Genomic DNA, 72,089 nt, shown 5'->3' on the forward strand with positions numbered 1-72,089 from the left:
ATGGACTTACATGCATTGTCCAAAGCAAGGATGAAACTTGAAGCTTCTCCATTTCTTTCTTTACATGGCCATTCAGTGTTAAAGAAATGATGGCTTATGTTTTAATTTTTATTAACCTTTTTTTATTTATTATTTTATAATAAAAAGAAATTTAAGCATCCAACCATCCCATTATATTTAGGATGGATAATTTACTCAATAAGCCCATCCAATTATAACTCTTTAATAAATTAACACCTTTAAACTTATAGCGGTTAACTTTTTCAATTTTTACGATTTAGTCATTTTCGCTTAATTAACTATCGAAACGTTAAAATTTTTAAACGAAACTTTAATAACACCTTAATGATACTCTGTAAATAATTATAAAAATATTTATGGCTTGGTTTATTGAAGCGAGGTCCCGATACCTTATTTTCTAAAACCACTTGACTTTAAGGTCTTACCACTTGAACTTAATAAATTGCTTATAAAATAAAATTCATTATATCAAAAATATTTTCAAAGTCACAAATAACTCGTAAATATTAAATATAACATTTACGAACTTAATCTTCAGATTTGATGGCCCCGAAAATACTATTTCTGACGCCACTGAAAAATGGGTTGTTACAATATTCATGTTGATGATAAGTATAATATAAGTGATGCTATGTTATGTACCCATATCTTACCATGTGATTATATTGCTAAGTTATGTGTTTAATCACTAGCTTGTGGCTATTATTAATGTTATGTTTATGTCTTATGTGTATGCAGATGAAATGGTATGTGTTCAATAAGAACTAAGACATGTTTATATGAAACTCAATGGAATGGTGATACATGGACAAACATGATATGTTGTGATGGATGATAAATCCAATGGAATTATACTCAAGTAAAATGGTTCTCCATGTCAAATACATATGTATCATGTTTAAATAAACTAATATGTGTTTTTGATGTGCTAGGGCTTATGCCAAGCTTGTGGATATGATTGATGTTTATGATTATGCTTGTACTATGCATACGAAATGGGTAAGAAAAGGAAAGGAAATGGTAAGTACATAATTGGGATGTATTATGATGTATTATTTGTGAGCAAAATGCTTATGCTATGGATAAATACATTGAATCGAGAGTTAATAATGTTGTTTAGGCTTTTGATAAGCATTGGGGACAGAATGGAAAGTAAGTAAATAGAAAGATGCATAATTTTATAAAAGGGATTGATCATATATGTTATGTCTCATGAAATCTTATCACGTTATGAATGATCAATAAATATGAAACATTAATAAACTTACTCATTTATGAGTTGATGGTTATATCCATTTATGGATCTTATAGTATTGGCATAGATTTATGTTTATTCTATAAAGTTTAACATTAAAATGGAATATCATGCTTAAATTTTATACGAGTTTACTAAGCATACATTGCTTACGTAGTTATTTTCCTTTACCTTACATATTATCGGAAGCTCGATCAGGTTGGAAGCTAGTCAGAGATCCATCACACTATCCATCAATTTTATCGGTAGATTTTGATGTTTTGGTAGTGGTTATAATGACAAGTATAGGTGGAATATGTCTATTGTTTAGTTGATGATAATGGCATGTAATGTTACTATGAACTTGTGAAACTTATGTTACTTTGATGCTTAATGGCTGGTGTGTATGTGATCAAATTGATGCATGGTTTTTATGATCAAAGTGGTAAGAGTTGGCCTGTTTGCAAAATGATCATTTAGGGCATGTTTTGATATGAAATTTAGTCAAGTATGTTTGTTTGAATTATGACCATTAGGGCATAATTTGGTATGGATATATGTTGGTTGTTGGAACTATTTGGAAATGACTAGAATGGTGACATTTAAATGGTTTTGATGCATGTGAGAAGTGATCCCAATGGTAAGGTCATTTTGATATGTTTGATATAGAAACAAGTTAAGTTATAAGTGATTAAATATACACATGTATAAGTGTGTTATGAATAACGATATCTTAGCATTTTGGTGCTTTCATGGTTGCTGTTAGAATGGTTAAATTGATGTGTTTTTTGGTGACCATTTTGGTATGTTTGTATATGATTTTGACACGTGGTCATGGTGGTAAGCTTGGTAAAGAAATTAGATGAGAAATGTATGGTTTGTTAATGGCTAAAATTATGCAAATGTTTAAACATGTTTGGTATTTGTGATTGAGGTGCCTTTGGGCATATTGGTTGTACAGATAGATACCATATTGATTTAGCTCCATTATGCAAGTTTTAGGTACATTTTTGAATGCTTGAAATAGGTACAAATGGTTGGTATGTGTGAGCATGTTTAGGGTGAAGGAAATGGCTTGGAAATGGCCTATTTCTTGTCCACACGGCCTAAGACACGGGCGTATGTCTCAGCCGTCTGTGACACATGGTCGTGTGACACGGTCATGTGACCCTTATAGTATGAACTTTCCTATCTTTTGCCATGAAGTTCTAAATGCTTTTGAGTTAGTCTCGAATCATTTCTAAAGTGTTTCTAAGGCCTCGAGGGCTTGAAAAGGAGACGTTATGCATGTGTTTGAATGGAATATGATGTGTTTTATAAATTATTGTTATCAAATGTTTTAAGTTAAAAGTTTTTGATAATGCTTCGTAACTCTATTCCAGCAACAGATACGGGTTAGGAGTGTTACAAGAGAATTGAACTTGGGTCACTTAGGTAATTGTGCTTGTTCTTAACCACGAAGCTAATGCTCACTCTTGTTCATGAATTAAAGATAAATTGTCCCTAAAATTTACGTGACCAAAATAGATCAAGATATTATTAATGAATCGAGTCCTCTGGCTCCCAAGTAGCCTCCTTAGTGCCATTATTTTGCCATAATACCTTTACTAGTGGAATTTTCTTTTTCCTTTGAACCTTAACCTCATGCTCCAAGATCTGAACTAGCTTCTCCTTAAAAGATAAATCTGGCCTCACCTAAATCTCCTTAATCGGTACCACATGAGTTGGTCTAATCGGTACCTCTACAACATAGAGACGTGGCACACGTCATGGATACAATCCAGCTCCAAAGGTAACTCTAACTGATAAGTCACCAGTCCAATCGTCTTAAGGATCTTATATGGCCCAACAAACCTTGAGCTCAGGTTTCCTTTTCAACCAAATCTCAAAACCTTTTTCTATGGCGATCCTTTAGCAATACTTGATCCCCGACACTAAACTCTATATACTTCCTCTTCAAATCTGCATAGGATTTCTGTTGATCCAGTGGCGCTAACAATCCATCTTGAATCAGCTTAACCATGCCCTTAGTATCCTGAACCAAATCCGAGCCCAACATTTTCTTCTCACCTAACTCGATACAACACAAAGGTGTCTCTGTCAGATACCTTTGGCCATACAGTGCCTCATAGGGTGCCATCTGAATTCTCGTCTGAAAGCTATTATTATAGGCAAACTTTGCCAGAGGCAAATGCTCCTCCCAACTACCTCGAAAATTAATAACATAACCCTCAACATATTCTCAAGGATCTGTATAACCCATTCATATTTTTTGCACGGTTTGGATTCGATGGTGACATTTAGAGGAGTTTCTCATAATTATTTTTAAATTAAAGTACTTAAAGTCTATTTTGGTATGTTATCATTTTAGGATTGTATTAACTTGTTATATTGAATTGTGGTATGGGTAAGTTTTATTTTATTTGGGATTTATTTGGCGTGCATGATATACTATTTTTAAACTTATTAACATTTTATCGATCAATATAATTCATCTCATTAAATTGATTTTTAAGAAAAAATCCAACTTTTATTCTTTTCTACTGCAAATATGAAAATTGGTTTATAAAGAAATTCAAGTAAATATGTAACTAAGTTTTCAAAAACATAAAGTTTTGCAGATAAAGTTTTATACACAAATTGGTTTTAAACCCAACACATTTTTAATAAACTACGAGATTATCTCAAACACGTTTTCTTTGAAGCAAACAAAAGTTTTCAAAATCGAATTTCAACATTTGATTGTTTTACGAAGAGGAAATATTATATCCAAAAAGATAAGCAAATGGTTTAAAAATACGTTTTGGATCTGATTGTTTTTACTAGGTCATTTTGGTGGCCAATGTAGCCTTCAAAATCTAGCCATATCTTCTAGGTTGGGTTTGGGAGGTTACATTTAGTGGTATTAGAGTCGGAGTTCAAAACTTGAATAGTGGATTTTTTGTTTTGAGTCTACATGCATATTTTGAAGGGGTATTTTGGGAACCAAGCCACAAGAAAATTTTTACCATATTTTCAAAAAGTTAAATTTGAGAACTTCGATGTCCTTTCTAAGTTAGTACTATTGCTGTTAAACTGTAGATAAATATTAAGATTATGCTATTTAAAATTATAGATTAAAGTTGTATATTTAGATTGTAAACACTTATGAAACAATTAGACATTTTATTTCTAAAATATATATTAACATAAAATAGTAGACCTAAAAGAAAATGATTTGAAAACTTGAGGTATGAGAACTTATGGTATGAAATCTCAAAGAGTGTAACATCGAGTAGCTTAAGATTATTCGTTTACTTCTTAAGGACTTGTGTCTGACCCTAAGAAAAATGGCATCGTGAAAGCATCTAGTGTGACAGCCCAAAATTGACCCTAGTCGGGAAGTGGTTTCGGGACCGCTAAACCGAGTCATAAAAATAATTAGCTGTCATATTTGATGCTTATTATATGTATATATGCATGTGTGAAAATTTCATATTTGAATTTTGTTTAATTGTAGGTGAATTTTAGTAAATAGGACTTATGTGAGAAAATTTTGAAATGTGATAGGTCAAAGCATAAGGATCTATTAGTGCATGTAAGAAAAAGGGGGGACTTGCATGTCAATTTCCCCCCTAATTAGTAGTGGCCGGCCATGAGCATGAGAATGGACAAAATGTTATGGGGTGAAACATGTTGGAAACATGTTGTGTTAGTGTGTTATGGGAGAAAGAATATAATAAAGGGTTAGTAATAAAGAAATGAAAAGGGAGGGGTGATAAGAACAAAGTTGTCTCATCCATGTTCTCCCCCCCATTGCCGTGACTTGAGAAGGAAAGAAAAGAAGAAATTGGTTCTTCTTGACCAAAAAAAAAATGATAGAAGGAAGAAATATGTTTTGAGGATTTCGGCAAGATAGCAAGCTAAAAATTTGAGGTAAGTGCATTCGGTCATAGAGAAAATTGAATCAAAAGTGGGTTGATCCTTGTCCTCCATTGCCGTAGCCTAAAGGGAGGGAGAAGAAGGTTTGGTTGCCTTGATTTTTGGCTTAGAAGATGGCTAGAATGAGGTATGTATTGAATGATTCTTGAAAATCTATGCATGTTTGAGATGATTAGTTCAAACTCTACTTATCCCATAGATTAAACTTAGAATTTTGAGGTTTGGAAGAGGTAAGTACCTTGAAATTTTTGGAAAATTATGTATAAAGAAGGTGGTTAGTTCAAGTTCTAATCATTCAATGGCTTGTTTATTTTGTTAAGTTCGGTTTCAAGGTTTGATCAAATTATGGTTATATTTGACATGGTTGGTTTATTTTGTTATGCTTGTTATATGATAGGTATGATTTGTGTTTGGGTGATGTGTATGTGATATTGATTATATGATTCGAAAATGAGATATGTTAATGATGAAATATAATCGGCCATGGAAGTAGCTCATTTTGGAAGTATGAATTGTGGTATATTTTTTTTGTGGTTGATCATAAAAATTTGGCCTAAGTGAGGTAATTGGTAAAAGATGTGTTTATGATGTAATACATATGTTCTCATAAGCTAAGTTATGTATATGTGATATCTTGCATATTGGTTGTTAAGCTCAAGAGCTTAGAGGATCAAAGTCGGATAGGGGAAAAGAGAAGGTAAACGAATAGCCGTGGATATCTAATCGTCGACCACTTCCAAGGTAAGTTTTAAGTGTTTAAACGTTGAGTAAATTCAATTATAATAGGACATGATGAGTTGATTTAATAAGATAAGATGTGGCCATGATATGTTCTAAGCTCAAATGGTAAGTTCTTAAGTGTTTGAGCTTGGGAATTTAAGGGTAATTTGAAATAGTCTGCTTCGGACAACAGCAGTAACGTGACTTTAGAAAATCACCATAAAATGATGGACTTGAATTAGAGGCTGCATGAGACATGAAATTAAAGCTTAATGAGTCTAGTTTCTTATAAAAGAAACCGTGTAAGCAAAGGTATTTCCGATAATGAGATACTTAAAGTTGTGTGAGACAGCGCAGAATGACACTGTAATCCTCTGTTCTGTATTTAGAAAATCATTATAAATTGTACAAAAATGGTTATAAGATAAAATTTATATGCTTAGACTCCTTAATGAGTCTAGTTTCAAATGATATCAAATACAACACATTTTGAATTCTGTAAAATGAGAAATTTGATTCGTAGTGAAGAGTGGTCAGATTAGTCAAACAGTGAAACAGGGGAAACTTTAAGAAAAATCTGGTATTGATTGGCCAAACCTAAAATTCTGGAAATTTTATGGATGGAAGATATACGAGTCTACATTCAGGAAAAATTAACGGAAAGTGATTTGGAGTTTTGTAGCTCCAGTTATAAATAATTTAGTGACTATTGCTCAGGAAAAACAGCTTGTGCTGAATTTGAGATTTTGTTGTGAACCTTGATAAACTTGTTTTAGTTGCTCATAAGCTATTGATTAAACCCATACTTGAATTCTAAATCATGGTATTGTAAGTTTATGAGTATTCGAATATGAAATGATAGTAAGGCCTAATGGCCGATGTGATGAATGTGAAAGTGTATATACGTGATAGGGCCTAATGACCGATGTGATGAATGTGAAAGTGTATATATGTGATAAGGCCTAATGGCCGATGTGATGAATGTGAAAGTGTACATATATATGTGATAAGGCCTAATGGCCGATGTGATGAATGTGGAAGTGTATATATATATGTGATAAGGCCTAATGGCCGATGTGATGAATGTGAAAGTGTATATACGTGATAGGGCCTAATGGCCGATGTGATGAATGTGAAAGTGTATATATGTGATAAGGCCTAATGGCCGATGTGATGAATGTGAAAGTGTATATATGTGACAGGGCCGAGTGGCCAACGTGATGGATGTGAAAGTGTATAAATGTGATAAGTCCCGAAGGGCATTTGTGTCAGTACTATATCCGGGTTAAAACCCAGCAGGCTTTATGCGAGAATATTATCACTGATTAATGTCCTTAAGCTTCGTGCTTGTACTATATCCGAGCTCTAAAGACCCGATGACTACGTGTGGGGATTTTGTCCGGGTAAGACCCGATAACTTCGTGTGGAGATTATGTCCGGGTAAGACTTCGTAATAAGAATTGCTTATAAATATATTCAATGCGAAAGGTTAAACAGGTATGTACTTCAAGTTTATATGTGAGCTTGATTTGCACTAAATCATAAGGTAGTTATGTGATGCATACGAAAGCAATCTATGAGACTATTCCTGTGATTATGTGACATCGGATCAGTGTGAGAGGTGATGTGAAATCATACGATATATCTATGTCACATGAGCTCACTTTTATGTGAAAGTTTATTTGCCTATTGTATATGATGAGATGTGCAGATTCGGTAAAGGGATGGTATGCCCGAAGGAAGAGTGAAATAAAAATACGAACAACTATGTTATAATTTGATTGTTATCTGTTGACACTACTTAAAACTTACTAAGCATTGTAATGCTTACTCCGTTTACTCTGTTTCCTCTGTTTTATAGATCTCATTGCGAAGCTACAGGCTCGGGGATCGTCAGCAACTAGTCACACTATCACTATCCACTGTTTGGTACTGCTATGTTTTGGATTGTCTTATGGCATGTATAAGATAGACTAGTGGCGGAAGAATATTTTGGTTAATGTATATAGCCATGCGAAAATGGCTTATATATGTTTGAGCATAATGTTATAATCATTTGGTATGGAATTGGTTAATCACTATCATAATTTGTGCTATTTATGCTAAAAGGGCTAGTTGAATCATGGAAACTATGAAGTAGGTAAAGTCTACCTTAAAGGCAGATGCTGGCAGCAGCAGTGATGTAGATTTGGAAAATCACTAAAAATAGTAGGATTGGAATTAAATAATGAATAAATTATGTAAACGAACCTTAATGAATCTATTTTCATAGGAAAGTAACGAAACGATCATATGGATAGTATGTTAAGAGATATTTAGGTTCTCGTGAGACAGGGCCAGAACGGTTTCTGGACTCCCTGTTCCTACTTCGGAAATTCATTACAAATTAACCAGATATAATTAGGAGTCATGCCATATATGTATAGATTCCTCTCTGAGTCTAGTTTCTATAGAAACAAACGGCATCAGTATTGAAGCTCTGTGCAGGTAGATATCTAAGTTGTAATGCGCAAAGGTCAGTGTAGTCGATCCCTGTAACATGGGAGACTTTGACTAATAAACTGTATTAATTGGCCTGACCAAAAATTCTAGGAAAAAATATGTAGATGGGCATATGAGTCTAGTTTCAGGGAAAAATCACGAAACTTATTTTCGAGTTGTGAAACTCAAGATATGATTTTTAAGGTGACAGTGATGCAGTTAGCCAACTGCCTGGAAAAATTTTAAAATGGACTGCAATAGTAAGCGAATTTAGTCTGTGAACCCCTCGTGTCCGACTCCGGCAACGGTCTCGGGTACGGGGTGTTACAATTTTATTGGTATCAGAGCTACGGTTTAGTCGATTCTAGGACTAACGTAGCACGCGTGAGTCTATTTATACATGCCATAAAGTGATAAAATGATAGTGTGATGATTTTTGGCTATTAAAATGTGTTTGCTGTATTGCAATGAATCTTGATCCCGATCGAGCTGTAGCAAGCTTCTGACTATGAGAATTTGCGATATAACTTCACTTAGATATGCCTAAATTATTAAGTTGATCAGGTACGTATCATGTACTCGTATTTGAATTTCGATTTGGATTGAATTATAAGGGTATAAGTGATGCAATTTTGAAAGAGTGTTATGACTATAAATGTGATTTTTGTATGTGGCTATGGAATTGGAAGTTGAATGGTCGATAAGCATGTTGTGGTTGTATTCAAGTAATGTAAATGACATACTAATGTGTATTGCTATATGTGTATATGTATGTAGAGACGAAATTGTTGAATGTAAAAAGGCAGTGAAGCGTATAGAGTGGTTGGTTTTCAGCACTAAGTGTGCGGGCAATAAGTGTTCACGGTTGTGAGATTGGCACTAAGTGTGCGGGCAATAAGTGTTCACGGTTGTGAGATTGGCACTAAGTGTGCGGGCTTGAAATGCATGGCACTAAGTGTGCGAGTTTAAAGTACATGGCACTAAGTGTGCGTGGTTGATTATTAAGCACTATGTGTGCGAACCCACTATATATATATTTCTATCAATTATTTACATTAAGGGTGCGACCTTACCGAGTCGATTTTGGACAGTGGAAAGGGGTAAGTTCTTGAGTAATAGAGCTTAAATTATGATTTGATTAGATCATGTTTTAAGCAAATCAAAATCATGCTCTTTGTGTGTGGCTATTGGGCCGAAATTGCAAGAATGATAAGTGTCTTGTGTTTGAGTTTTGCTAACGAAAATGAAATACGAATGTGCCATGATTTATTGTTAAATGTGCATGGTTATTTGAATGATGTCCGGGCTAAGTCCCGAAGGCTTTGTGCTAAGTGACCATATCTGGACTAAGATCCGAAGGCATTTGTGCGAGTTACTAATTCCGGGCTAAGCCCGAAGGCATTGGTGCGAGTTACTAAATCCGGGCTAAGTTCCGAAGAGCATTCGTGCTAGTGATATAACCGGGCTAAGTCCCGAAGAGCATTCGTGCTAGTGATGTTTCCGGGCTAAGTTCCGAAGAGCATTCGTGCTAGTGAGGTATCCGAACTAAGTTCCGAAGAGCATTCGTGCTGGTGTTATATCCGGGCTAGGTCCCGAAGAGCAATCATGCTGGTGACGTGTATTCGGGCCTTCGTGCCTAGTAGGCTTCGTGCCGGTAATTTGAGCAAATATTAAGTATTCATTACTATACGAATTCAAATTTAAATGAGATGATATGTTTAAAAGTGTACATACATGATGTTTATAGACTTGGTTAAGCCATATCAACGTGTATTAACGAATGAATAAGAGCACTATGTATGTGAATAATTAGAGGCACTGTGTGTATGCGAATTCCTTTAACCGAGCACTATGAGTGCGAGATCGGTCAGTGGGCACTAAGTGTGTGAAGTGGAATTCATGTAAAACCTCGTTTGGGACGAAGGCATTGATTTGAGATAGTGTGTAAGACCATGTCTGGGACATGGCATCGACTCGATATGTGAGAATATGTAAGACCATATCTAGGATATGGCATTGTAAGAGCTATATGTGCTATTGCTGAATAGACACTATTTTGTTAATCTTGTTCAAGAAATTATTTTGATTAAGTGTCGACATTCGAAAGTTTGAAAGAATTTTTTTTTGAATGTTGATAATTTTGGATATACGAGTTATGCGCTAGAATAAATCTCATGCCAGAGTATTATATTAGGCTTTATGCCTATTCGACTGTATACGGGTAACGTTAACTATGATTGAATGTGCTAAATGAACTAAATGTTCAGGTACGTGAAAGTTGACTTTTCTTTTGGAAATGAAATAAGTTGAATAGTGAGATATGATGGAGTTATTAAGGATATTTATTGGGATGTTTGAGTATATGTGTACTTTTGGTCAGATTACAGCTTATACATGAATGAAAATGTGGGTTACAAATATGTGGGTTGATGATGTGAATTATACATGTTAATATGTGCTTAATATGTGTTTGAAATGCATTTGTGAATTAAATTAAGTGATTATTGCTTATGAAATCAAGAAAATGAGATATATGTGCATACTTGTAGAAATGTTTATGTATTTGTCTTAGTATAAGAAAATGATTTTATGGATCGATGCGAAATCAGTAATGAATTACAATTGCTATCGATGAGCTAATGTTTACATGGATATAATTCAATAAGAGGACGTTATCCTAAACTATGCATCGGTAGAAATTTTCGGGGACGAAAATTTCTTAAGTGGGGGAGAGTTGTGACAGCCCAAAATTGACCCTAGTCGGGAAGTGGTTTCGGGACCGCTAAACCGAGTCATAAAAATAATTAGCTGTCATATTTGATGCTTATTATATGTATATATGCATGTGTGAAAATTTCATATTTGAATTTTGTTTAATTGTAGGTGAATTTTAGTAAATAGGACTTATGTGAGAAAATTTTGAAATGTGATAGGTCAAAGCATAAGGATCTATTAGTGCATGTAAGAAAAAGGGGGGACTTGCATGTCAATTTCCCCCCTAATTAGTAGTGGCCGGCCATGAGCATGAGAGTGGACAAAATGTTATGGGGTGAAACATGTTGGAAACATGTTGTGTTAGTGTGTTATGGGAGAAAGAATATAATAAAGGGTTAGTAATAAAGAAATGAAAAGGGAGGGGTGATAAGAACAAAGTTGTCTCATCCATGTTCTCCCCCCCATTGCCGTGACTTGAGAAGGAAAGAAAAGAAGAAATTGGTTCTTCTTGACCAAAAAAAAAATGATAGAAGGAAGAAATATGTTTTGAGGATTTCGGCAAGATAGCAAGCTAAAATTTGAGGTAAGTGCATTCGGTCATAGAGAAAATTGAATCAAAAGTGGGTTGATCCTTGTCCTCCATTGCCGTAGCCTAAAGGGAGGGAGAAGAAGGTTTGGTTGCCTTGATTTTTGGCTTAGAAGATGGCTAGAATGAGGTATGTATTGAATGATTCTTGAAAATCTATGCATGTTTGAGATGATTAGTTCAAACTCTACTTATCCCATAGATTAAACTTAGAATTTTGAGGTTTGGAAGAGGTAAGTACCTTGAAATTTTTGGAAAATTATGTATAAAGAAGGTGGTTAGTTCAAGTTCTAATCATTCAATGGCTTGTTTATTTTATTAAGTTCGGTTTCAAGGTTTGATCAAATTATGGTTATATTTGACATGGTTGGTTTATTTTGTTATGCTTGTTATATGATAGGTATGATTTGTGTTTGGGTGATGTGTATGTGATATTGATTATATGATTCGAAAATGAGATATGTTAATGATGAAATATAATCGGCCATGGAAGTAGCTCATTTTGGAAGTATGAATTGTGGTATATTTTTTTTGTGGTTGATCATAAAAATTTGGCTTAAGTGAGGTAATTGGTAAAAGATGTGTTTATGATGTAATACATATGTTCTCATAAGCTAAGTTATGTATATGTGATATCTTGCATATTGGTTGTTAAGCTCAAGAGCTTAGAGGATCAAAGTCGGATAGGGGAAAAGAGAAAGTAAACGAATAGTCGTGGATATCTAATCGTCGACCACTTCCGAGGTAAGTTTTAAGTGTTTAAACGTTGAGTAAATTCAATTATAATAGGACATGATGAGTTGATTTAATAAGATAAGATGTGGCCATGATATGTTCTAAGCTCAAATGGTAAGTTCTTAAGTGTTTGAGCTTGGGAATTTAAGGGTAATTTGAAATAGTCTGCTTCGGACAGCAGCAGTAACGTGAATTTAGAAAATCACCATAAATTCATGGACTTGAATTAGAGGCTGCATGAGACATGAAATTAAAGCTTAATGAGTCTAGTTTCTTATAAAAGAAACCGTGTAAGCAAAGGAATTTCCGATAATGAGATACTTAAAGTTGTGTGAGACAGCGCAGAATGACACTGTAATCCTCTGTTCTGTTTTTAGAAAATCATTATAAATTGTAAAAAAATGTTTATAAGATAAAATTTATATGCTTAGACTCCTTAATGAGTCTAGTTTCAAATGAAATCAAATACAACACATTTTGAATTCTGTAAAATGAGAAATTTGATTCGTAGTGAAGAGTGGTCAGATTAGTCAAACAGTGAAACAGGGGAAACTTTAAGAAAAATCTGGTATTGATTGGCCAAACCAAAAATTCTGGAAATTTTATGGATGGAAGATATACGAGTCTATATTCAGGAAAAATTAACGGAAAGTGATTTGGAGTTTTGTAGCTCCAGTTATAAATAATTTAGTGACTATTGCTCAGGAAAAACAGCTTGTGCTGAATTTGAGATTTTGTTGTGAACCTTGATAAACTTGTTTTAGTTGCTCATAAGCTATTGACTAAACCCATACTTGAATTCTAAATCGTGGTATTGTAAGTTTATGAGTATTCGAATATGAAATGATAGTAAGGCCTAATGGCCGATGTGATGAATGTGAAAGTGTATATACGTGATAGGGCCTAATGGCCGATGTGATGAATGTGAAAGTGTATATATGTGATAAGGCCTAATGGCCGATGTGATGAATGTGAAAGTGTATATATATATGTGTGATAAGGCCTAATGGCCGATGTGATGAATGTGAAAGTGTATATATATGTGATAAGGCCTAATGGCCGATGTGATGAATGTGAAAGTGTATATATATATGTGATAAGGCCTAATGGCCGATGTGATGAATGTGAAAGTGTATATACGTGATAGGGCCTAATGGCCGATGTGATGAATGTGAAAGTGTATATATGTGATAAGGCCTAATGGCCGATGTGATGAATGTGAAAGTGTATATATGTGACAGGGCCGAGTGGCCAACGTGATGGATGTGAAAGTGTATAAATGTGATAAGTCCCGAAGGGCATTTGTGTCAGTACTATATCCGGGTTAAAACCCCGCAGGCTTTATGCGAGAATATTATCACTGATTAATGTCCTTAAGCTTCGTGCTTGTACTATATCCGAGCTCTAAAGACCCGATGACTACGTGTGGGGATTTTGTCCGGGTAAGACCCGATAACTTCGTGTGGAGATTATGTCCGGGTAAGACTTCGTAATAAGAATTGCTTATAAATATATTTAATGCGAAAGGTTAAACAGGTATGTACTTCAAGTTTATATGTGAGCTTGATTTGCACTAAATCATAAGGTAGTTATGTGATGCATACGAAAGCAATCTATGAGACTATTCCTGTGATTATGTGACATCGGATCAGTGTGAGAGGTGATGTGAAATCATACGATATATCTATGTCACATGAGCTCACTTTTATGTGAAAGTTTATCTGCCTATTGTATATGATGAGATGTGCATATTCGGTAAAGGGATGGTATGCCCGAAGGAAGAGTGAAATAAAAATACGAACAACTATGTTATAATTTGATTGTTATCTGTTGACACTGCTTAAAACTTACTAAGCATTGTAATGCTTACTCCGTTTACTCTGTTTCCTCTGTTTTATAGATCTCATTGCGAAGCTACAGGCTCGGGGATCGTCAGCAACTAGTCACACTATCACTATCCACTGTTTGGTAATGCTATGTTTTGGATTGTCTTATGGCATGTATAAGATAGACTAGTGGCGGAAGAATATTTTGGTTAATGTATATAGCCATGCGAAAATGGCTTATATATGTTTGAGCATAATGTTATAATCATTTGGTATGGAATTGGTTAATCACTATCATAATTTGTGCTATTTATGCTAAAAGGGCTAGTTGAATCATGGAAACTATGAAGTAGGTAAAGTCTACCTTAAAGGCAGATGCTGGCAGCAGCAGTGATGTAGATTTGGAAAATCACTAAAAATAGTAGGATTGAAATTAAATAATGAATAAATTATGTAAACGAACCTTAATGAGTCTATTTTCATAGGAAAGTAACGAAACGATCATATGGACAGTATGTTAAGAGATATTCAGGTTCTCGTGAGACAGGGCCAGAACGGTTTCTGGACTCCCTGTTCCAACTTTGGAAATTCATTACAAATTAACCAGATATAATTAGGAGTCATGCCATATATGTATAGATTCCTCTCTGAGTCTAGTTTCTATAGAAACAAACGGCATCAGTATTGAAGCTCTGTGCAGGGAGATATCCAAGTCGTAATGCGCAAAGGTCAGTGTAGTCGATCCCTGTAACATGGGAGACTTTGACTAATAAACTGTATTAATTGGCCTGACCAAAAATTCTAGAAAAAAATATGTAGATGTGCATATGAGTCTAGTTTCAGGGAAAAATCACGAAACTGATTTTCGAGTTGTGAAACTCAAGATATGATTTTTAAGGTGACAGTGACGCAGTTAGCCAACTGCCTGGAAAAATTTTAAAATGGACTGCAATAGTAAGCGAATTTAGTCTGTGAACCCCTCGTGTTCGACTCCGGCAACGGTCTCGGGTACGGGGTGTTACATCTAGCGCTAAAGGAGGAAACCATAAGACTATGGATGATGCAGTGTCCCAGGCAATGTTGGGAATTTTTGAATGAGTTTTCGAGACCTTGGTTGAGAGGACCAAAATAGTGCAAGAGAATAAATGCTTGGAGAGCGAAAAGAGGTAAAAGGCTAAGGCGCAAAATAAGAGGAAGTCTAGTCTTATTGATCCGAATTTGCAACCTTTAAAGTGGGTCAAAAAGGACAGACCACAGCAGAATGTTGTAAAAGCTAATACTAGAGGTTCTATTGAACCAGCGAGAAATTTTTGTTTGTAAGTATTGTAATAAGAGCCATTCGAGTGAGTTTTAAAGAAATTTAGAAACATGCCTGAGATGTCGGTCCGTGGAGCATAGATTGTCTACTTCGTCATACTATTTAGATTTAAGATTCGACTCAGAAGAGGAATCAGAGAGTGGTTTGTGCAGCTAGGCGTTGAATGGATCGAGACACATTGAACATCAATGCATGTTCTTTTACAACCCATTATAATTTGGACCTTGTATTGATTAAGGATAGTTGCAAACTAAAAATTATATAGGGTTTTTCTATTATTTTTACCACCTTTTTACTTAATAAATACGTTCATCTTGAGTAATTGTTATTAAAATGAGTGATGGCATGAATTTATAAAGTATGTGAAATTGTGTTTAATTACATGATTTTTGTACATATTTTATATTATTTCATGTTAATTTATTAATATGTGATTTTTCACTATGTAGGAGGACCATTGAAGATGTGATTAATGTGAATGAAACATGGACATGCACAAACCAATTCATGTGGGCACTAAGACCATGCAAATTGGGTCATGACGTTGATAATTTGACCAGTAAAAGATATGCTAAAAGATGGACATGTCTGCTAAATTATTGGACTGAGAAACCATCCAACAAGGGGAAATTAAAGCCCAGTTTCGACACAAGTAGATGGATGCCCAAAAGCAAGCTTTAGGGTATTTAATTGAAGGTCCTTATAGTTGGAAAATAATAAGAAATTAGCCCAACAATTTTGTTGTTGAAACTGTCCACCTTATGGCTATTAATAGCCTTAGTTTGAATTCAAAATGAGGACACTAAGTCATCCCCTTTACCTTGAAATGTGGTCAGCCATGTGTGATAGAAAAAGAAGGAATTCAAATTATATTTTTAGCAAACTCTACCCTGTACCTTCACCTATAAATAACATGCACCTATCACTTCTCAAATCATCCCTCATCCTTCAACACTCATCTCTCATTCATTCTCCCATTCATCATACTTTCTTCCATTTTTCCTATTATTTTCCCTTGCATAGTCATCCGTCTCCTTTCCATTCTTTAGCCAAATAAGGTTTTGTCAAGACCTTTCTTTGGCCGGCCACCTTAGGAAACCCTTAGCAAAAGGAGCATCGAGCAGAACAGAGGAACACATTAGTCAGAAAAGATCCTGAAGGCAACTGGACTGAATTAGAGTTTACTCTTTCCTCTTGTTATGTAATTTACTTATGTTTGTAATGTGTTTATTGTTTTTTACATCAATGATGATATTTTAAATCCTATTTTCTAGGATGATTATGTTAATTCAATAAATTTTATTTGATTCATGTTTAACATGTTTGTGCCTCAACCAATCATGTTTTCAATTAAAATTAAGATCTATTTCATTCATACGTGATTGGGTGCATTTAGATTAGCTGAGTGATCCTAACCAGACGATGGCTAGTAGACGAATAATTGAAAACTGCAATGCTCAATTTAGATCATTAAACCCGACTAAATTAGAGGTTCATAATATCTTTAGTTAGCTCTATTCTCTTGCATAGTTTTTAGGTTTATGTGATTAACTATTGCAAACGTAAATGTCCCTATGACCTCGCATAAATAATAAGAAACACTTTGTTTATATGATCAGTAAAATGCATATTTCACTAAGTAAAAGATTCCAAGATGACTTAATTTGGTTTCCAAACTCATGAAAGATCGACTTGCCATGGAATGTTTTCCCAACATTGTTAAGCATGACGAAAATTAATTGAGTTGATTAATATAATTATCCTAGCCTATTTTATGTTGATTTTTTTGTTGCTAAAGCCATTCATTCATACATTTAGATTATTTTCATTTAGATTAAATTGCATAGGGATCATCTTGCATTTAGATAGTTTAATCTAATCATCCAAAACTCAAAATATTATGTTTTTATACCAAATTGTGAATTTATAACTTTACAATTAATTGATTAACATACATAGTCTCTGTAGAGATGATAACTCATTTTTACATGCTTATTACTTGAACGACTATGTACACTTGCGCATATTCCTCGTTACAAGTTTTTGGCGCTATTACCGAAGATTCTAGCCTTAATCATTCCTTGTGAATTTTTTTTTACAATTTGGTTTTTTATTTTTTATTAAATTTTTAACTGTAATAATTTATTTTTGTATTTTTGTATTTTTTATTTATTTACTCTCAGGTGTTTTATAAGCATAGATCAAATTATTGATCTATTACACGTGGACCCTAAAATCTAGTAGAGTTTTAGACAAAGAAGATGTGAGAGATCTGCTCAAAGACAAGCCGAGATGGACCTTGGAAATCAAAATGATGGACAAGGTAATGGAGTCGAACAAGTGCACAATCCAATCCTTATTGCTGATGATAGGGATCATGCCATCAGACAATACGTTGTGCCACTGTTCAATGAGTTAAACCCGGGAATTATAAGGTTGGATATCGAGGCAGCCCAATTCGAATTGAAACCAGTGATACTTCAAATGCTCCAAACGGTGGGTCAGTTCAATGGTATGCCCATTGAAGATCCACAGTTAGACCTTCGATTATTCATAGAGGTGAGTGATTCATTTAAGTTAGCTACTATGACTGAAGATGCACTGAGGTTAAAACTATTTCCACACTCGTTGCAAGATCGAGCACAAGCATGGCTGAATTCATTGCCGCCAAGTTCAATATCTACTAGGCAAGAATAAGCAGAAAGTTTCTTGGTTAAGTATTTTCCACTGAGTAAGAATGCAAAGTTGCGTAATGAGATAACAACTTTCCAACAGTTGGATAATGAGTCTTTATAGGAGGCGTGGGAAAAATTTAAAGAATTACTTCGTAACTGTCCTCATCATGGGATTCCTCATTGTATCCAATTGGAGACATTTTATAATGGTCTCAATGCACACACAAGATTAATGGTATATCTTTTTCAAATGGTGTGATTTTGTCTAAGTCTTATAACGAGGCTTACGAGATCATCGAGAGCATCACAAGCAACAATTATCAATGGCCGACAAATCGAGTAGTTTTAGGAAGACGAGTAGCTAGACTACATGAAGTGGATGCACTGACTTAACACTCTGTTCAGGTATCTTCTACTTCCTCTATGTTAAAAAATTACAACTAATGGTTTAAATGATTTTGCATCTCAATCACCAAGTCAATATGATGTTGTTTGGTATTCATTTGAGAATTTCCCTTCAAATCTCGAATCAATTTATTATGTAAGGAACTAGTATCAAAATAAAAGTGGACAAGGGCCACAGTCCAACTTCTACAATCCTTAGTAGTGGAATCATCTGAACTTTTCCTGTAGTAACCAAGGAAATGGACCGAAAAATAATCAGATGCAACATTGACCCAACTGAACTGAAAGGTTTAACCAAAAAGCCCTAAACCACCTCAAGCTGCATCATCAAATAGTTTGGAGCACTTGTTGAAACTCAAGCAACAACACTAAAAAATCTAGTGAACCAAATGGGTCAATTAGCTACTGAGCTTCGTAGTAGACCACAATTAGCCTTGCCAAGCGATGCAAAAAATTTGAGAAATTTGGGTAAGGAACATTGCAAGGTAGTCGAGTTACAAAGTGGTAAGTTTTTGGAACCTAAGGAGGTTGTGGTTGAAGATGAGCCTATTGAAAAGATGGGAAGTCAACCAACAGTTGAAGTCCTTACAATAGAAAAATCAGATGCTAAAAATTTGATGAGGTAAACCCTAAACTAGTGAATTCTAAAAAGCTAACACCTACTTTTACAGATTTACCTCTTCAGAAAAGTTGTCAATGTCAACCTAGAGTTCCATATCCTTAAAGACTTTAGTAGAATAAGCAAAAACAAGAGGTACAAGTCAAGAAGTTCTTTGATGTTTTAAAAAAAATTACACATAAACATTCCATTAGTGGAGGTTTTAGAGAAAATGCCCAACTATGTGAAATTTATGAAGGATATTTTGCCCAAGAAGAAATGACTTAGTGAGTGTGAAATTGTTACTTTGATGAAGGAGTGTAGTGCATTCTTACATAACAAGCTACCTCTAAAACTAAAAGACCCTGGAAGTTGTATGATACCCTGCAACATCAATGAATCATATTGTGGTAAAACTTTGTGCGACTTAGGAGCAAGCATCATCTTAAAGCCAAAATCCATTTTCAAGCTGTTGGGAATAGGTGAAGTAAAACCCACTATTGTGACACTTCAACTGGCAGATCGGTCATTAGCATAACCCAAAGGGAAGATCGAGGATGTTTTGGTAAGAGTTGATAAAGTTGATAAATTTATTTTTCCTGTTGATTTCATTGTATTAGATTTTGAAGTAGATAAAGAAGTTTCAATCATCCTTTGGAGACCTTTCCTAGCTACGGGAAGAATGTTGATATTTGTGCAAAAAGGGGAACTCAACATGCGAGTTCAAGACAATTAGGTAACATTTAACATTTTGATGGCAATGAAATTTCCTGATTCAATGGAAAAGTGCTCAGTAATTGAGGAATCAGAAACCTTAGTTTCTATGGAAAGCAATTTTGAAGAAGACCCGTTGGAGAACACTTTAGGGTCTAAACCATCCGAAGATGAAAAAGGCAATGAAAGTTTGGTTTTGGTGGAAGCCAATCCGAGGAGTTATGATCAACCACACGATTTGAACTGCTAGAGTTGAAAGTTTGAGAATTTACACAACCCAAGTTGTCAATCGAGGAACAGCCTAAACTGGAACTAAAGGTACTTTCGTCCCATTTAAAATACATTTATCTTGGTAATAGTTCTACTTTGCCTGTGATTGTTTCAGTAAACTTAACAGAGCGTCAAGAGGAGCAATTGATTGTTGTTTTAAAGAAATTTAAAAAGGCAATTGGTTGGACCATAGCTGACATAGAGGTATAATTTGTATGCATAAAATTATTTTAGTAGAAGGTGTAAAAGGAAAATTTAATGGGCAAAGGAGACTTAACCATATCATAAAATAAGTAGTATGAAAGGAGGTGATTAAATGGTTAGATGCGGGAATTATTTACCCCATCTAAGATAGTTCTTGGGTAAGTCCGATACAATGTGAACTAAAGAAAGCTGGGACCACGATTGTAAAAATGAACAAAATGAGCTAATCCCGATGAGAACTGTCACGGGTTGTAGAATCTGTATTGACTATAGAAAGTTGAACAAAGTCACTCGTCAGAATCACTTTCCATTGCCTTTTATGGATCTAATGTTAGATCAACTAGTAGGTAATGAATTTTATTACATTTTAGATGGATATTCGGGATACAATTAAATAGTTGTAGCCTCGGAAGACAAAAATAAAACTACTTTTACCTGTCTGTATGGTACATTTGCTTTTAGGTGAATGCCTTTTGGCTTATGTAATGCACCTGTCACATTTCAATGAGGTATGATGGCAATTTTCATTTATATGATTGAAATTTTTTTGAGGTTTTCATGGATGATTTTTCTACTTTTGGTAACACTTATGATGTTTGTTTGAGTAATTTTGCTACGGTACTTAAAAGATACGAGGAGACGAATCTTGTCCTTAATTGGGAGAAATGTCATTTTATGATTAATGAGGGAATTGTCTTAGGACATAAGATTTCCAAGAATGGAATTGAAGTGGACAAAGCAAAGGTGGACGTAATTGAAAGATTACCACCTCTAGTTAGTGTGAAAGGAGTAAAAAGTTTCTTAAGCCATGCTGATTTTTATCGTAGATTTATTAAGGATTTTTTTAAAAACTTCTAAACCTTTGTGTATGCTTTTAGAAAAAGATATTATTTTTTTAATTTTAACAAAACATGTTTAGAAGCTTTTAAGGAATTGAAAAATCGATTAATCTCAGCCCCAATAATTGTTACACCTGATTGGAACTCACCTTTTGAGTTGATGTGTGATGCAAATGATTTCACTATTGAAGCTGTGATGGGTCAAAGAAGAAACAAAATGTTTCATCCTACCTACTATGTGTCACACCCCAAAAATGGACCTAAGAGTTTTAGGGGTATTTTAGGAACTTTGACCTATATGAGCTCGAAATTACATAAGGTTGGTACTCGGTAATGTTTGCGACAATGGTTTTCATAAAGTTAAGTCAATTTTTGGAAACGAGTTTTAAATGTCTTTAATTTTAGAAAAGGGACTAATTTGTAAAAAGGTTAAAGCTATGAGTCTTTATGAAGCAATTAAACCAAATTTTCAAAATCAACCTAATAAAACCCCCATTCCCTCTTTTGTTTTACAAAAGTTTTTCTTCTAATTTGCTTGTGCCATTTCTTGTTCTCCCAAATCCCTTCCACTTTCTTTTGATCTTCAAGTCCTAATTCTTTTTGAATCCTATCACCCTTGAGCCTTAAATCTCTATTAAAACTAAGAAAATCACCCAAGAATTCCAACATCTTTATCATCTTCTCCAAAATGTTAGTTTTTTGGGTTTGAATCAAAGCTTGATTTTCTTGCATTCAAGGTAACCATATTTTTTCCTATTAGATTTAAATGTTATTTGATTCTTTAAGCTGAATTTTTAGCCATTAAAATGCATGTTTTAGGTAAAAGCCAAAAATCGGGTCTTTAATGGTGAATTTCAAGTTTGTGGATAAAAAAATTATTTTAAAGTGTTTTTTAATTAGTTTTAACCTAATTAACTAAATTATAAGCTTTCTAAAGTAACTTTGAAGCTTTGTCAAGGATTTCTCGGATTTTAATGAATTTTCATTGTAATGGCCAAAACTTGTCGAAAAATTTGATACCTTAAAATGCATAACTTTGTGAAGTTTAAAGGTTGAGAATTTTTCGTATATGAATATGTACATGAATGGAATCCGTTTCATGCAAAAATATTAAGCGTAGACTGAATTATTCGAAATTTAAGTTTGTTGTGCTAAAGGTTTTGGTTAGAAAAGAATGTAGCTTAGGCTTGTGTTTGTGGTTGTTTGAGGTGAGTTATTGACTGAATATGTGTGGCTTGTCTAAGCTTTTACTTTTTCCGAAAAAGAAAATATTTTAGTAAGTGTTTTGGAATAGCTGTTCACAAGCAATTCGTTGTGTATTTGGGAATTTAGAGGTTGCCGAAACCCCTTCTCTAAATTCTAAGTGTAAGTGTTCTTTTACCCAAGTGAAATATGTGATAAATATGTTTTTGATTTGTGATAAAGAGGATTATGATGTGATAAAATATGAACATGTTGTGACGGTAAATATGAGAGTATGTTATTCATGCCATGTTACAGAGTGTATAGTGTGCTAATGATATGACTATGCGATAAATAAGTACGGATAATCGGTGAGTAATATTTGATGACATTATGGATATTTTGGCCTTGCGACTTAATGAAATCGTTGGATATAGTTGGCATGTCATAGGATTGTGAGTACTCCCTTATTTGTGATTGTGATATATGGGGCGTTAAGGCCAAGAGACAATTTTAGAGAGATAAGGGAATGAGCCAAGCTCCATTCATTGGGATATGTATGTGTGGTGTGTTGGAGAGTGTTAGCTATATGCTTCACTTATGGGATATGTTTGACTCTACGAGTCTATGTGTGCTGTGTTGGAGATCTGTGAATCCGATGTATGGTGATAAAGTCCACTTTATGTTTCATAAAATCAAGAGCCAAATTATCATAGACTGTGACTAATGTGACTAAATGTAATTATATGTGCTTATATGCGATTGATGTGTGTGTCAAAATTTTGATATATGTATGCCTAAATGTTCGTATAAATAAGGTGTAAAAGAATGCATGGAATATGACTAAATATGTGAATCATGACACGTAGTTAATGATGTTTTGGGAATATGTTGTATGTTGTTTGGTTGATGTATGATGACTTGTTTGCGTAGTGGTTGTTCTAGGCCTTCACTGAGCTTGTTAAGCTCACCCACTCCATTTTATCCTTTACAGAGTAGTTGTGTTCCTGGTGTGAGTAGTGTGGCCGTCGAGGGATTGATCCAAGCCATTCTTTACTCATTATAGTAGGTGTTTTGCATATTCCAGTTCTAAGGGATAAAAAGCAATGTGGTAGACATTTATATCAGTTTATTAAAATGTATTGGGGATTGTTTGTATATTGCGTATGTTTGGGAAGCTTGTTAACTTGGACATATTGTTTAGTTTATTGTTTAGACATTTTGATGCACATGTGACTAGGTGAATGAAGCATGATGTTTAAGGACTAGGTTTGAATGATTGAAATGCTCTTATATGCTAAATTTTTGTAACTTGAAGAAGAGCTATCGATATTAAGGCATTTAAAACGATACCTCTATATTTTTGAAAGTGTAGGGACTTAGAATATCAATTTGGTATCGATACATTTGCCCGAGTATCGATACTTAGGGTGTATTTATCGATACCTTGAGAAAGGTACCGATATTTTTTATGTTTTGAAATCTAGCAAGAAATAGAATGCTAGTTTGGTATCGATTTTCTAGCTAGTATCGATACCACATAAAGGAAATATCTAAACCATAGATATGGTATCCCTTCCCAGAATAGGGTTATAGAGCATTACCGTATAAACAGAATAGTAACTCATACATTTCATAAATAATACAAACATGACATAAATCATTCATTTTCATACATATCATCCCTAAATCGAGCCCTTGAGGCCTTAGAATTAATTAGAAAAAATTTGGGACTAAATTAGAAACATTTGGAAAGTTTAAGAAAAATATAGAAAAATTTGACTGTAGGGGTCACATAGCCGTGTGACCAGGCCGTGTGCCTTACACCTCTGAGACACACACCCATGTCTTAGGCTGTTTAAGAATCGAATTAGGGTCACATGGTCGTGTCCCAACCCAGGTCCTGACCCGTGTAACTCTTTAAGTAGGGTAACATGGCCAAGTCACACGTCCGTGTGCCAAGCCATGTGCTAGGTCGTTTAACTGCCTGACTTGCATGCAATAGAACCTACATAGGACACACGGCCATGTCACCAGGCCATATGTCACACATGGTTAAGTCATACGCTCGTGTCTCAAGCTGTGTAAACATGATTTTACCCGAAATCAAGTCATTTCCAACACCAACTCATGCATAACTCTTTAGGCCAATTGTGCACCTATTCAAGGAAACTCAACCCTATCAAAACATACATATAAATACTAATTCAGGACTCCTAAATCAACTAACCAATATGTCATTCAAGGCACCTCAATTTCAATCACCAAAACCTACCTAATAATGAAAATTTTACCACTTACCATTCATCATCTACTAACTCCAAAAACTTACTAAACATACAATATAAAGTAGCTTAATTACACAAACCATCAATGATACTAATAAACCATTCTCATTCATTATCAAAAGTGACCAAAGGTACTCTCTAAAACAAGCATTACAACCTATTATGTATACATGACACCAAAACACAAACACATTTAGTTATTATTTATATATTCATCAAACATCACTTTAAAACATCCCAAATACATTTCAACCATAATTCGACCACATAAGTTTATACATGCCACTACCCTAGGAGATACAAAAACTATCAATATTGATGGATAGTGTGAGCTGAGGGTTTCATCCTTCCAAAATGTCAGTAACAACTATAATTCCCTAAATCGAGTCTAGAAGTTTTGGGTATATTTTTCAGGTTTCATGTGTGAAATTAGGAATTTATGGGGCTTCTAGTAATTTTTAATTTATTCCAAGAGGTTAATTTCATCTAAAATCGATTAAACAATAATCTAAAAAAATAAAAATATTTTTAGAAAATTTAATTTTAAATTTATTAAATAATTATGAGTGTAAATAATTAATTTGGGTTGAAAAAGAATTTTAAAATAATTTTTTGGTGCAATTTGAGTTAAATTTAAATACTAATTAAATTGGGCTTAATTGTAAAACAATGGAAAATTTAGAGTATTTATTTGACAAATAAACCTTAAAATTCGAAATTTTGGAGGGAAATGATTAAATGGTAAAATGAGAGAAATATGGGAGTGGTCATTAGGTAAATTCCCCAATTTTTAAATTCTGGTGGGTTGTTTCAGCTTTAAAAACAATGCATCTAGCCTACTTTTCACACCATTTACATCATATAAGATAGCTATAAATTTCGTTTTCTTGGAATGGTTTTAAAGATCTATCATTATATAATAGATTCAACCATTTTCCTTCTCAAAATACTCTCTCAACTCACTCAAAATTATTCTCAAAATTAGCCAAAAATATTCTAAAATTTCTCAAGATTCTTGAATCAAGATTTTCAATTAAAGGAATTAGAACAAATCAATGGTAATTATTATTTCTAAACTTATTTTTATGATGATTAGAAACATTTTTGCATGATTTGAGAGTCAATTACATGATTTTTTTTCAATGTCATCTTCTTCAAAAGCTTAAGGTGCTTTAATGGCGGATCTCGACTTTTGAGAGGAAATCCACAAATCAATAGATGTTCTAAATCAAAATGGATCTATTAAAAGCTTTTTCATTTTATTTATCAAGATTAAACATGATTTGTGAGGTAATTATAAGAAATCTAAATTTCATCATCTTCATGAACCGATTTTTTAGATTTTTGTGAAAGTGATTTAAATGTGAAATTGATGCTTAGTTTTGTGTATTTGGTCTAGTATTGATGTTTGGAAATGATTAGGAGGGCTGGAGAGATCGATTTTGTGAGGAATCGAGCTTTCAACTTGATCTTTGTAAAATGATTTCGATTGGCATACTTAATTAAAATTCATGTTTAATATAGCTTTGGAAATGTGGTAATGTCTACTTTACCTCTGTTGAAGCTCTGAATCTTGAAGAGGACCGAGACAACTAGAATTGATGCTCGAAATTGCCTAGTTGATCACTTGTTGTGATAGAATAAAATTGTGTGATGAGTGTTTCTAAGGGCAGTGAAGTAAATTGTCCGTCAGTTATGTTTAAGTAGTACCTTAATTATTGATTAAATTTAATTAATTATGGATGAATGGTTGATTTTGCAATATTGGTATTAAATGTGAAAAAATGGAATTTGTATTAAAAAAATGGCAAGTGAATTTTTGGGTGGTGTTGTGCTATTTAATTAGATTAATTTTAAGGATGATTTTAAGCATGTGTACTAAAATTTTTTATCATGTTATGTTGAAGTTATAATTGGTAATTGATTATGGGAAATTGGCAAATAAATTGCTTGATTTAATTGGATATTAAATGTTATGTTACATGTTAGACATAAGCATCTTGTCACATTAAATTGAGCAAACTAATGATTGATTTATATGCTATGTTTGATTTAATAGATTGGTAACATGCATAGTGGATCCATTGGATATAGTTGGCATGTCATAGGATTTGTGGCTACTCACCATTATTTGTGACATTGTGAGCATATGGCTCATGGTGGACTAATTTGTTGGAGTAGATAAGGGAGTGTTGAGCATGAGTCTGCATTCAATGGGTTATTTGAGGTGCTATAAGGGAGCATGTGCTTTGGCCTGCTCAACTCAGTAGACTATATTTGATATTTGTGGGAGTTTGGAGATCCATTTATCTGATGTATGATCACCCGATTAATCCATGAGAAGTGTATGCCAATATATATTTATGTGTGATTTTTGCTATATCAATTAATGATTGAAAGCCATGAATAATTGATTTTTGGTATTGAAAATTCTTATGGAAATTATAATGACATGTTTAAGTACTTTTGGCTGACAATTGATGAATGATTGCTCGTGAATTAAGCATGAATTGGATGTTAATTTACTTGTTGTTTTTATTAGCATTCATTGAGCTTTTTATAGCTCACACCCTCACATTTGTCCAAATATTCATCGGGATTGAGGCGTTGAGGAGCCAAGCAAAAGAGTTCCAAGAGATTTAAACTTGGCAGAGACTTTATTACGCATTTTAGAGACTGTAGTTGGGCATTGTGGAACTCCCGGGAATTTGTTTGATTTTTTGTTGTAAATGGACTTTGGACATTGGACATTTATTTTGAATGGTTTTATAATAATTTTAAGGCATATTTGAGTTTAATTATTGATTGATTTATGGTGTATTGTTGCTTGATAACACGATGGTTGATAACACGGTGTGTGAAGCATGAAATTTATACTAACGATTGTTTAAATGAAGCTTTCATGGAGTGGTTTACTAGCGGCTAAGGTACACCACTTGTTTGATTTATTTGGTGTTTGATGTGCATGAAATTAATTCCTTAATTCTATTTAATTCAGGCTTAATTGATGTTAATAAATTCAATTGAAGTTGTGTGTATATATATAAGTTAATTAATTGTAGTTAAATCAAGTTTAATTGGTCGTTAAAATATGCAAAATCAAGTTTTCAAATGAGTGTTTTGCAAAAGTAGGTGCAGTGGTTGTCACACGGGCATGTGCCTGTCCACACGGGCGTGTGAGGGGTTGCACACGGGCGTATGGGTAAGTGAAATGGGCGTGTGGAAACTGGAGCTATCACACATGGGCATGTGGGATCTGCCAAACAATTTTTCAAAACATGAACACGGGTATTTAATAACACACGGTCTGGGGGACACAATCGTGTGGGTTTTTGGGGGTTTGACTTTTTGTCTTTTTAAATTGGTATTCTAATTTTTTTAAAGTTACTATTTAGTCTTGAAAATTGATTAGTTTAATTAAAGCCCTAGATGATAAGGAAACATGGTAAAATTTTAGGATTAGTCCTGTAATGGGTAAAATTCGTTAGAAACACATTTAATTTGTAATTTGGAATAGATTATGATAGATTATATTAGTTACAATTTAGTCCATAATAGTAAAACTTCAATTAGACATAGCAAACAAACTTAATTTAAGCTGAAATTTTAAGGATTGCAAAATTTTAACTAAAAATAGGTCGGTAAACATTTAGATCTAAAATCGAATTAGTTTTTCAGTAGGTGGTAAAATGAAAAAATTACCCTTAGGATAAATTACCTAGGAAAAGTTTAAAATTTGCTCAAAGTTTGCTTCCACGTTAATAAATAACTAATAATCAGATAATATTGAGGAGTTATAAGGTCGGGGTGTGTTTTGGGTGGTACTTAGCCAGAGATTCACTGAGGTGGCTAATGTAACACTTTGAATTTGGGTCGGTCTGTCCTGGTCGGGTTTGGGGTGTCAACAACAAACTACAAAACAATCTATAAGAATGAATAAGATTATAGAGCTTAGTAAGAACATAATATATCTTATAATCTAACAATGAATGGAATACGATTCAGAATTACCAAAGTCTAAACAGGGTACACAAGTGCATTCAGGAGTACCGAAGTGCAAATAGGGCACGTATGTGCAATTCATCTTTATTCTTCTAATAATGTAATAATTAAAGCATCGTAATACAAGTACACAATAGAAATTCATTACGTATTAAAACACTACGAACTTACCTCGACAATTTGAGCGTAACGACGAAGTCGATTAATCCGAGGCTTTAGCTTTTCTCCGGTCTAAATCTGTACACAATCTATCTTGACCTAAATAAACAAATTCAATCCATTTAATAACTCTACATTCAATTCCATCCATATTTCATATTTTTTAAAATTACTATTTTACCCCTAACATTTTAAGTTTTTACATTTTAGTCCTTTTGCTCATAATTTGAAATCTAAACATTTTAATCCTCTTATTATGTCCTCGACAAACATTCTAGAGGTTGAACTATTCGACGTATGGGGCATTGACTTCCTAGACCCATTTCTTTCTTCTAATGGGAACACGTATATTTTGGTAGCTGTGGACTATGTATCCAAGTGGGTTGAAGTCGTGGCTTACCCAACAAATGATGCTAAGGTAGTCATGTGATTCCTACATAAGCATGTGTTTACACGGTTTGGGAATCCTATAGTTATAATTAGCGATGAAGGATCTCACTTTGTAAATAAGTGGCTTAAATTGTTGCTTGACAAGTACGATGTGAAGCATAAGATTGCTACTACTTATCACCCCCAATCGAACGGGCAAGTTGAAAGGGTAAATTGAGAAATCAAAAGCATCCTTGAGAGAATAGTGCACCCTAACAGAATAGATTGGTCTCTAAGGCTCAATGATGCTCTATGGGCCTATCGAACTTTGAAGACACCATTAGGAATGACTCCCTATCAGTTAGTTTTTGGATAGGCATGTCATTTGCTGCTGGAATTGGAGAATAAAGGTCACTGCACTTTGATGGAATTGAATTTTGATCTTAAGTAAGCCGATGAGGAAAGGATGTTACAACTTGATGAGTTGAAAGAGTTGAGATTATTTTCATACGAGAATGCTAAGATGTGTAAAGAAAAATCTAAGAGAAGGCATGAAAGTCATATACAACCTCGTGAATTCAGAGAATGTCAGAAAAATGTGTTGTTTAATTCGCGACTAAGGTTATTCCCTAGGAAGCTTAAATCTCGATGGAAAGGATGTTATACCATCCATAAATTTTATCCATATGGAATTGTAGTGTAACACTCCTAACCCGTTTCTGTCATTGGATTAGGGTTACGGAGCATTACTAATCAATCAGAAAATGTTTATCGTCATCACATTCAATAATTTAATCTCATTCAAAAAAATATCAAACATAAACATTTGGTCCTTAAATAAAGCCTTCAAGGCCCTGGGACTAATTTGAAACAAATAAAAAAATTTCTTGAAAATATGAAAATTTTCAAAAATAGGGGACACACGACCGTGTGGCCAGGCCGTGTGGAATGCCCCATGCCGTGTAACTTTTGAAATAAGGACACACAGTCATGTCACTTCCCGTGTAATTCACTAAGTTTGGCCACATGATCGTGTCACAGGTTGTGTGCCAGACCGTGTAACTCTTTGACTTGTGACACTCGACCATGTGCTAGGCTATGTAACACACTAACTTAATACACATGGTCATGTGTGGCACACTGCCAAGTGGCACAGGCGTGTCCCAGGCCGTGTGCACCTAAATGAACGTTAAATGTCAAGTTTACCATTTCAAGATTTCTTGGACACGAGGTAACACATTTACCAACCTTTATACCTATTCAAAATGACATCAAACAAGCTCAAATTATGCTATTTCAACCATCTTAGGTGCCTAACCAATGTACCCTCATTCGTACCACAAGTATACACACTTATACAAAAATATAAATCATCAACCAAAACATGCCAATTCACACAACTTAATTTCTAACCAATATGCCTATCATAGGCACCTCAAATCACAACAATTCAAGTAGAGATTTTAGTCATACATATACTACAAGTTTATATCAAAATCATTTTCCATCATTTATAATCCATAGCAAGTATATGCCTATCATATGCTCATGTTACCAACTTGTTCTTAGGATCACTCTTTACATATATACAAACCAAAACAAAAGTAATGACAAAAACAAGCCTATTGCATGTCATATAATCCAAAATAAACATTCATAATCTACCAAAATCAGATGGATAGTGTGACCTGAGTGCTGATCCGATCGTCCAGCCTTCAAAAGTATCTATAAGAAACATAAATTAACACAAGTAAGCTTATTAAAGCTTAGTAAGTTCGATGTAAAGAAACGATAAATCTTACCGAATTAAACATTATAATTCAATAAAAAATGTCTCAACAAGAAGTGTTTCCTGTCATTCACAAAGTCGAACCGGTGAATTGCATAATTCAATTCAAAGCTCAAATCGTAATTTCTAGTAACACTTATATATTCATAACGAAGTCCATTCAAGATGTCAAATACATGACATGCCATTCAAAATCATTAAATAGGTTGTAATACAACAATTTATGACCTGATGAATGACTTACAGAGATGAACACACAAGCAATCTAACCGAAAACACGCCAAATACTCATAAGATCTAATCCAACCAAAAACACGTCAAATGCTCGTAAGACCTAATCCACCTGATAACATGCCATGGCACTAAGCACCTAGCCCGTAGGCTATATACTCGCCCCCATAACACGCCAAATTAGGGTAGTATAATACGAGAGTTTGCAATAAATGTTGAACCTCAGTATTCTCAAGAAAAATGTATAAATCTCTCCCCATCAATCTCCACTCCAAATTTGCATAATACTCCATCATTCTATTGTACTCTATCTCACATTGTCTTGTTTCAGATTCAGATCAGTCCGTCTCGATCGAGTTTGGGGTGTCACATTGAGCCCTCAATTTATCAGACCATATGAAATCACTGAAAGGGTTGGACCAGTTGCATATCGCTTGGCATTACTGGTAGTGTTATACAAAATACATTATATTTTTCACATGTCTATGCTCAGGAGATATCGATCAGATCTATTTCACGTTATTTTGAAAAAAGAAATTGAAATTCAACTTGATTTTTCATACGAGTAAGAACCGATAAAAATTTTAGCTCATTGAATGAAAAAGTTAAGAAATAAATGCATTCTACCTTTGAAAATTTTATAACATAGCCACAATGTCGAAGAAGTAACTTGGCTATTAGAGGAGATGATGAGATCTTAGTATCCCCACCTCTTTTTAGGAAAATTATGAGGATGAAATTTCTTGAGAGGGAGAATTATAACAACCTGAAAGTTAGTGGTGCCGAAAAGTGTAGTTTCAGAACCCTGACTCCTTAAATTGGACTCATAAATATTTTTATTAAATTTTTACTTAGTTATATTAGAAGTGAATTGATTTTCAATTGGTTAATTTTGTCAAAATAGTGCTTAATTAGAGTGTAGGGACTAAGTCACAAAAGTGCCAAATTTTAAGTCTTAAGGAATCTTTAATTAAAATGCAAAGTAAGGGACTAAATAGTATTTATGCCTTTATAGTTATAGTGGTTGGTTTCTGATTGTAATTATAATAACATTTTGGTTTAAATTAAATCATAAAATAAAGATTTAATTAAAATTCAAAATAAGAAACATATAGCCTTAGTGGTTTGAAAGATAAAGAAAAAATTTATGCTTACTTTCTTAGCTTCGAAAGAAATTAGAAGGGAGAGGACGCACGACTAGGTTTTTCCAAGGTTTCAAGCCCTAATTTGATTAGTTCAATTAGTCATTTCCTTGAAATTTTTATGTTTTCAAAATCCTGGTAGCTCAAACTAGTTGACCATGTCATATTTTCTAATACTATTAAAGAATTAGGTGGTTACCATTGTTAGATATTTAAAGATTTTGGTAATATCTTAAAAGATTTTATGCTTGGATTTGAAAAATGACTAAATTGTAAAGTCAATTGATGATTTTGTGCAATAGGGACAAAAATGCACAAATTATGGAATTTGTAGTGTGATTGAGAAATAGGAATTACTATAGGGACTCTAGTGAATTCAACATAAAATTTGGGGTTTACTTGTGAAAGTTATGTTAGTCTCAATTTTAGGGGAAAAATTGAATAAAATGCAAAAGTTGTATAAAATTTAAATTGAATGTGAAAATGTCTATGTATTGATAATTTTATGTGTTGTTTTTAATTTGTAGCTAACATCCCCCGGATTCCTCGAAAAAGAAAGAAAAAGACAAAGTCGTCACGAATAGCTTGGAGTTTATGGTTTCTGTTTCTATAATTTGAACTACTTGTAAATTGCTTCATTTTGAACTGTGTGTGCATGGTAAGAATATGAGGTGAGTCATCTGTGATAATGAAATGAATTGGATTGAATTGAATTGATTGATGTTTATGAGGACTAAATTGAATATTTATGAAAAATGTAAATATTTATACAAATGTGAAATTGAGTATATATTGTGATGACTTGTTGTTGTCATATGTTGAATAAAGGTGAAAATAAAGGTGAATTGATATATTGGTAGAAAAGGAAATATGAAATGGAAATCCTATTAATTTTTTAGGTAGAGTCGAATATAGTTGGTATGTCATAGGATAGGAAGAGCATAGGGTTACTTTGACTATGAGTCAAAGAGGCACTGGGTGCCAATTTGCTTTGGTTTAACCGATAACACACTAGGTGTCGAACTTATTGATGGTGTTGGGCGAAACTATTTACTTCAAATTTATCCGATAAGACACTAGGTGTCAAACTGGTGTGTTGGTTAGATCCATGTATCCGTCCAAGTCTGAGTCATGTTAATAGGGAAATAAATGGTAAAAACAAAATATTTGATATTTAAATGGCAAATGATCAAAATGAAGGTGAAATGTGAAATGAAAAAATGCCTTTATATGATTTGAGTTACCAAAGGATATATGTAATATAAGTGCCAAGTCCTGTTATTGGGAGAATGTGTTAGATATGAACTAAGAATGTATGAAATAGCATATTGAATTGTTATATTTTATGTCATCACATAGTTTAATTTATGCATCTTTATGATATATGTTATGCTTTAATGTTTGGATTGTAGAAATACCACTGAGTTATACTCAGCATACGATTTTGTTTTCCATTCGTAAGTTAGGTACTTCACAATTCAATCAACGACTTAACAAATAATGGCAATCCTGAACTCAAGGATTTGGGGATGCCTAGCCTACGTATTGGATAAAGATGCAAGGAAATTAGACACATAGACAGAATTGTACATGTTTGTAGGATATCCAAAGGGAACAAAGGATGGTTTGTGTTATAACTAGAAAGAGCAAACTATAATAGTTTCAACTCATGCTACTTTCCTTGAAGAAAGGTACCATGAATAACTTCAAACCTTGGAGTAAAGAGGTACTCGATGAACTTTCGAGAAATACACAAAACCTTACAGAAATGGTTCTAGAACCTATTCCTAATGAATGTCAAGACAACATTTTTGAATGGCTTTCTTGAAGAGAGAATCTATATAATGCAACCCACTAGAGATATAGCTAAAGGAAATGAGCGTAAAGTTTGCAAAATACTTAGATCCATATATAGACTTAAGCAAGCATCCCACTCGTAGAATCAAAGATTTGATCAAGTGATCAAAACTTTTGGATTTGAGCAAAATGTAGATAAACGTAGATGGAAATTTGGTCTTTCTTGTTTTATATGTCGATGACATTCTACTCATTGGGAATGATGTAAGAATATTGTCATCGGTTAAATTATGGTTTACACAGTAGTATAACATGAAGAACTTGGGAAAAGCTAATTTTGTTTTGGGTATTTGAATCTGAAGGGATTGAAAGAACAAAGTGATAGCACTGTCTCAAGCTTCAAACATAGACAAGATATTAGAGAGTTATGCAATGACCGATTCTGAGAAGGGAAATCAACCCTTCGTATTAAGATTTTATCTATCTTTGGAGGACTATCTTGAGACAACAGAAGAAAGAGAGAACATGAGAAAGGTTCCTTATGCTTTGGCAATAGGAAGTCTAATGTATGTTATGATATGCACATGCCCAGATATTTGTTTTGTTGTGGGGTTGGTAAGTCGATATCAAGCAAATCTAGGACCAAGACATTGGCAAGCAACTAAGTATTTACGAAGAACGAGGGATTATATGCTTGTGTATTCTGAAGGAGATCTTACTCCTATCAAATATACTCATTCTGACCACCAAATGTGTCAAGATTCGAGGAAATCAACATCGAGCTATGTTTTTGTCCTAGACGGCGGGTCCACAGTGTGAATAAGTGTCAAGCAGGGTTGCACCACTAACTTCACTATAGAGGGCCTAATATGAGGAATGGAAAAGTTATGTCACAATAACGGTGTGGATATGGCTAAAGCTCAAAGAAACCATATAAAGGACAAAACACATTGATTCAAAGTATCATAAGAGAGACAGTAGTGTATGACAGAATAGTGGATGTAGTCAAAGATCGTATTTATGGACAAACCCGAAGGATTTGTTTTACCAAGACTCTATGGCATGCCCCATTTCTTTGATTTAAACTTTTCTAGCTCATGAGAAAGTAATAAGCTTTAGCTTATTGGTTAGCCTAGTTTCTCTTAGGTCCTAAGTTCGATTCCTCTCTCCCATTTTATTTTTATTTTAGGTTTTAACTCCTTGGTCAACCCCCTATGTTGTCCCACCTACTTGACTTATAGGAAAGATTCTTTCCTCCCTTATTCCTCTCTACTTTCCTTTTCCCTCCCCCTTTTTACTCCCCTTGTTCCCCCACCTTCCTTTTCTTCCCCTTAAGTCAGTCATTGCCATTTTTCCCTCCCTTATTGACCCTTATCGTCTAATGCACCTTGACAAACAAAAAATATTTTGTTTTCTCTTCTCATTCATTCTTTTCTCTGATTTTACTTCTCTCCTCCGCTTTTAGCCACCACTTTTCCACTTTTTTCCACTGTATCACCACCATCGCCCACCATATCAACACCAAACCACCACCATTTCACCCCCATATCCTCCATCTCTTCCTCTCCTTGTCACCATCGAACCGCCATCTTGACACCACCGTCGTCTCCCATCTTTTTCCCCATTTCTCTTCCACTTTTCATCTCCTTAACCGTAAATGAAGACTATTCACTATAACATCTATTTTTTCAATGAGAAAAAATATTTTCATCCTCTCATTAATCTATTTCTTTTATTATTTATTTTGTTTCTTTAGCCACTATTCCTCATCTCTAATGAAGCTCACCATCGAATTGTAGATCTTTCGATCTTACCAGTATAATGTAAGTGATGTTTGATTTACCCAATCTCCATCTTCTTTTTTTCATTACTAGGGCAGAATCTTATTTATATACTATGTTTTCGTGAAGCTTTTTTATCCTAGTCACTCAGATCCATATTCTTGATATAAGAAGATTGAGTTTAGTTTTGGAAAATTAACTAAGCTTTTTTCTCACTATATTTTTAATATGAGATCTAAATGAGACTTAATATCAGATCTAACACTTGAGTGCTTGTGTTGACTTTGGAATCCAAAGGATTAAAGGACCAAATCTATATCCTTGGAGTGTTGGAATTGGAGTTGGTGTGGACGGATTTGTTATTTGAGGTGTGGGTTTAAACAAATAAAATATGTACAATTATTTATTTAACATTAAATATTTATGATTAATATATACAATATGCTCCAAAATTTTGTTAATCGAATTCATTGAATGTTCATAGTGATTAACAAATCCCTTAATTGGATCTCTACCAAGTAAGTAACTATGATATGTTAAATCCAAGATGTCACAAATATGTTTATGTCTTGTATTATGATGGATGAATTTATATGGTTGTTCTGACACTCATGTTATGTGATCAAATGACACATTTTTTGTTAGGTAAAACTGATATCATGATAAATCATGGATATCGTTATCTCTGTTCTAACAAGCATGAAAAGAAAACACATGCCTACTATTTTTGTTAACAAAAACTAATTGGTTGTTAAGAATGCCTATTGAGATATATCTATTTCTGTATGCCATATCACATTGCATGGAGTTGGGATGATATTTGTCACACCCGAAAATTGGGCTAGGAGTTTTAGGGGTATTTTTAGGACTTTTAGCCTTAGAGTGTTAAGAATTTTATGACATGGCATACCAGTAATGTTTTTAATTATGGTTTTTTAAAATTTAAATTAATTTTTGAAAATGAGTTTTAAATACATTTAAATTTGAATGTAGAATTGATTAGTAAAAGATTCAAAATTGAAAGTTTTTATGAAGTAATTTAACCAGATTTTAAAATCCAAGCTAAATAACCTCCCTTCTCCAAGTTATTTCACGTAAAAACAACCCCAGAAATTGTGCTTGTCGTCCCTTATTCTCTCTTTCTATTTCAATCAATTTTGAACTCAAAATCCTAATTCATTTTGATATCTATCTTCTCTTAAGTTATAAACCTCTATAAAAACCAAGAAAAGCACCCAAAACACCACAGTTTCCTCCATTATCAAGCTTGTGCGTTTTTTCAGGTTCTTGATCAAGCGCTCCATTTTTCATCATCAAAGATAACGATTCGAGTTCTTATCAGTTTCTAATGTTATCTAGTCTTTAAAAACTTAATTATTAACTATTAAATTGCATGTTTTAAATAAAAGCCAAAAATTGGGTCGTTAATGGTGAATTTTGGGATTTTGAGTAAAAATGTGGTTTCAAATTGTTTTTAAATTATTTTTGACATGACTAAGAGGTTTCTAAACTTAGTTCAAAGTTTTGTTAAGGATTTCTAAGGATTTAATGAATTTTCACGAAAATTGCCATAAACATGTTAAAAATTTTGATACCTTAAAATGCGGAGTTTTGAGTAGTTTAAAGGTTGAGAATCAAATGTAAGTAAATAAATAGATGAACAGAATTTGTTTTAGGCAAAAATATTAATTAAAGACCGAGATATTTGAGTTTCAAGTTTGTTAGTCGAAATTTCAATTTCTTAAGGAATATAGCTTAGGCTTGCATTTTTGGTTGGTTTAAATGAGTTTTTGTTTAAATTTTGATTGTGTATATTGTGTGGTTAATTGGGGAGCTTAGTGTTTATTGGGAGCTTAGGAATAGCCTAAAATTCTATCCTAAGTTCTGAGTGTAAGCTTTCTATTTTCTTGTTTTTTTTTGCAAATTATGCGAATTTGTGAATAACTATGAATGGATTATTATGATGCAATATTGTGAATTGTATTGTATTGTAGGTATATTAAATATGTGAATGACAGTAATGATGTTGTGTTAGCGATACAAAGATGTGCACTGAAAGTGTGCAAAAGCTGATAAGTATGTATGTGTTGCATTGTGGAATATGAAACTAATGTAACAGTTTTTTCTATGTGATAAACTGATCTTAATGCACTCATATGTTGACAGATATATGATGGATAAATGAACATTATTGTGACACTTTCAATGTAATAAATGTGAATTCAATAAGCATGCATTTTGTACAAGTTTGTGATGTGAATTGATGAATATGAACAGAGATTGTGTGTATTAAATCAGTAATTAAACTTGTGTAATTGTGGATATTTAGACCTTGTGACCTTATGGAACCGTTGGATATAGTTGGCATACCATAGGATTGTGAGTATTCATATATGAGTTACGTGATTTGGCATTGAGGCCCTGGGACACTTTGGAGAGATAAGGGAATGTGAGTTAAGCTCCATTCAATGGGATATGTTTGATGTGTTGGAGAGTGTTAGCTTTATACTTCACTAATGGGACATGTTTGACTCTATGAGTCGATTTGGGGTGTTGGAGATCTGTGTATCCGATAAGTGATGATTGAGCTCACTTTATGTTTCATATCCTCAAGTGCCAAATTATCTTAAAATGTTTATATGTGTAATGTGATGTATGCCTAAATGAGGATGTGGTTGCTATGCATATTTATTGTGTAAATATGATCTTATATGTTATGATAATACGATAAGAGACAAATTCTTTTAATTGTGGATAATATTTTAAATGAGTTCATTTAAGTTACATGAAAACGTTAGTACGCTCTCATAGTAAATTGCATATGTAATTATAGATTGGGTTCTTTTAATATAACTTGTGAATGCCTGTGAATATATAAGTTAAACTTGTGAGTTATTAAAGCATGTTTATATTTTTTAGTCTTGATGAATTATTGTTAAATGAATTAATGAAGCATAAACATGTAATTCTGACTTGAATGGAATATGGTTGTGAATGTGTTGTAGTATGCTCTAGATTGACCTTTGATATTATGTGTACATTCTGGTTACTCTGAGCATTCACTTAGCTTGTTAAGCTCACCCACTCCATTCATAAACTTTGTAGATTAGTTGTGTGTCGGTGTAAGCAGTGTGGTTCCGAAGGGTGATCCAAGCAAGTCCATTTTCGTTATTGTTTGGTAATGTTTTTGGAATAAGGAAATGTGGTATTTTTTATGCTAGAATTGGATATGATATTTTGAGTTGTCTCCATGATTTAATTACTCTTATGATTTGGAGATTTGTTTCATAACATGTTGACTATTTCTTGAATCTGCTTTGATGTTTGAAACTATTATTATGGTCGTTTTAATGTTTATTTGATGATGATTTGATAGCATGTTGAACTAGTACGAGTTGGAATGACTTACATGCTTAAAATTCTGTACTTTTCGAGTCTGGAGCAGAGGTATCAATATTCGTGTTTTAAAAATGATACCTTCGTATTTCAAACTTGCAGGAAAATAAATAGAGATTCGTTATCGATACCTTATCTCGAGTCTCGATACTCAGGGAAGAAATATTATACTTTGGTAGGGGTACCGATAATTTTAAAATTGTGGTTTTTAAGTGAAAAATAGTAAGCAATTTTGGTACTGATTTTCCAAGCGGTATCGATACGTATTTGAGCAAAATATTAGTACCATGTCTTTAGTACTATACCTACGTTGATGTTTTGAGATTTTTCTAAAATGGACGATATGCATGTTCAATCATATTTTAAGGCTTTTTAGATGTATGTTAGCATGTAACGACGACAACTAAAGCTTAAGATAGACTCTAAACCTATATGAATGTTTAAATGGAAGACATTTTGTTGAGAATGAGCTTTTACTTGTTGTATTTAATAGGAGATGGTGGTGTGGCACCTTGATATTCGGGTTTGGCTATCAGGCCGGATATGGTGTGTTACATTTGGTGGTATCAGAGCTCTAGGTTCAATAACTTTCAAACCTAGGTAACTATTGTGTGTTTGGAGTTCCAAAACTCATGGGTCTCAATCCCTCTGTTTTCTTGAAATTGTTGACATAATTCTGATTAAATTGCATAGAATTGTTTGAAATGTCTTTGATTCAATTGCATGAGCGGTAGGAACAGGAACACATTGCCTTTAATCCTAAAGTTTGCTTGCAAGAATGAGACTTGGATCATCTCCTCGCAACTCACCCGTTTGTTTATTTGTTTCTGTGTATGCTAGATTATTAGATATGCCCCCTAGAAGTGTTAATGTTAGAGCTAGTGCTCAAGAGGATGGTACACCTTTGCACCTCCTAAACCACCGCGTAGAGTGAATATACCTGATGAAGGTGTAGGCCCTCTGATAGAAGCGATAATTGGAGCATTTTTAGTGGATTGCTGATGCTAACCCTGGTCTTGCACCAATGAATCCTACACCTGTGAACCATGGGTTCCGCTCAAACGTCTTCGGACATTGGGTGGTAAAGAGTTTTTCGGGCTTAAAGGGACTGATCTGACCAGAGCTGAGTACTGGTTGGAAGGAGATACAAGGATCCTCGAATAGATGTCCTGTTCTGACGAGGAAAAGTTGGGTTATGCAGTGTCCTTACTTAACGATGAGGATCAATGTTGGTGGAATACGATTAGGAGGAAGTTTATTGGCGAGCAGTACATCGAAGCTCATACGCAAGAATTTCTAGATCTTGTTAAAGGTAATCTAATAGCAGTTGATTATGAGTCAGAGTTCATGTGACTTAGTTAGTATGCACCTAAGATGGGTCTTTTTGAGAGGGACTGTTGTAAAAGGTTTCGTAATTGTAAGATTCAGGTTTACTTGGTAGCTCAAAATGTGGAGATGTTAGATGAGTTAATTGAGAAAGCCAAAGTTGTTGAGGAGACTTTGGTTGAACCACCTCATTCTGTAGTTACTGAAACTGATAATAGAACTTTCGATGGTGTATCTGATCACCGCCTAAGAAAGGCATAATACTTAGGGTTCTGATAGGAGTGCACGACATGAGATTCGACCAAGTCAGTCTAAGCAGCAAGATAATGTTGTAGTTAGTATTGGTGGTTTGATGGGTGGTTCTGGATGGTCGTTTTGTCTGTATTGTAAGCATAGCATTATGGTGAGTGTAGTTAGTTGATAGGTAGATTTTTTAAATGCTATTCGAATGAACATTTTCTTAGGGATTGGCCAAATAGAATTGAGGTTTCGCAGACTTAGAGTTCGGCACTTGGTTCTGTGCCTGCTAGAGGTCGTGGTTGCGGTAAAGGTAATAGAAGACTAGTTAGGCAACGGATTGTGGCTCATATTGTTGCTACTCAAGTTGAGTCTGGAGGTCCAGCTTGGGTTTATGCCATTATGATACAACAGGTTCAAGATTTGATCGACGAGATTGTAGACATTTTTGTCTTGTAATCAATTCCTTTATTTTCGTTTGTAGAATTAGGTTTATGCCTTCATAAATTTTAAGTAATTCAGCTAATAAGTAGAGATTTCTGTTAAGGACTATTGATTTAAGAAAAAAAAGTTATGAGTTTTATAGATGAGAGCATCATAGTGAATAGAGGGAATCGTTGGCAAAATTATCGTAGAATAGTTCGTGGTAGTGAATAGAATCATTAAAGAAAGTGGTAGGAAGTTAGAGAGAATAAGAATCAGAGTGCAAATCAAAAGTGTGATAGTTAGTTTAAAAGTAGAAATAACATATCTTGTGATTAAGCAAGTGATGTGTTAGTAGGGAATTTTGAGGGCAAATTCGTTTTAGTGGGGGAGAATTGTCACACCCTAAAATAAGGTTTAGGAGTTTTAAGGATATTTTAGGAATTTTTTCCTTAGAGTGTTCAAAATTCTGTGACATGGCATACCGATAATGTTTTTAATTATGGTTTTTAGAAAATTAAATCAATTTCTAAAAATAAGTTTTAAATACCTTTAATTTTGAAAATAGGACTGATTTGTAAGAGAGTCAAAATTGAAAGTTCTTATGAAGTAATTTAACCATATTTTAAAATCTAAGCTAAATAACCTCCATTCTCCAAGTTATTTCACGTAAAAATAACTCCAAATTTTATGCTTGTCGTCCCTTGTTCTCTCTTGCTATTTCAATCAATTTTGAACTCCAAATCCTAATTCTTTTTTATTTCTATCATCTCTTAAGTTATAAATTTAGCCATGAAAATTACCATAAACATGTTGAAATTTTTTATACCTTAAAATGCATAGTATTGAGTAGTTTAAAGGTTGAGAATTAGTCATAGGTAAATAATTTGAAGAACGGAATTTGTTTTAGGCAAAAAGATTAGGTATAGACCGAGATATTTGAGTTTCAAGTTTGTTAGTCAAAATTTCAATTTCTTGAGGAATATAGCTTAGGCTTGCATTTTTGGTTGGTTTAAGTGAGTCTTTGGCTAAATTTTGATTGTGTATATTTTATGGTTAATATGTTTGAAGCATCAAAACCATTAGAACCCTCTACGTGCAAGGCGAAAGACAAGGAAAAGCTAGTTTAAGCTTTCGACTTTTTCGTGAAAGCATAATTGGTGAGTGTTTGGAATTGCTACTTGTAAACATGATTCTTAGTATTTATTAGGAGCTTAGGAATAGCCTAAACCTCTATCCTATGTTCCGAGTGTAAGCTTTCTATTTTCCTTGTTTTACTTTTGGCAAATTATGCGAATATGTGAATAATATGAATTAATTATTATGATGCAATATTGTGAATTGTATCGTATTGTGGGTATATTAAATATGTCAAATGACAAGAATGATGTTGTGTTAGTGATACAAAGATGTGGAGTGAAAGTGTTCAAAAGACGGTAAGTATGCATGTGTTGCATTGTAGAGGTTCTCCTCCCCTCTCACATTGCAACTAGAAAAAAGGGAGAGAAAGGATAAAAAAATATCACATTTTTTCTCCTTTTATTTACCACATAAAATGGGGTCAAATTCAACAAATCAAAATTACTCAAATGTGTGGTCCACATTTCATCCTCGTGTTAAAATCCATTCCAATGACTCCAAATTATTCCTAATGACTTAATATCTCAAAATATAATATTTTCATTTTACATTTTATGTAAAATGTCCAAAATGCCCCTTATATGAAAAAATTACATTTTATTCCCTTTTTTTATCTAATAACCTTATTTTATCCATTCAAGGCACTTAACATCTAAAATTTTCCATAACTTTTATTTATCATCCATGATCATTAAATATTGCTACAAAAATTTGCATTTGTACCATTCTTGAGAAATGAAAAAACATGATTTAGTCCCTAAGCTTTAATTTCCAATCAATTTAGTTGTAAAAATCATTTTTTCTTCACAGTTACTTTCTTCTTTGGTCTTATGACACCTTATTGTGGGTTGCTAGTCTAACCAACATAATGAGCATGGACATCCACTAACATATTGTCAGGATATTCTCACCAAGAAAAGTCATGGATGTCTATGGTCACCACACTAATTGTTGATGACAAGTAAGGGAAGAAGGAGATGGAGATGATCGACATGGTGGAGGACTTGCACAGAGCCATAGACAAAGGTATCATGTCATTTAGTGGAGAAGGTGTGACAGAGGGACATAAACTTGTCCCAACCCAAGGGTGAGTATTTATAGTTGCAAGTGACCCTCTCTTAGCCTTGCGTCTTGACACGTGTATGGTGCAAGTCCCACCACTTGGAGATCACTATAAAACTCTAAATAGGTAGTGATAGGATAGAGATGATTAGGCAAGGTCCCACTTGTAAACAATGTAAGGTAAGACCCAACACGTATCTTTGACAAGGAATATTGCAGAAGTTCCATGTGTTATGCATACAAGGCTCAATCTTAGTAACGTGATAGTTGACAAAATTGGGTCGTTGCAAGGTAAAGGCAACTAAACCTATATGAGCGAGATACTTATAGCACTACATCTCACACTAACAACCTCAAAGACTCTTTCCTTCCCAGCGTTGCCCTAAAATTTAAAAAACTATGAAATAATTATTATGCAAACAACTAGAATGGGTGGTATAACAAGAAATCATATTGCACATATTTAAAATCTGCTTTTTCTTGAGTGTTGTTGCATCATTAAGTTATAATAAAAAATCTATGTCCTTTACCTTCAATTTTCTCACCTCCCTCTAAATCTTTTTAATTTATTTAATTAATTTTTTACTATCCCTTATAGGAAACTATGGATTTGGTTTATCTTTATTTTCTTTCTACCTAATTAGGCTTAAGCAACAAAATGATACTTAAACTAAACTAGTTTTCCCAATTGGTATGTAACACCCTAAACCCGGCTTAGACGTTATGGTTCAATCTGACATGTCACATTGAAGTGTCTTTCAAAAATTAGTCTTCTTGGTAAAAATTCATTTCTAAGTTTAAAAACCTCTTAATTATTATTTCACAAATCATCTAGCCAAAAAGTTTACCTGGGCTGAGCCCTATTCTGTAACAGTACAGTGTAGGCCTTAGCCCAATATAGTATCAGTACAGTGCAATAATGCAACCCATCCCAATCCAGCCAACACACCTCTATGTACCACCAAAACACCATGTGGGGATAAAATCGACCGACCTAGCCAACACACCAATATCGCAGCAAAGCTACCAGTAATAGTATCGCAGCAAAGATGCCAATAACAGTATACTACCTCTATAACAGTTTCCCAACCCCATGAAGTATGTTATGTCAAAAACCATACATGTATGTAGAATGTCATACTCAATCATAGTCATACATATCATTGAGCAAGTCAGTTATACATAACATAAGGCCATATTAGTCATTTCATCTCTTAGGGGTGTTTTGGTCATTTTATCCTATAGGGGTATTTCGGTCATTTTACACTATTGGTGTATTTCGGTCATTCATTGACCTCTCGAAAGGTCTGTAGTCACCTTGAGCGACTTAGGTAACCTAAATGGTTAAATAGTGTAAATGGGCTCAAGGCCCATTACTCGGCCCAAGTGGGTCCACATGTTCGTGCGGCCCATTCAACCTAAAATTCGCCACGACTATGGGATCTATAACGCCTAGTCCAATATTTGCCACCATTCGTGGATTTCATCTGTGTGGGGCCCACGAGCCCACATAGCCCATTTCGACCTTACGTGGCCCGTTACAGCCTAAGCCCATGAAAGTGCTCTTAGAGGCCTCTATAGTCCAACACCAGGCTTCGTGAGCTCAAATTACCACGCGAGTGTTTGTATGCTCATATGGCCTCAAACACCATCATTTTCGGCTTTTGTCGATTTGCAGTTATGGGGTGGGAATACACACCTGGATTCTATTTGCTGAGAAAACCTCCTACGCTTTTGAAACCTACACTTAACTAGTAATCTCTAATTATTCACCAATGCAGTTAAACAATCGAATAAACACAAGTTATCAAAATTGTTACTTACCACAACTTTTGATCGAGCGAAGAGAGAAGTTCGCCTATCCAAATGTAATCACAACCCTTCAACCCTTTGAAAAGTTCCTAGGCACCAATCGAAATTGGGTAAGCATTTAATCAACAGGTAATAAGGTAAAACTATACTATTACCCTTACCAATAACGCGAGAAACGAAAGATTCGACAACTAGAAAATAAAAGGGAAAGATGAAAAAAAGGGAAAGCTAGAAGAGCAAATCGGCAGCAGTGAAGCAGGACAAGGAACGGTAGAGAAGATAGGTTCAAAAAGGATAGAAGGGGAAGGTGTATTCGGCAATCAAAGAGGAGGGGGGAAAAGAAAGTGTATTCGGCCAATGGAGAAGTAGTTGAGAAAATAAATGTGAAGAGGCAATTTGTAGGAGGCACAGTTCGGCTAAAGAATGGCTATCGAAAAGAAAACGAATGAGGTGAAACAGAACCCTTATCACTTTTGGCCTTCAAGCAACAGAGGGAAGAGCAAATTTGAAGCAAAACCGAAAATATACAGTATACCCCTCTAGCCAAATTTCTTGAGTACCAAAGTCCCGAATTCGACACAACACTCCCTCTCAACAACTCCTTGATTTTCTCTTCATATCTCTCCCCTTGTCCCTCCTTGAATCACTCCACCGATTTCTCTTCAACTCCTCCAACAGCTCTATTCAAATTCCATTCAAACTCCCCTTAGCTGTGTTTCAGTCCAACTCCACTGCCTACCTAGCTCAAGCAGCAAAATAAATACCCCATTGCACAACCCAGGACTTGAACCTCAGACCTCCCAGTTACAGAACACTCCACCTTACCACTAGACCACAAGTTATTTTCTGTCATAAAACAAGCACTATTATTTATAAGGTCTATATGAAAATGTCCAGATTCATTTAAGAGCAAAACTAAAAATTCTGTAGAAGCCAAGACTTGAACCCAAGCTCCCCAAACACTCCCATATACACCCAAATCACTTAGCCATTAAAGCAAACAAGCAATCAGTGCCAAATCATGCAAAAATTAAAGGCTTAAATTTTTAGGGTGTTACAACTCTACCCCCTTTAACAAAATTTCTTTCTCGATACTTTAACCTAACGATCCAATATCTGCACTTGCTCCTCCTTGAAGGTCAGATCTGGCCTAACCTCAATCTCCTCGACTGGTACTATATGTGAGGGACCAGAGCGATAACGCCTCAGCATGGAGATGTGGAACACATCGTGAATTCGGTCTAATTCTAAAGGTAACTAAAGTTGATATGTGACCGGTCCCACACGCTTCAGTATACGGTAAGGCCCAATGAACCTAGGGCTAAGCTTACCCTTCCGCCCAAACCTCAATAACTTTTTCCAAGGGGAGACCTTGAGAAATACGTAGTCCCCCACAGAATACTCAATCTCTCGGCATTTAAGATCCGCGTAAGACTTCTGCCTATCAGATACTTCCTTCAATCGGTCTTGAATCAGTTTTACCTTCTCATCGGTATCAGAAACAAACTTTGGTCCCAGAACTCGACGCTCGCCCAACTCAGTCCAACAGGTAGGAATACCACACCTACGACCATATAACGCTTTGTACGGTGCCATTTGAATACTGGATTGGTAGCTATTATTATACGCAAACTCTACCAGCGACAAATAATCTTCCCAGTTGCCTTGGAAATCCATTACACAACACCTAAACATATCCCCCAGTATTAGAATCACCCTCTCTGACTGACCATCTGTCTGGGGATGAAACGCTGTACTAAAGTCCAGTCTCATACCTAAAGCTTGGTGTAACTTCTTCCGGAATCGAGACGTGAAGCGAGGATCTCTATCTGATATAATAGAAGTCGGTACCCCATACAGTCTTACAATTTTCGCCACATACAGTTTAGTGAACTTCTGCAAAGAGTAATCAGTACGGACTAGTATGAAATGGGCAGATTTAGTCAATCGATCTACAATGACCCATACCGAATCCTTATAAGTTAAGGGCAGCCCACTCACAAAATCCATGGTTGCTCTCTCCCACTTCCAAAGTGGAATTTTAACTGGCTGAAGCAACCCTAAAGGTAGCTAATGTTCAGCCTTCACTTGCTGACAAGTTAAACACTTACCCACAAAATCAGTAACTTCACGCTTAAGACCGGGCCACCAATATAACTCACGAAGGTCACGATAAATTTTATTCCTGTCAGGATGCATAGCATAAGGACTACTCTGCGCCTCTCACAGTATAGACTATCTCAAATCATTATCCTTCGGTACACAGACTCTCCCTGTAACACCCCTAACCCATATCCGTCGCAGAATTAAGGTTACGAGGCATTATCGAACATAGCACAGCTCAGACCAGACATTTATTACAAATCTAGTTTAGTCATTTAAAACTCATCAGAACACTTATCTTAATCACTTTTGAACTTAAATCTACTATATTACTTTCATTGGCATATTTTAAAAATTATTTAGATATATATATGTCATTACACATCATATACCAAACATATAATAACTATTTATCATAAGCTAATTATCAAACATCTCATTTTATAATCTAAGCATGGTCACATATTAAAATCAATTATTAACCACACAAAATGAAATTTTGGTTATCATACAATATGGCCGAATATATTAATGGTTATTAACAAACATGATACGCATTCATATCCAAACAAAATGAATCATAACTCAATTTAGGTATCGCTCATTTATGCATCATTGATTTCAATTAACCTAGCATGATTTAAAACTAAACTTACTTCTTTCCTAATCACCAAAACCATGCGCATATGATCTTGATATCTTAAGTCATTTTAAGCAGAAATAACAACAACAATTATTCATAGTTCACATGCCAATTTTTTATATGCTTTAGTATGTCCCAAAATTTTATTCACATTAAAATGTTGAATTTTTTCTTATTCGGTCATTCTATATAACATTCAATACATAATATATATTTAGATTAATATACTATAAACCAAATATCATGATTATCTTTATAGTTCCAACGCCTTATTCATATATACGAATACACTTGCATTATCAACGAAACTAAACCTCAAACGTTAATAAACCACATCAACTTCATTTCATCTATATGCCATTAAAAACCAATTCCTAAACTAACCACATATACAATTTAAATCTTATACCAAACTTATTTATTTAGCTATTTTAATTCATCACATATCCGAATACACAAGCACATTATAACCAATTTTGTAGCAACCCATAAGGTCGAACATGCACAAATTATTACATATCATATAACCTAACTAATGACTTAGCATCTCACTTATATTTTCAAATCCACACATCAAGACTTATACCTACCATAAACCATGACTTATTTCAAGCACTCATTAGCAAAGCATATCCACTAAATTACACATAAACTCACCTTGACCGAGATCATACACACAAACATAAACATAGCAACCATGTTTCATATATAATAATCCAAGGCTAAATTGCTAAAACCAAACACATAAAGCACTTGATCAAGAACTCATAAAAACTAAGCCTAATCCTAATGATCAAATACAAGCAATTTTCGCATGGCTATATATATACAAGTCCCAAAATCAGCTACTTCAACTATGCTATACAAGCCATAAGCCCAAATTCAACTTAGTAAAATACCGAAAGAAACAGTCGATACTGTGATAGACTTTACTGACAATCCCCGAGCTCGTAACGACTTTAAAATCTATAAAACAGAGGTAAACAAGAACACACACAATAAGCTATTCAAGCTTTGTAAGTCATAAGCAAAAATATATATATCAACTATTATATATTAACACTAAGTTGACAAAACCGGATATACATGTTCTTCAAGTACAAGGTTATCATTTAAATCTCTCATACACATACCATATGGCTAATTATGCAAATACACATGAACTTATTCAAATCTCACTATTAAAATCACATATACCACATTTGGCCAAATATACCCAATCACATATGCATACACATAGTTCACATTTATAACTTTAGCATTTATACAATCAATTCAACAACCGACTTACCTTATTTTGACAACTTGGTATAAGTACATGCCTGAGCCTTTTAATTGCATTTCACATTTGGTATTCACTTAACATTGCCCGTTGAACTATTCAGAATTAAAAAGGATACGCGGATAGTCAGAAGCTCATACAATGCCAACATCCCAGACGTGGTCTTACATGTAATCACATATCTACGCCACTATCCGAGACAGGTTCTTACACGTAACAAATACGATGCTAATGTCCCAGACATGGTCTTAAACGTAACACAAGTCGATGTCAATGCCCCAGACGTGGTCTTACATGATAACATATATCAAAAATCCTATGTCATGACATATGTATCCTATCTATTCCTAGGGTTCATACGGGACTTTCGGACATTGAATCTCGATCGGATCAAACTCGAAATATAGCTCTTTTGCTCAATGCACATTCGGCCATACACAAATATATTAACAAAAATTCCATTCATCATGTAACATTTATATATTATCAAATTTAACGACATTTATATGCTCATAGACTTACCTCGAATGTTGTCGAACGGTTAAATCGTCTATTCCTCAACTTTTGATTTCCCCCGATCTAATTTTGTTTTCTTCTGTTCTTTATCTAAATAAATTCAAATTTAAGTAACTTAAAGACACATTCATTCAATTTAATCCAACAACACATAAATGGGAAAATTACCATTTTTCCCCTGACATTTCATACTTTTTGCAATTTAGTCCTTATTACATAAAATACAAAATGCACAAAATTTGCATATACTATGCGTAGGCCAAATATACACAAGCTCCATACAAGTCCACATATTTCATTTTTTTCACATTTTAGTCCTTCAAAGTATTATTTTCATAATTTAGTCCAAATTACTCAAATTCATCAAAAAACCCAAGACAAAACATGTTAATCCTTCACATATCTTTAATATTTCATCATCAAACAACAAAAAATCACAAGCTATCATCAATGGCAAAACACAAAATCGTCATAAATTTGAAAATTTTAAACATGGGCTTTGAAGATAACTTAACAATGATCTCAAAAATGTAAAAATTATCAAAAACCGAAACCGAAACATACCTCAATTTGCTTGAACAAAGGCTGAATACCTAGTTTGTTCTTTTCTTTTTCTATTCTTTTACATTCGGCTAGGAGAAATAAAAATAAAAAGATGATAATGGCTTTCTTTAATTTATGTTTGTTTTATTATAACATTATAATATGTTATTATTATTTTAAATTTTTATTTTTAATATATAAAAACCATATATTATCAATATGTTCTCCATTACCTATTATTATTAGCTAAATTACAACATAAAGCCTCCAAATTATAAATACAACAACAATTAGGCATTTTCTTATTTAACCATCAAATTTTCATTTTACGCGATTAAGTTCTTTTCTCAAATTAAGCACACAAATAATAAAATAAATTCACGAAACTTTCACATATGTAAATTCACACATAATTAACACAAAAAATAATATTAAAATATTTTTTAGACTCAAATTTGTGGTCTCGAAACTACTATTCCGATTGGGGTCAAAATCGGGCCATTACAACTTCTCCCTTAGGGATTTTCGTCCCCGAAAATCTTACTGGTGAATATGTTCGGATAACGCACTTTCATTGTATCCTCTGGTTCTCAAGTTGCTTCATCAACTCCGTGCTTATGCCACAATAACTTAACTAAAGGAATTTTCTTATTTCGTAATTTTGTAATCTCGCGAGCCAGAATGCGAATTCGTTCTTCTTCATATGTCATATCGATTTAGTCTCAATCTCTGTCGGACTAATCACATGTGAGGGATTGGATCGGTATCTACGAAGCATCGAAACATGGAATACATTGTGAATCTATTCTAGTTCAGGTGACAACAGCAGTTTATAAGCAGCCGGCTTGATACGCTCTATAATCTCATACGGTCCAATAAATCTCGGACTCAATTTGCCTGTACGACCGAATCTAAGTATTTTCTTCCACTGTGAGACTTTCAAGAAGACTTTATCTCCGATCTAAAACTCTATGTCCTTTCTTTTCAAGTCTGGATATGATTTTTGACGATTCGATGTTGTTTTCAGACTATCGTGTATCATTTTCACTTTCTGTTCAGTCTCTTTAATCAAATCGACCCCGTGTATCTTATTTTCACTGAGCTCAGTCCAATACAATGGTGTACAACATTTAAGACTGTACAAAGCCTTGTAAGGTGCCATTTTGATACTAGATTCAAAGCTATTATTATATGCAAATTCAATCAAAGGCAAGTATCGTTCCCACGTACCTTCAAACTCGAGAATGTAACATCTCAACATATCGTCAACTATCTGAATGATTCGTTCGGATTGACCATCTGTTTTCGGATGGAAGGTTGTGCTAAAGTGTAATTTCGTACCTAAAGCATCTTGTAGTTTCTTCCAAAACTGCGATGTGAACCTCGATTCTCTATCCGAAATAATAGAAATCGGCACACCATGCAATCTTACAATTTGAGAAACATATAATTCAGCCAGCTTATCAAGCGAATAATCTGTACGAACCGGAATAAAGTGAGTCGATTTAGTCAATCTATCCACAAAAACCCAGATTGCATCTTTCTTGCTCAGTGTCAACGGTAAACGAGATACAAAATCCAACGTAACTCTATCCCACTTCCAGTCGGGTATCACAATCGGCTGAAGTAACCCAAAAGGTACCTGATGCTCGGCTTTTACTTGTTGACAGACTAAACATTTCAAAACAAAGTCAAAAATGTCTCGTTTCATACCATGCCACCAGTAAAGCAGTTTTAGATCATTATACATTTTCGTATTACTCGGGTGAACAGATAACCGACTGTTATGAGTTTCATTCAATATGATTTGAATTAACTTTGAATTTCTCAGAACACATATTCAGTTTTTAAACTGCAAACAACCATTATTATCAATTCTAAACTCAAATTCAACATTCGATTCACATTGAGCTCGCTTTGCTAACAAATTATTATCAACTTTCTGAGCATCACAAATTTCTTGAACAAAAAACGGTCTTCCTTTTAATTAAAATATTATCAAACCATCATCAGACATAACCATATGCGCATTCATTGCATGCAAAGCAAATAATGACTTTCAACTTAAAGCATCAGCAACAACATTAGCTTTTCCTAAACGATAGTCAATTACAAGCTCGTAGTCTTTTAACAACTCTAACCACCGACGTTTTCTCAAATTTAGATCTTTCTAAGTCATCAAATAATTCAGGCTTTTGTGATCAGAATAAACATGACATTTCTCACCTAACAGATAATGGCACCAAATCTTCAATGCAAACACAATAGCTGTCAATTCCAAATCATGCATCGGATAATTTTTTTCATGCGACTTTAATTGTCTCGAGGCTTAAGCTATGACTTTACCTTCCTGCATTAAAACACAACCCAGACCACTCAGAGATGTATCACTTAAAATGACAAATTCTTTACCCGATTCTAGCTGAACTAACATTGGAGCTTTAGTCAAAAGAGCTTTCAACTGATCGAAACTTTTTTGACACTTTTCTGACCACTCGAACTTAACATCTTTCTGTAACAACTTCGTCATTGGTGTTGCGATCATAGAAAAACCTTTCACGAATCATTTGTAATAACCAACAAGCCCTAGAAAACTTTGAACTTCAAAGACATTTCTCGGAGGTTTCCAATCAAGTATAGCTAAAATTTTACTTAAATCAACCCGAATACCAGATGCTGATACAACTTGGCCTAGAAATCTGACTTCGTGTAACTAAAACTCACATTTACTGAACATTGCATACAACTGTTTATCTTGCAAAATCTGTAACACAAGTCTTAGATGTTCGGCATGCTCAATTTCATCATGGGAATAGAACAAAATATCATCTATGAATACTACCACAAACTGATCCAGATACCGTCTGAAGATCTGATTCATCAAATCCATGAATACAGTAGGTGTATTAGTAAGTCCGAAAGGCATAACCAGAAACTCATAGTGTCCGTACCTCGTTCAGAAAGTAGTCTTTGGCACGTTAGAGTCTTTAACTCGCAACTGATAGTAGCCTGATCTCAAATCTATTTTTGAAAACGTCGTAGCCCCTTTAACTGATCAAATAAATCATCAATCCATGGTAAAGGATACTTATTCTTTATAGTCACTTTATTAAGCTATCTGTAGTCGATACATATTCTCATAGTCCCTTCTTTCTTTTTCACAAACAAAACTGGAGTGCCCTAGGGAGAGAAACTCGGTCGCACGAAACCTCTATCTGTCAACTCTTACAACTGAGCTTTCAATTCTTTTAATTTCGTAGGTGCCATTCTGTACGAACCTATCGATACTGGAGTTGTCCTCGATACTAATTCAATACCAAATTCAAATTCTTGAGTAGGTGGCAAACTCAGTAATTCTTCAAGAAACACATCCGGATACTCGCACACAACAGGTACTGATTCAATATTTCTTTCAGTTACTTTAGAGTCGAGCACATAAGCAAGGTAAGCTTCACAACCCTTTCTCACATATTTTTGAGTTAACATTGAAGATATCACTGCTGGTAACCAGGTTAGATCGTTAGATTCAATCTGAATAATCTTATCATTCTGACACCGCAAATCAATAGTCTTTCGTTTACAATTTACAACAGCATCATGCACGGTTAACTAGTCCATACCCAAAATTATATCAAACTTGTTGAATAGTAATATCCTCAAATCAGCAAGAAAACATGAATCTTGAATCATCAACAAACAATTCTTGCACACTTTGTCAACCAAAACACATCGGCCCAGCGGGTTCGATACTTTAATTACAAACTCAGTAGACTCAACAGGAAAAGTCTTACTGAATACTACAGTCTCACACACATAAGAATAAGTCGAATCAGGATCAATCAATGCAATAACACTAGTATCATAGAGAGTGAAAATACCAGTAATAACATCTGGAGATAAGGCCTCCTCGCGTGCACGAATAGCATAGGCTCTGGAAGGTGCATGAGCCTCGGATCTAACAGTTGAATCTTTGGTCCCTCTCTGACTGCCACTCACATTACCGGCATTTCTAGGTGCTCTACCTCGAGCTGCAGTGTTACCCAATCTCGTATTCTGTACCGGGTTTTGCTCTGCCAACTCTGGGCACTCACGAATATAATGATTTGTCGATCTACATTTAAAGCAAGCCCGATCATACAATCTGCAACTGCCAGGATGTTGTTTACCGCAATGTTTACACTCGAATTCATTTGATCTGACATTACTCACACTAGCAACCAAGGTAGCTCTCGAGCTCACAGGTGGTCTATTCCGATCCTGTCGTGAATACCCCACAGTAGCCTTTGAACGGCTAACATCATCTTGAAAATTATTTGATGTCGACTGGAATGACTTACTGAATGGTGTTTTACGTGAATCTCTAACTTCAGAGTCAGCTTTTCTTTTCTCTTTCCTGAGCTCTTTGGCTTTTCAAGCTCGCTCAACAAGTACCATGAACTCTTTTATCTCAAGTATGCCAACTAACAGTTTAATGTCTTCGTTCAGCCCATCTTCAAATCTTTTACACATTATAGCTTCAGTCGAAACACACTCTCGGGCATACCAACTGAGTCTCACGAATTTCTGCTCATACTCTGTCACAGTCATTCGACCCTGTTTTAATTCAAGAAATTTTTTATGTTTCTAGTCGACAAATCTCTGGCTGATGTATTTGTTACGGAACTCAGTCTGAAAGAATTCCCAAGTCACTCATTCTTTCGGAACCACCGATACTAGTGTATTCCACCAGTGATATGCAGTGTCCCATAGTAAAGATATGGCACATTTTAAGCACTCATCTGGGTTGCAAGATAACTCATCAAACACACAAATTGTATTATCGAGCCAAAATTCAACTCGCTCAGCATCATCGTCATTAGTGGCTCTGAACTCTTCAGCCCCATGTTTTCATATTTTATCAACAGAATGCTTAAGCAATCTCAACAGATCACTAACTTGAGGTATAGCAGGTATCGAAGATGGATTAGTCCAGGGTGGAGGTTGTTGTGCAGCTGAATTAGTCTGGATATATTAAGTAAACCAGTCATTCATCATTTGGTAAAAGGCTTGTTTAGCCTCTCCCTCCTGGTTTCTCGAGATCAGTCTAGAATATACAGGCGCTGTCCCTTGCACGGGAGCAGGCGCTATACTTTCAATGTCATCAGCTACAGCTCTATCGGGATCCATTACCATACGAAAACACATTTTTAGATGTCAGAAGTCATTACACTATCGCAGTATATAAAAATATGGCAAGTTTAGCTAGACTCCCATGCTCTACATTAGTCCTAGAACCGACTAAACTGTAGCTCTAATACCAATCAAATGTAACACCCCTAACCCGTATTGATCGTCGAAATAGGGTTGCGAGGCATTCCCGAACATAACACAATTTAGAACAGACATTTATTATAAATCCAATTTAGTAATTTAAAACTCATCAGAACACTTATCTTAATCACTTTTGAACTTAAATTTACTATATTACTTTCATTGGCATATTTTAAATAATTATTCATATATATATATCATTGCACATCATATACCAAACATATAATAACTATTTATCATAAGCTAATTATCAAACATCTCATTTTATAATCTAAGCATGGTCACATATTAAAATCAATTATTAACCACACAAAAATGCAATTTTGGTTATCATACAATATGGCTGAATATATTAATGGTTATTAACAAACATGATACGCATTCATATCCAAACAAAATGAATCATAACTCAATTTAGGTATCACTCATTTATGCGGCATTGATTTCATTTAACCTAACATGATTTAAAACTAAACTTACTTCTTTCCAAATCACCAAAACCATGCGTATATGACCTTGATATCTTAAGTCATTTTAAGCACAAATAAAAACTACAATTATTCATAGTTCACATGCCAATTTTTTTATATGCTTTAGTATGTGCCAAAATTTTATTCACATTATAATGCTGAATTGTTTCTTATTCGGTCATTCTATATAACATTCAATACATAATATATATTTAGAATAATATACTATAAACCAAATATCATGCTTATCTTTATAGTTCCAACGCCTTATTCATCTATACAAATACACTTGCATTATCAAGAAACTAAACCTCAAACGTTAATAAACCACATCAACTTCATTTCATTTATATGCCATTATAAACCAATTACTAAACTAACCACATATACAATTTAAATCTTATACCAAACTTATTTATTTAGCTATTTTAATTCATCACATATCCGAATACACAACCACAAACAATTTTGTAGCAACCCATAAGGCTGAACATGCGCAAATTATTACATATCATATAACCTAACTAATGACTTAGCATTTCACTTATATTTTCAAATCCACACATCAAGACTTATACCAACCATAAACCATAACTTATTTCAAGCACTCATTAGCAAAGCATATCCACCAAATTACACATAAACTCACCTTGACCGACATCATACACACAAACATAATCATAGCAACCATGTTTCACATATACTAAGCCAAGGCTAAATTGCTAAAACCAAACACATAAAGCTCTTGATCAAGAACTCATAAAAACTGAGCCTAATCCTAATGATCAAAGATAAGCCTTTTTTGTATGGCTATATATATACAAGTCCCAAAATCAAATACTTCAACTATGTTATACATGCCATAATCCCAAATTCAACTTAGTAAAATACTGAAAGAAACAGTTGATAGTGTGATAGACTTCGCTAACGATCCTCGAGCTCGTAACAACTTCAAAATCTATAAAACAGAGGTAAACAAGAACACACACATAGTAAGCTATTTAAGCTTAGTAAGTCATAAGAAAAAATATATATATCAACTATTATATATTAACACTAAGTTGACAAAACCGAATATACATGTTCTTCCAGTACAAGGTTATCATTTAAATCTCTCATACACATACCATATGGCTAATTGTACAAATACACATGAAATTATTCAAATCTTACTATTAAAATCTCATATACCATATTTGGCCGAATATACACAATCACATATGCATACACATAGTTCACATCTATTACTTTAGCATTTACACAATCAATTCAACAACTGACTTACCTTATTCTGACAACTTGGTATAAGTACATACTTGAGCCTTTTAATCCGATTTCACATTTGGTCTTCACTTAACATTGCCCATTAAACCGTTCAGAATTAAAAAGGATACGCGGATAGCCGGAAGCTCGTACAATGCCAACGTCTCAGACGTGGTCTTACATGTAATCACATATCAATGCCACTATCCCAAATAGGGTCTTACACGATATCATTTACCGAAAATCCTATGTCATGACATATGTATCCTATCTATTCCTAGGGTTTGTATGGGACTTTCGGACATTGAATCTCGATCGGATCAAACTCGAAATATAGCTCCTTTGCTCAATACACATTCGACCGTACACAAATATATTTGCAAAAATCCTATTCATCATGTAACATTTATATATTATCAAATTTAACTACATTTATATGCTTATAGACTTACCTCAGATGTTGTCAAACTGTTAAATCGACTATTCCTCTACTTTTGATTTCTTCCAACCTAATTTTGTTTTCTTCCGTTCTTGATCTAAATAAATTCAAATTTAACTAACTTAAACACACATTCATTCAATTTAATCCAACAACACATAAATGGGAAAATTACTATTTTGCCCCTGACATTTCACACTTTTTACAATTTAGTCATGATTGCATAAAACAAAAAATACACAAAATTTGCATATACTATGCGTAGGCCGAATATTCACAAGCTCCATGCAAGTCCACATATTTCATTTTTTCACATTTTAGTCCCTCAAAGTATTATTTTCACAATTTAGTCCAAATTACTCAAATTCATCAAAAAACCTAAGACAAAACATGTTAATCCTTCATATATCTTTAATATTTCATCATCAAACAACAAAAAATCACAAGCTATCATCAATGGCAAAACAAAAAATTATCATAAATTTGAAAAATTAAAACATAGGCTTCGAAGATAACTTAGCAACGATCTCAAAAACGTAAAAATTATCAAAAATCGAAACCGAAACATACCTCAATTTGCTTGAACAAAGGCCGAATACCTAGCTTGTTCTTTTCTTTTTCTATTCTTTTACGTTTAGCTAGGAGAAATAAAAATAAAAAGATGATAATGGCTTTCTTTAATTTATGTTTGTTTTATTATAACATTATAATATGTTATTATTTTAACTTTTTATTTTTAATATATAAAAACCATGTACTATCAATATATAGTCCACTACTTATTATTATTGGCTAAATTACAACATAAAGCCTCCAAATTATAAATGCAACAACAATTAGGCAATTTCTTATTTAACCATAAAATTTTCATTTTACGCGATTAAGCCCTTTTCTCAAATTAAACACACAAACAATAAAATAAATTCACGAAACTTTCACACATGGAAATTCACACATAATTAACACTTAAAATAATATTAACATATTTTTTAGACTCAAATTTGTGGTCCCAAAACAACTGTTCCGATTAGGGTCAAAATCGGGTTGTTACACTCCCACGAAAACACAGTACTCTTTCACTATTCAACCCAAATATGAAGTTTCCCCATACTCAACCTTCGGAGACGAGGAACCAATGACTCATCCAACTACTATTTTCCCTTAATTTGTTCAGCCCATGTCAGTCTAACTTGTAGCTCAGCCAACAAGCTACCATCATCAAACAAGTTGAGACGAGCAAACATTGTTCTCAAATCAGATACAGCCCTACGGCTCAGTGCGTCAGCTACCACGTTAGCCTTACCAGGGTGGTGCTCAATCGAGCAATCGTAATCCTTAAGTAGTTCTATCCATCTTTGCTGCCTAAGATGCATCTCCTTCTGAGTGATGAGGTACTTAAGGCTCTTATGATCTGTGTAGATAGTACACTTCTCACCGTATAAATAGTGCCTCTAAATTTTCAGTGCGAATACCACCGCGGCTAACTCCAAGTCATGAGTAGGGTAATTCGCCTTGTAAGGCTTAAGATGACGAGATGCATAAGCAACCACCTTACCCTCCTGCATAAGTACACAACCCAAACCAATGTGTGATGCTGTAGACAGTGAATTCCTTTCCAGACTCTAGCTGTATCAAGACGGGGGCCTCGGTCAGAACTTTCTTCAATTTCTCAAAAATTTCTTGCTGCTTATTATTCCAGTTAAACGATACCCCTTTACACAGCAACTTAGTTAGAGGTATAGCAATCAAGGAAAACCCATCAACCAAACGTTTGTCATACCCTGCCAAACATAGAAACCATCGAATCTCAGATCCGGTCTTAGGTGGTTTCCAATCCAGTACGGCTTCAATTTTTTTGAGATCAACACTAGTCCCCCAAACAGATACCACGTGACCCAGAAATGTCACTTCTCACAGCCATAACTCACACTTGCTGAATTTGGCGTACAGTTGTTTCTCCCTTAAAATCTGCAGAACAATTCAGAGATGAACATCATGTTCACCCTTGGTTCTCGAATACACCAAGATATCGTCTATAAACACCACCAAAAAGTGATCCAGGTAAGGCTGGAATACTCGGTTCATTAAGCCTCTGAAGGCAGTTGGTGCATTTTTTAACCCAAACAGCATCACTATGAACTCGTAATGACCATAACAAGTCCTAAACACAGTCTTATACACGTTAGCCTCTTTAACTCTCAGCTGATGATACCCAGAACGAAGATCTATTTTAGAGAAAATCGAAGCTCCTCGCAACTGATCAAATCAATCATCTATCCTTGGCATAGGATACTTATTCTTGATAGTCAGTTTATTCAATTTCCAATAGTTGATACACATGCGCATGGACCCATCCTTCTTCTTAACAAATAGCATTGGTGCTCCCCATGGAGACACACTAGGTTGAATGAATCCTTATTCCAACAGTTCTTCAATTTGAGCTTTAATTCCACTAGCTCATTCGGTCCCATCCTATAAGGAGCGATGGACACTGGAGGTGCTCCAAGCAGGAGCTCAATACCAAATTCAACTTCATGGTTCGGAGGCAACCAATGAGCTCATTAGGAAATACATCAGAAAAATCCATAACCATTCTGATATCTCCAACAGAAAAACCCTTAGAATCAGATACACCAACATAAGCTAGAAACGCCTCATAACCCTTACGAACCAGTTTTTCGACCCTTAATGCAGAAATCACATTAGACAGAAAGTCTCTTTGCTCCCCAATCACAACCACCTCCTCATCCTCAATAGTCTTTAACACCATACGCTTAACACCACAATCCAAGCTTGCACGATGTTTAACCAAGCAATCCATCCCCACGATTAGGTTGAATTCACTGAACGGTAGCTCCATCAAATCCGCTAGAAATATAACTCCTTGAACCTCTAAGGGCACATCTTTGAACAACTTGTCTACCATTACAGACTGTCCCAGTGGACTTAACACAGCCATCTCATTAACAGTACTCTCACACATGATACCCAAGGTGCCAGGCACATTGCATGCAATGTATGAATGTGTAGACCCTATATCAATTAAAGTAGTGTAAGGTACATTATGAATCAGGAACATACCGGTTATAACATCTGGAGCGTCACCATCCTCTCGGTGATGAGAAGCATAGACCAGTGTTGGTTGTCTCGCCTCAATGTTACCAATACCTCTGCTTGACGCTCTACGACCTCATCCTACACCATTTCCACCTCTAGCCTGCCCACGGCCTCTTGGTGGCTGCTGACCACCTCTCACTGGCTAAACATAACCCTTACCTATAGCTTGCATCTGAACAGTCCTCTGAGGACAATTCTTAACTTGATGTTCCATAGACCCACATCTGAAACAAGCCCTAATCTTCTTCTAGCACTCACCCAGGTGATTTCTCCCACAATCAACACAAGGCTATCGTCTTGCAACAGGAACCCCAACTCAAACTGACCCATTAAACCTGGCCTTCTTTTTAGGCCTTCTAAAAGAACTCGAGAGCTCCGAATCTCTCTTATATCTACCCCTGTCCTTCTCACGGTTCCGGTGCTCAGAGTGCTTCACATCCTCGACGATTTTCACCTTTTCTACTAGGGAGCAAAATCTAGCTCCCTCTGCTAAGCTATCAAGACTAGTAACTCATATCGAAGGCCATCCTTAAATCACACACAGTGTTCATATTCGGTCGCCACTATCCCACGTACATAGCAACTTAGTCCTAGAAACTCTGTGATATAGGGGTTGTGCGCGGACCAAGATCGAGTCGTCAAGTCACGGGAAACTCCTACTAAACTCTAAATAAACAGATCTGAAAATTAAAACAAAGAACAAGATTAAACTAATCAGATCTGAAATTAAATTCCCAAATTCAATTAAATGAGGAGCAAGGAACAAAGAACGGATGAATAGATGTCTTCAAAGTTCAAGAAGATGAAATCAAACTCCAATAGTGAAATCCCTCAAGCCCGAAACTGCCCAAGAACACCAAAACAGTAAGTAAACAGATTTTTAATGGAAGATTAGGGATTTCGGGCGGCAAAAAGAAAAGAAAGAAATTGATGAAATTGAACGATTCAAGAAGTGAATTTAAAATCTAATTCGGTCCAATTGAACACCCAAGATGAATTTCCCAAATTTTGGCAACCAAAAGAACTCCAAACAGATTGAGACCCAATCGGCCCAAACCCTAAGATTTGTGGATTTTGAGAACGACTCTTTGCTGCCAATGAATGATGATTTAATTCGATTCTTTGAGTTGAATATGGCTGGAAAAACACAAGAAGAATAGCAAACAAATGAGATAAAGAATCGGCACAAGTAGGAATAAAGAATTAAAACAAAACAGCAAGAAATAAAGAAAAGTCCTAAGAACCCTTGAATTCCCGAAAGAATTCACAAATTCCTCCAAAGGGCTCTAATCTCCCCTCCAAAGAATATCGATGGCAAGAAGAAGGTTGAAGATGGCTCCCACAATCAAAAGATTGTTAAAACAACTTCTAAAGAAAACTCGAGAGAGAAATCTTGGAGAAAAACTCAAAGAAAATTCTGCTCTCAAAAACTCTGAAATTTAAGAATAAATCTAAGTGTCATGTACAAGGGGTGGCTGGCCATGCCTTTAAACAGGCCTCAAGTAATCCTAATCAAACAAGTAACAAATAAAATTAAACCTAATTAATAGAATAAAATAAAGGAAAATTCAGCCAAGCATATATATGGGCTGTTTTTGGGCCAAATTTTACATGGATGTTCCTACAGCTTAAAAAATTAAATTAAACAATTAAAATGTTTATAAATTGGGCCCTTTGACATTTTGGCCTGATTTTCAACTAAGTATGAAGGAATTTCTTGATTGGGCTGGAATTTGGTTATTGGGCCTCGCCTTCAAGAATTTGGGCTCGTGATCCATCTCTTTCCGAAATTGGGTCATTGATGCTTGTAACGGTGATCCAATGCGTGTTGGCTGTAAGATTTGGTTTCTTGGACCAAGATTTGAAATCTTGATTTTCTTGATTCTTGAAATCTCTTCGAACAGCATAATTGGGCCAAGATTCGGTTTCTTGATTTTCTTGAAAACAAGAAAGTGAATCTTGATTTTCTTGTTCTCTCGTGTATGCATCTAAGGCATTGCTAACAAACTCTTGAATGGTCCCATTTAGTTTGGACTGCATTTGTCAGGCCTTTGATCTCGTTATTGGGCCCTGTGGCAATTTGAGCCCATCACTTTCTTGAACTTGGGTTGGGCCTTTATGACTCGTATCATTCCCCCTTTCCTCAAAAAGATTCGTCCTCGAATCTGAAAAATCAAATGGGGAGAAGTCAGCCACATTAAAAGTAGAACTTACATTGTACTCACCAGGTAGATCAATTTTATAGGCGTTGTCGTTGATCTTCTCGAGTACTTGGAAAGGCCCATCGCCTCTTGGGTCCAACTTAGTCTTTATTTTTGTAGGAAATCGTTCTTTCCTCAAATGAACCCAAACCCAATCTCCGGGTTCTAATACAACCCGTTTGCGTCCCTTGTTTGCTTTGTTGGTGTTGGCATCATTTGTTTTGGCTATTCGCTGCCTAGCCTTCTCATGTAAGGATTTCACCAACTCAGCTTTCTGTTCGCCATCTAAATTCATAATGTGTTCAAGAGGTAATGGCGCAAGATCAAGTACTGTTAGTGGGTTAAAACCATAAACAAGTTCAAATGGAGATAACCAGTTGTAGAATGAATAGATCTATTATATGCAAATTCAACAAATGGTAGGCATTCTTCCCAATTTCTAATGTTCTTTCCCACAACAGCTCGTAATAAAGTCCCTAAGATTCGATTAACTACTTCAGTTTGGCTATCAGTTTGGGGGTGACATGTAGTAGAATAAAGTAATTTAGTACCAAGCTTACCCCACAATACCTTCCAAAAGTGGCTAAGGAATTTGACATCTCTGTCAGAAACAATCGTTTGAGGGATGCCATGAAGTCTTACCACTTCTTTAAAGAATAAGTCTGCCACATGTGTAGCATCATCTGTTTTGTGACAAGGAATAAAATGTGCCATTTTTGAAAACCTGTCAACAACAACAAATATACTATCTCTGCCTTTCTTGGTTCGAGGCAAACCTAAAATAAAATCCATAGATAAATCTATCCAAGGAGAAGTAGGAATCGGTAAAGGAGTGTAAAGGCCATGAGGCATTACCTTAGATTTTTCCTGTTTGCATGTAATGCACTTGGAACATACCTTTTCCACATCTTTCTTCATATGTGGCCAATGAAAGTGTTCTTGCAAGATATCCAGTGTTTTGGCCACTCCAAAATGTCCCATTAAACCCCCACTATGGGCTTCATGAATCAATAAGTCTCTCATGGAACACTTTGGTATGCATAACCTGTTCATACGAAAAAGAAAGCCATCTACAAGATAAAATCTATCAAAAGCAGTATGTCCACAATTCTTATAGATATGGCCGAAATCAGCATCATCATCATATAGTTCCTTAATATGTTCGAACCCTAAGACTTTAGCATTCAATGTAGTTATTAAAGCATATCGTCTAGACAAAGCATCTGCAACTACATTATCTTTACCTGTTTTATATTGTATTACATAAGGAAATGTTTCAATGAATTCTACCCATCGGGCATGCCGTTTACTCAATTTACCTTGTCCCTTTAACCATTTAAGGGATTCATGATCAGTATGTATGACAAACTCATTGGGTAGCAAGTAATGTTGCCATACTTGAAGTGCACGAACTAACGCTAATAGTTCTTTGTCATAGGTCGAGTAGTTTAACTGTGCACCATTCAATTTCTCACTAAAATAAGCAATAGGTTGCTTATCTTGCATTAAAACGGCACCGATTCCAATTCCTGAAGCATCACACTCAAGTTCAAAAGTTTTAGCAAAATCAGGTAATTTAAGCAAAGGAGCAGAACATAACTTAGTTTTTAGAGTTTGAAAGGCCTTTTCTTGGGTTTCACCCCATTTGAAACCCACTGATTTCTTTATAACCTCTGTCAATGGGGCAGCAATAGTAGAGAAATCTTTCACAAATCGTCTATAAAAACTAGCTAAACCATGGAAAGATCTCACCTCAGTTACCGATTTAGGAGTCGGCCACTCCTTACTTGCATTGACTTTGTCCTCGTCGACATGAATACTTTGAGCACTAACTACGAAACTTAAAAATATTAGTTTATCACAATAGAATGTGCATTTATCAAGGTTGGCAAATAATCTTTCAGCTCGTAGAATATTCAAAACGGTTCGAACATGGAAAACATGATCATCTAATGTCTTTGAGTAAATTAAAATGTCATCAAAATAAACTACTACAAATTTACCCAAGTGAAGCCTTAAAACATGATTCATTAATCTCATAAATGTACTAGGTGCATTAGTAAGGCCGAAAGGCATAACTAACCATTCATACAATCCAAATTTTGTTTTAAAAGCTGTTTTCCATTCATCCCCTTCCCTCATTCGAATTTGATGATAACCGTTTTTTAAATCAATTTTTGTAAATATTATTGAACCATGTAATTCATCAAGCATATCATCAAGTCTAGGGATTGGGTGTCGATACTTTACCGTTATCTTGTTGATTGGGCGACAATCAACACACATACGAAACGTACCATCTTTCTTTGGCACCAATAAGACAGGAATAGCACAAGGACTTAGGCTCTTATGAATGTACCCTTTGTCTAGTAATTCCTCAACTTGCCTTTGCAATTCCTTTGTCTCCTCAGGATTGCATCTATAGGCTGGTCTATTTGGGATTGAAGCTCCGGGTATTAAGTCAGTTTGATGTTCTATCCCTCGTAAAGGTGGTAAACCCTTAGGGGCCTCACTAAAAACATCCTCATAATCCTGCAAAAGAGGTTGAAACACACTAGGCAAATTTTTGTTAATGTTAGATAAAGATAAATAATTTTGCCTAAACCTCACAAGAATACAAGGCTGTTTATTAAGTAGGGCTCTCTTCACATCTTTTTTGTTGCCAAAAGATTTTTTCCGCTCATTTTACCACTAGAGGATTCACTCACCTTTGGGCTTTTAAAATTTTGACTTTTTCCACTACTATTAGCCTCTTTTCTCTCTGTCTTTTGTACTTGCTCTTTCTCTCTTACCCCCTCACAAAATTTTATCATCCTCAATTGATCTTTATATACATCAGTAGGATTTAAAGGAGAAAAAGTGAATTTCTTACCTTTAAATACAAGGGAGTATCGATTAAGTTTACCTTGGTGTGTAACATCACGATCAAATTGCCAAGGTCGTCCAAGGAGCAAATGTGTCGCATGCATTGGGACTACATCACACCATACTTCATCCTCATAATTACCGAGTTTAAAAGTGACCAAGGACTATTTCGTAACTTTAACTTTGGAACATTCATTAAGCCACTGAAGGTGATATGGCTTAGGGTGTTCGGTGCAAGGCAACTTTAAAGAATCAACCAAATAGCTACTCACCACATTTGAGCAACTACCACTATCAATAATAAGTGAACATAAGTTACCTTTAATAAAACACCGAGAATGGAAAATATTGGCCCTTTGGCTATCATCATCTTTCATCTGAATGTTAAGGGTTCGACGAACTACAAGGCATTGAAAATCAGCAAAGTCCCCTTCTCTGGGTGGTTCAACCAACTTTTCGCCATTATCACTGTCATCAACAAGTTCTGGCATATCTGGATCTGTTTTATCAGAGTCGGAAGTATACTCACCATTATCTTTTAGAAGAAGGAATCTCGTGTTAGGGCATTCCCTACTATAATGACCACGCCCTTTGCACTTAAAACATTCAACCTCACGAGTCCTCTTCACACTCGAATCACCTAAATTGGGCTGCTTAGAAGGTGTTTACATTTTAGTAGGAGCCCCTTTTTTCCAATCTGACTGCTTGTTACTCAAAGAAGACTTATTAGTAGCAAAAGGTGGTTTTGAACTCTTAAAATCAGAATTGGAATTGTTACCTCGGTAATATTGTGAAGTAGAGAATGACCCAAACCTTTGTTCCTTTAATTGTTGCTCGATCTCAATGGCTTTGTGAACTGCTTCTTCCAAATCAATATAAGTTTGTAGCCTTAATGTATTAGCTATCGGCCTATTCAAACCATCAATGAATCGAACCGTAGTTGTTTCTTCATCCTCCTCCACGTTAGCTCTCTGAATGAGCATCTCCATCTCTTTAAAATATTCATCCACCGTCCTACTACCTTGGATAAGTCTTCTTAGCTTTGTTTTAATTTCTCTATAGTAGTGAGGTGGAATAAACCTTTTACGCATAATCTGTTTCAACTCATCCCATGTCGAAATCTCACCTTCATAATTTCGATGGCGGTTTACCCCAAGTTGAGTCCACCAACTTAATGCATAATCAGAAAATTCCAGTGTTGCTAACGCTCCCTTTTCATCATCCGGACATTTATAATACCGAAACATAAGTTCAATCTTAGATTCCCATTCACAATAAGCGTCAGGATCATTCTTACCACGAAATTAGGGAATTGTGAATTTCAGTTTTGCCAAAGAAGGTTGCCCACGATCATGAAAATCATCATCCATTCTAGTGACACGTCGAGGGCCGCGCCTCTGGGGTTGGTTATCCCTATCTTTTTTGATTGGATCTCGATATTGAGGTTCTTGATTCAATCGTACCTCATTGATGGTAGCAGTCAAAGCTCGAAGAGCAGCAGCCTGTTCATCCAACTGTTGTTGAAATTTTTTAAATATGTCACCATTATTATCACCTGTAGACATTTTTTTTAAACTTGTAAAACACTCAACACTCAAAAATAAAAGTTATCAAACCTCACCGTTAATCACTCAAAAGGAAAATTTTAATTTTCAATGAGCTAGAATTCAGTCCTGTGAATCCTTTAGGAGAGTTTATCTCAATCAATTAGATAGTGGCTGAACCGATCTACCAAAGAATCCTAATTTGCACTAGGATGCCAAAAACTGACGAGACACCAATTGATTCGTGTTGCACCGAGGAAGAAGTTGTGCACACGTTTAAATCCTACTAACACAAGAAACAAGAAGGTGTTAGATAACGTAAAGGAAGAATAAAGGCAAACAAATGAAAACCTACAGCTAAGAATCAATAAAAATTGCTGAAAACAGAAAACCCGAAAAACTGCGGGGTAACTTGACAACTTCGTTCGAGGTGTTCCCGATCTCCAAAAATCACGAAATTAAATCTGGAATGTCCTTATATATTGAATTTTTGATCTGGAAATTTCAGGCACCAAATTCAACCCGCTGAATCTTTTTTTAAATTTTTATTGAATTTCGTATTTTTTTATTTTTTTGACTTTTTTGACTGATTTTTTTGCGGGATTAATTTTTTTATATTCTATCATAGTGCCACAAATATGTATGTAAAATTTCATATAAATCAGACAACATTTACCCAATAAAATGAATTTTTTTGAACAATTTTTCTGGGTAAAACTGCTGTTTGTGCTTTAAAAAAAATAAAGATCAGTTTAGAAATCAACCAAGAACACCCAAAACGCCCAAAATCTGATACCAAATGATATAGGGGTTGCACGCGGACCAAGATCGAGTCGTCAAGTCACGGGAAACTCCTACGAAAGCTCTAAACGAACAGATCTAAAAATTAAAACAAAGAACAAGATTAAACTAATCAGATCTGAAATTAAATTCCCAAATTCAATTAAATGAGCAGCAAGGAAGAAAGAACGGATGAATATATGTCTTCGAATTTCAAGAAGATGAAATCGAACTCCAATAGTGAAATCCCTCAAGCCGAAACTGCCTAAGAACACCAAAACAGTAAGTAAACAGATTTTTAATGGAAGATTAGGGATTTTGGGCGGCAAAAAGAAAAGAAAGAAATTGATGAAATTGAACGATTCAAGAAGTGAATTTAAAATCCGATTCGGTCCAATTGAACACCCAAGATGAATTGCTCAAATTTCGGCAACCAAAAGAACTCCAAACAGATTGAGACCCAATCGGCCCAAACCCTAAGATTTGGGGATTTTGAGAACGACTCTTTGCTGCCAATGAATGATGATTTAATTCGATTCTTTGAGTTGAATATGGCTGGAAAAACACAAGAAGAACATCAAACAAATGAGATAAAGAATCGGCACAAGTAGGAATAAAGAATTAAAACGAAACAGCAAGAAATAAAGAAAAGTCCTAAGAACCCTTGAATTCCCGAAAGAATTCACAAATTCCTTCAAACGGCTCTAATCTCCCCTCCAAAGAATATCGATGGCAAGAAGAAGGTTGAAGATGGCTCCCACAATCAAAAGATTGTTAAAACAACTTCTAAAGAAAACTCAAGAGAGAAATCTTGGAGAAAATCTCAAAGAAAATTCTGCTCTCAACAAATCTGAAATTTAAGAATAAATCTAAGTGTCATGTACAAGGGGTGGCTGGCCATGCCTTTAAATAGGTCTCAAGTAATCCTAATCAAACAAGTAACTAATAAAATTAAACCTAGTTAATAGAATAAAATAAAGGAAAATTCGGTCAAGCATATATATGGGCTGTTTTTGGGCCGGATTTTACATGGATGTTCCTACAGCTTAAAAAATTAAATTAAACACTTAAAATGTTTATAAATTGGGCCCTTTGACATTTTGGACTGATTTTCAATTAAGTATGAAGGAATTTCTTGATTGGGCTGGAATTTGGTTATTGGGCCTCGCCTTTAAGAATTTGGGCTCGTGATCCATCTCCTTCCGAAATTGGGTCGTTGATGCTCGTAACGGAGATCCAATGCATATTGGCTGCAAGATTTGGTTTCTTGGACCAAGATTTCCAAGATTTGAAATCTTGATTTTCTTGATTCTTGAAATCTCTTCGAACAGCATAATTGAGCCAAGATTCGGTTTCTTGATTTTCTTGAAAACAAGAAAGTGAATCTTGATTTTCTTGTTCTCTCGTGTATGCATCTAAGGCCTTGCTAACAAACTCTTGAATGGTCCCATTTAGTTTGGACTGCATTTGTCGGGCCTTTGATCTCGTTATTGGGCCTTGTGGCAATTTGAGCCCATCACTTTCTTGAACTTGGGTTGGGCCTTTATGACTCGTATCACTCTGCCTCATATTCTGCCATAATTTTATTCCCTTGGATTAAACTCAAAAATTCATTTCTTTAGGTGTCCACATAACTTGTGCCCACATACTTTCCTTGGAATGTCGCCTTAAATAAATCCCACGTTAACCGGTCGGCCCGAGTACCTTCTCTCATGGTAAACTACCACTGATAGGCTTTATCTCGCAGTAAAGACACTGTACCTTTTAGTTTTTGTTCAGAAGTACAGTCGAGGTCATCCATTATTCTCTCTGTGGCTTTCAATCAGTATTTAGCCACATTAGGGGCTACCCCAAAAATACCCCTGAATATTTTCGCTCCATTCGACCGGAGTCGTTCTGAAATCGACCCACAGTCCACAGCACCCGTACTGGTCCCTGTGACCCTTTCCAGAATACGGAACATATCTTGGGATAATGCATCATCCCCAGCCGCTCGATCGAATGATCCTGTCTCAGTCACTAGTGAAGCTGGTGCTTCTCTAGCCTCAACATTAGGCATTTGGCCTGATGCCGAAGACCCAACCCTAGCACTTCCTCAGCCTTTACCACGGCCTCATCTACCCCTTCCGCGGGTACCTCCTGTGCTCATATCAAATAATGTATTATCTGTTTACGATGTTTTATGCATTAGTTTGCAATTCCAGTAATTTTTACCAGATGTCTTATGAGAAGCAATAATCAAAGTTTTGTTTTCGCAAATCAAAAGTTTCCCTACAGTTTCCAGTTTGCCTATAGTCTTAGTTTACTCTAACTAAAGAGTTTCAGTACAATCCTACTATCAATAGTAATCTCTCAGTGTATTTCAGTTCAAGTAGTCTACAGTATAAAGAAACTTACGAACTCGGCGCTGGAGACTTAGTGTGTCACACTTGTAAACCTTCCAAAACACTTTAAAAATAGATTTCTACAAATTCCAAGTATTTTCAAAACCTATTCCACAACCGATTTTATCTGGCTCTAATACCACTAAATGTAATACCCTAAACTCGGCCTAGACGTTATGGTTGAATTTGACGTGTCACATTGAAGTGTCTTTCAAAAATTGGTCTTGTTGGTAAAAATTCGTTTCTAAGTTTAAAAATCTCTAAATTATTATTTAACAAATCATCTAGCCAAAATGTTTACCTTGCTGTCTTGCTTTTGTTATAGTAAGTTGATCTAAAATTGCGAAAGCTTTCGAAAATTTGTTGCTTAGGTCTCGTGTCTTTGAAAACAGTAATTATTATTAAAATTTTTCTTCTCCTAAACTAGCAGTTTAAAATAAGTAAGAAAAAGCCCAATTAAAAATTTAAACAAACTTACAAGCCTTATTACAAAAACAAAACCCAACATAAACATTAAATTTAAATAAAAGCAAGTGTAGAACAACTGCAGTTGTGTGGCCACCTCTGAGTCCCTTGTAGCACCAAATTGCCTAAGAGTGAGGATTATTTGCACGGTTAAAAGGAAAGAGTGAGTTTACAAAACTCAATATGTAATCCCCTATCAGTTAATCAGCATACAACAAGCAATGACAATCTGGGTCTAAGCTTATTCCGTAACAGTACAGTGTGGGCCTTAGCCCAATATAGTATCAGTACAGTGCAATAATGCAACCCATCCCAATCCTGCCAACACACCTCTCCGTACCACCAACACACCATGTGGGGATAAAATCGACCCACCCAGCCAACACACCAATATCGTAACAAAGCTACGAGTAATAGTATCGCAGAAAAACTGCCAGTAACAGTATTGCAGCAAAGCTACCAATAATAGTATACTACCTCCATAACAGGATCCCAACCCCATGCAGTAGGTCATGTTAAAAACCATACATGTATGTAGAATGTCATACTCAATCATAGTCATACATATCATAGAGCAAGTTAGTTATGCATAATATTAGGCCATATCAGTCATTTCATCTCCTAGGGGTATAACACTCATTTTACCCTATGTGGGTATTTCGATCATTTTACCCTTTGGGTGTATTTCGGTCATTTTACCCAATAGGGGTATTTCAATTATTTTACCCTATGAGGGTATTTCGGTCATTCATTGACCTCTCAAAAG

General features: G+C 34.8%; 1 non-coding gene across 1 annotated transcript; it reads right to left on the minus strand.

Annotated features, from left to right (window-relative positions):
- Positions 1–18,299: 18,299 nt before the first annotated feature.
- Positions 18,300–18,406, minus strand: LOC121222833 (small nucleolar RNA R71). Its single transcript, XR_005920204.1, has one exon. It is a non-coding gene; the product is annotated as a small nucleolar RNA R71 (small nucleolar RNA).
- Positions 18,407–72,089: the final 53,683 nt, after the last annotated feature.

Source organism: Gossypium hirsutum, chromosome D10 (genome assembly GCF_007990345.1).
Source record: "Gossypium hirsutum isolate 1008001.06 chromosome D10, Gossypium_hirsutum_v2.1, whole genome shotgun sequence".
NCBI lineage: Eukaryota > Viridiplantae > Streptophyta > Magnoliopsida > Malvales > Malvaceae > Gossypium > Gossypium hirsutum.